The sequence below is a fragment of the Plectropomus leopardus genome, chromosome 8 (assembly GCF_008729295.1).
Source record: "Plectropomus leopardus isolate mb chromosome 8, YSFRI_Pleo_2.0, whole genome shotgun sequence".
NCBI lineage: Eukaryota > Metazoa > Chordata > Actinopteri > Perciformes > Serranidae > Plectropomus > Plectropomus leopardus.
Genome location: NC_056470.1, coordinates 19,028,491 through 19,100,579, shown reverse-complemented (window position 1 = coordinate 19,100,579; position 72,089 = coordinate 19,028,491). Strand labels below are relative to the sequence as shown.

The 72,089-nt window shown below is 39.4% G+C and overlaps 4 protein-coding genes across 6 annotated transcripts in view; 3 read left to right on the top strand and 1 right to left on the bottom strand.

Annotated features, from left to right (window-relative positions):
• The window catches only part of LOC121947374 (protein Wnt-2b-A), a 22,168-nt gene extending 4,319 nt beyond the window's left edge, over nt 1-17,849 (top strand). For 2 of the 3 annotated variants that reach the window (XM_042492401.1, XM_042492402.1), the window contains exons 2-7: nt 141-242; nt 1,566-2,208; nt 6,162-6,382; nt 11,353-11,630; nt 14,092-14,356; nt 16,654-17,849. In XM_042492401.1, coding sequence (XP_042348335.1) covers nt 2,027-2,208; nt 6,162-6,382; nt 11,353-11,630; nt 14,092-14,356; nt 16,654-16,883 — 1,176 coding nt within the window. In that variant the 5' untranslated portion in view covers nt 141-242; nt 1,566-2,026 and the 3' untranslated portion in view covers nt 16,884-17,849. Of the gene's footprint in view, nt 1-140; nt 243-1,416; nt 2,209-6,161; nt 6,383-11,352; nt 11,631-14,091; nt 14,357-16,653 lie in introns of those variants that run through there. The other variant, XM_042492403.1, reaches the window with a different exon arrangement.
• A 23,494-nt stretch (nt 17,850-41,343) lies between these two features.
• On the top strand, nt 41,344-49,248 carry LOC121946436 (putative helicase mov-10-B.2). Its single transcript, XM_042490996.1, has 18 exons — nt 41,344-41,350; nt 41,701-41,923; nt 43,496-43,655; nt 43,780-43,934; nt 44,565-44,748; nt 44,858-44,954; nt 45,037-45,239; nt 45,628-45,731; nt 46,529-46,626; nt 46,713-46,811; nt 46,993-47,098; nt 47,200-47,317; nt 47,403-47,594; nt 48,318-48,386; nt 48,476-48,601; nt 48,805-48,893; nt 48,988-49,092; nt 49,211-49,248. The coding sequence occupies exons 1-18, from the start codon at nt 41,344-41,346 to the stop codon at nt 49,218-49,220; spliced, it is 2,145 nt and encodes a 714-aa protein (XP_042346930.1). The 3' UTR covers nt 49,221-49,248.
• Nucleotides 49,249-51,196: 1,948 nt separating this feature from the next.
• On the top strand, nt 51,197-62,049 carry LOC121947359 (putative helicase mov-10-B.2). The gene is made up of 23 exons (XM_042492376.1): nt 51,197-51,459; nt 51,534-51,636; nt 52,573-52,754; nt 53,111-53,207; nt 53,365-53,506; nt 53,629-53,881; nt 53,994-54,104; nt 55,126-55,306; nt 55,702-55,844; nt 55,931-56,107; nt 56,546-56,658; nt 56,811-57,007; nt 57,405-57,502; nt 57,683-57,780; nt 57,869-57,967; nt 58,144-58,246; nt 58,348-58,465; nt 59,118-59,309; nt 59,454-59,525; nt 59,616-59,741; nt 59,817-59,905; nt 61,218-61,330; nt 61,442-62,049. Exons 1-23 carry the CDS (start codon nt 51,326-51,328, stop codon nt 61,501-61,503), a joined length of 3,003 nt encoding a protein of 1,000 aa, XP_042348310.1. The 5' UTR covers nt 51,197-51,325; the 3' UTR covers nt 61,504-62,049.
• Nucleotides 62,050-64,530: 2,481 nt separating this feature from the next.
• LOC121947389 (rho-related GTP-binding protein RhoA-D) overlaps nt 64,531-72,089 on the bottom strand; it is a 22,258-nt gene continuing 14,699 nt past the window's right edge. Inside the window, exons 3-5 of the mRNA XM_042492422.1 lie at nt 70,320-70,440; nt 68,037-68,167; nt 64,531-65,749 (exon numbers count right to left, since the gene is read on the bottom strand). Coding sequence (XP_042348356.1) covers nt 65,576-65,749; nt 68,037-68,167; nt 70,320-70,440 — 426 coding nt within the window. The 3' untranslated portion in view covers nt 64,531-65,575. The remainder of the gene's footprint in view (nt 65,750-68,036; nt 68,168-70,319; nt 70,441-72,089) is intronic.

Sequence of the window (72,089 nt, the reverse complement as noted above, 5' to 3'; positions counted from 1 at the left end):
ACCCCGCAGAGAAATTCAGGTCTACTCTGATAGGTGCAGTGTAAATTGGTGTCTGTGAACAACTCAAGCTGTTATTTTATTTATTTTTAATTAGTTAAAGATCTTTAGACACTTAAAAGTGGGTTTTAATCTGTCATCAGTCATTCAAGGACAAAGAAAAATATCAGCGTTGATGATGGATGACAGCTCACTGCCAAGCCTGAGGACGACCTAAGGATGCGCACACAAGCATGGGAAAAAAGGTAAGGATGGTCGCTCTCCAGGGACAATGGTCTGTGTGTGTGCGCGCGGGTTATTCAAGCGCTGTCTCAGCACTCTCTCTCTCTTACACATGTGGTTCATATTTAAGCCATAGTGCTGTTCCACTGGACGATTTGGCTCTGGTCTCCCAGTCCCGCATTCCCATTCCTTTTTTCTCTGACTTTCATTGTGGCTGTGCTTTAGGTGGTGCACGGCTGCAAGCATAACAAATATGTAAATCAGTATTTATTCAGAACAATACCGGTAATAACTTAAACAATGTCACAGATTTCCCATTTATATCTATATACAATCAGTTAATAAACCCTGTAGGTCTACATGTAAACACCCAATAGATTACAGTTTAAAATTCCCAATAGCTATAAACTCTGTGCAACACAGGTCTTTTCCTTTATTTGACATAATTTATTTGTTTTATTTCTTTCATTTCGTTATTTGTTTGTATTATTTTATATTGACATTTTGCATCCTGCATCTTGCATTATTTATCCTCTTGTTTTAATTTTATTACCCTAGTTTCATACCACTTGTGTTCAGCAGGACTGTTTGGCTTTCTGTTGATGTATTGCCTTCCATTTCTACTTTGTTTGTCAAAGCACTTTATAAAATCTGTTTTAAAGGCAATATTTTTTAAAGTTACTATTATTATTACTGTCAGTCTCATACTGTATTAGAACAATTTAAATTGCTAACAATAGATAAAAATATTTTTTTTAAAATACCTGTGTGAATGCTATACCCAATGTATCTGTGGCTGCACTTAACAATTTAATTTCCAACATATTGGTGCATGTAGGGTATTTGCTCTGTTTTTATCTACGTCTACACAATTGTATTGTGCAGCATTTTACACTAAGAATGAAAAAATGACCTTTATTTGTATAAAAAAAACCCTTCAAAATATGAAAAACCACAACTTTCCTGTGATTTAATTATCCAATTTTACTGGGTTGTAAAATGACGGCGCCATCATTAATTGTAACAATTTCTGACTGTGGTTACAGATGGACTTGTATTAGGACCTCAACAGCATCATCAACCCTCACTCCAACACACACACACACACACACACACACACACACACACGCACGCACGCACGCACGCACGCACGCACAGAGAGAGAGGGAGAGAGAGATAGAGAGAGAGAGAGAGGGAGAGGAACGCTCCTCTCTCCATCCATCCTTCTTTAATATATCCTTCCTAGTCAAACTCTGTAACCCCTGCATCTGCCCAATGGGCGAGAGATGAGCCGTCAGCAGCGAGCCCTCCCTCATCTCTCTCTCTCTCCCCCCTCTCTCGCTCAGCTCTGACTCTGTCCGCAGCGCACTGATAAAGGAGAGGTCCGGTGCGAGCATCCGACCCAGCACAGACTCACACAGCCGGCAGAACTACACCGAGTGTCGCATCTTCCAACCTCCAGCTGGGACTCGGATCCTAATCCCTGCACCTGAGCTAAACCATAACCAAGGATAAGTGTTTTGGGGAGCTGACCGGAGAGGTGAAATAACCTACACTTGTTGCTCGCCCCGTCAGGTAAAACCTCCTGCTCAGTGGAGAGTCTGGTGCGCACATGGCACCGAAAACGCGCTCCTCACACTCCTGACAGTCGCGCTATTAAAACGGAGCCACACACTGGATAATGAGGCCTACCTACTGAATGGGTGCTACTTCACATCAAACCTTGTCTTTTAAAGCTGGGCTTTCCCTCCCTTTGAAATCTGATTTTTTTGGAGGAACTTTCTGTGGTTAAAAAAAGTGCAGAGCCATGCTGGGTTTAAACAGGATTCTGAGCCTCCGGGCTGCCCGGATTCGGAGCTGTGGTTCGTCGGGAGCCAAACTCTCACCCCGGGCTTCTTCATGCCAAAACCCCGGTGCCAGTTCGAGGATTTATTGTGCGTGTCTGTTGCTGCTGCTGCTGGTGACGCCTCGGGTGGACTCTTCATGGTGGTGAGTTTCTGCGCACATCACACCTACAGGCCTACCTGACAGTGAGATTTATGAGAGCCCAATTTATACTTTTTTGTTTTTTGAAGAAACGTAAGTAAATTATCATAATTATTTACTAAATTAGATCAGCAGTCTGAAGGGGAGGTAAGGAAATGGCACGCATTTGCACACATTCATCATTGATCTTAATCATTTGAAACAGAGCTGGGACTTCTGCCTAGCTTTAAGTCTTTGGTTAGAAATTTCAGGGATTCTAACTGCCAACGAATTTAACTTATGATGACTATTTTAATAACCCTCTTCCAAAAGCAAAAGCAAACCCCGTTCCAATCAATTCTGCGATTTTCCAACAGCAGACAGACAAGGCCATTATGAGGTTTTGTTAATTTATTAAAGCGGACGCACAGTAGTGAATTCAAAGTTGCTGCAACATTTTAATCTTCATTATCACTGCTCTTTTTTGTGCATTTTTTGCTGCAAAAAAATCTAAACGCATATGAGTTTATTAATAGGCTGTTACTTGCGCATTGACTTGCATTTTTTACAGGAGATGACTGCAAAGAGAAACCATAAATGTGTCTTTCTGTCATCACTTAATTTAATTCTAAACAATTTGCTACTGAGAAAAAGGTAAGTAGGCGCATTTATAGTGAAAATGACCTAAATGATGAGCTAGTGCACTAGATTCAAGCTTCTTTAGGATTTTGTTTCTAAAATGCATTTTCTCATCGTGTCAGTTTGTTGGCCTGCCACATTGAGCAATAATAATAGAGCGATAAATGTAATTTATGTCGGCGCTGTTGGCTGAGCGCGTGTTCAGCTCAGCTGGGGCCTGCATTCAACAAGGCAGAGCAGTCATTAATTCACCAGGTACCACACACACACACACACACACACACACACACACACACACACACACGACTTCACTAAAATACCCCAAAACCAGCCATCTAGAGCATAGGTGAGGGGTGAAAAAATATCTCACTGCCTGCGCAATAACATGCGTGAAAATGTCCATGTGTGTGAGTGTGTTTATAGGAGAAGTGTCTGTGTGTGGGCGGGTATGGGGGTGATGGAATGCCTAATAGTTTGTGTAGATTAAAAGCAGTTATGGGGAGTAGTGGGAAGAGAGTGTGTGGAGGCTTTGGCTGGGCATTATTGGCTTTGAGGGGAATTTAGTGCAGGAGATACAGTATCTAACAGTTTATAACATTTCTGTGGGTGTTCAGTAAGTGATGATATGGACAGATCTGGGGCTTTGAGTTGCAAAAATTATGGAGGAATGTTTCAACCGTTTGAGAAATGTGGGGAAAAAGAATGCATAATAAAGGCGAAACATACATTATATAAGCATGCAATTAGATTTCTTGTGATGTTTGTCAAAGGTAATCGTCTAAACAGGAACAGTTAGTGTGGGTGTCTGTGCCAGGCAGTTGCACGTTTGACTCCTGACATAACAGAAAAGTGAACTGACTTTGCTGCTTATTAGCACATTTAGCAAGAAATCCGAGGAAAGTGATACATTTTTACTAAAAATCATTTACTACAGAAAATCATTTATTTTTATTTTTAGATTTTTCAAAGTCAAAATTAAACCAATTACCATAAGCCAGTAGAGCTAAACAGAATGTGTTTGCAAACATGCAATGCAATTGGGTTGACGATATTTAAAATGTCTACTGACATTCAAATTTCACACTACATGGACATTAAGATTATGATATTTGCAGACGCTGGATTTTGGTCTCCATACCTTATTAGTAAATTTCATTATCCAATGTCAAGATGATGTTGGACGTTTTGACGATGATGGATTTTGGTTATTTTGCAACACAAAACCCACAAAATATAAATACTATCAGTATCCTGCGTTAAATTGACGTTATCATTAGTTGTTGTCCTGACATTGAATTTTGGACAACTTACGTCACAACCTAAATTCAACCAAATATCAATGTCAAATGGTGTTGGTGGCCAGCTGAGTTGACGCTTCATTTAAATGTCACATGGGCTATCTGGAAAATAAAACATCATAAAGATATTGAAGTCAGTTAACTTATTTAAGTTAGTCATATATTAAATTAAAAAAATAAATTAAATTACTGAAAACACTAAATGCCTTTTATAATTTCTATTAATTCTTTAAAATAAGTTTGTTGGAAGTTGTTGCATCTCTGTAATTTTCAAACCACACGTTATATTTTTAACCACTGCATATTTTTATATGTGAGCAAAGTTATCTTTGGCATCGTTTTTTACAACTCACACTCAGTATTGTATTGATCTTCATGGTTTTCTCCTGCAACTTAATTAGACGCTGTTGGATTGGTTCAAACATAGTGAAGCTGGGGAATGCATGTTGACTTGGTGGGAATGACTGGCATTTAGGTTACTTAATAAAGTAAATTAAGGACAATTAATTGATTGTTGGTACACTTCTTTTCAACAACATACTTTTGGGGCTTGGGGTGAGGTATCCAGTATATTCAAGTCAAAAGGATCAAGTACAAGTGAAGTCACAAGTCATTAATGTTATAGTCCACGTCGAGTTGCAATTGTTTTTTGATTTTTTCAGGTCGAGTTTAAAGTCATCAAATTTGTAATCAAGCCTCCCTGATTTAAAGTCATGTAACTCAAGTCTACAACTCTAGGTTTGGCAACACGACTTGGACAAACCACACGCAGAACTGCATTACATGGTAATACTAGAACCAGTGGTCATAATAATAACCATAATAATAATTTGTTACTTTTTTATGATTATGATGAAATTTGCAAATTATTATTTTGGGCAGTGGTGCATGGTTGGCTGTTGCAGATTTTTTTTGCATATTCAAATATTAGAGATGTTGTGCCCCCCTCTCAATATGTATTATAATTACTGCCTTGTGGCAGGGCAACAAGAGGCCGATGTAATATCAGCTCCATCATCAGAGTCTCTCCCTATTCGTGTGTGACTTGTCTTTCTTCTATGATTCACAGTAGAGTCGCAGCACTTTACAGCAAGTTGTTTTAGACCTGTGGATCATGATTTACTATCCTATAAAATCCACAAGTCCTCCTGACTCTTAGGCAGAAAGAGAAAATTAAGTGTGAATCGCTGCTCTGGCTCTTTCCTTTGATGAGCACTCTGTTCTTATTCCTCCTCTCTAATCCCACTCTGGGGAGCAGAGAGCCTCAAGTCTCCATCCTCTTGCCCGGCCTCGTAAAAGCACGACCACACAGCTACACGCTCCCTGACCTCCCCTCGCTGACCTGCCAAAGCCCTGCAGCAGCCACTGAGCTGCAAGAGGTCTCATGCACACACGATTAGGTTCAGAGTTTATTTTGTGTGAGCTCAACGCAGCATTTATCTTGACGGGATACTGTGGGAGTTGGTTTTATTAGGGTAGAGAGAAAGATTGGAAGAGACATGCAAGAGAACTCTGTCTAAGATGAGCATGAGAGTAAGCGGGCAGGAGACAGAGAGGAGTAAATGGGGTCTTAGTGTGACAGGGTTATTGGAGGCCCCAGACTCTGTGCTCTGATTTGTGACGACATGATTTCGACTGGCCCATTGGGAAACATTTAAACACACATACACATGCAGGTCTTGTGGGGAGAGGTTAAGTGCTTATTTATTTGGAGAGCGGAGTAAATGGTTTCCACTCCCCTCCTGCTCGCAAACCTTTAACTGTTAAGTGTAGTGAACTCTGACTTACAGAGGACTGTTACTGCAGCTCTCCTTCACGCCACTCACCACCTTTGAGTGTGTGCGTGTATCCAAATGTGTATACACCTACCATATGAGGGTGCCTATGTGTACCAATTAACTGCAAAATCCTGTTAGTCAGTGCTGTATTTCATATTCCTCGTATGAATCTTTCTAAAGGAAGTTAAAGTGGATTCAGTACAAAACCATCAACTGATTCTTGTTTTTTTTTTTTTTTTTGTTGTTGTTGTTGCATCTCAAGGTACATCGGCGCACTGGGGGCCCGCGTGATCTGCGACAACATCCCAGGCTTAGTGAACAAGCAGCGGCAACTCTGCCAGCGCCACCCGGACATTATGCAGGCCATCGGTGAGGGCACCAAAGAGTGGATCAGAGAGTGCCAGCATCAGTTCAGACACCACCGCTGGAACTGCAGCACACTGGACCGCGACCACACTGTGTTTGGACGTGTCTTGCTACGAAGTAAGTCCATGTGTGTCCACATGATTACTACTGTGTGGCCAAAGAGTAGAGATGCTGAACCTGAGTCCCATCTGCTGCTATCGCACTCCTCATTCCCATCCTTCTTGTTCACTTTCACTGTCTTATCTCTCCTTTCTCCTCTCTGTCCTTCTTCCCTCGCTCTGTTCTTTCTCCGATCTCTCCATCTCATGCTCACGTATGCTGGTGCTCCATGTTTATAGACGCTAATGGACTGTTGTAATGCTTTACGCCTCGTCAATAAACACACGGGCCGCGAGACGTGGGCTTGTCGTCATTTTGTTTTTACACTCCTGCCAGACTCCTGCTTTGTAACAGATTCGTGCCTATACACATATGCACGCAGGAACATGTTACAACATCTGTCTTTGTAGCCAGTGAGTGTATAATTCCAGGACTGTTTAGCAAAATCACCTGAAACCCAAAGTGTCTTAAATCAGCTGGTTATTTTGTACAGAAGATTAGATAATGACTGCTCTATTTGTTTTCCGTCATGCATTACTTTGGAACAATACTCCATTATAGGTAATGACAGCTGCATTCTGAATGTAGAGCATGGATGCAGTGATGCTGCTTTAAGTCGCTGTTGCATGCAGTAATATCAGTAAAAAGACTGACCCTATGATGCTTAATTTAAAGCCTCCAGAGATAACTTTTTTATTTAAACATTTATTTCTGAGTTTAATGTTACTTGCACAATTTCACTATGCTATTCTGCCTGCCTCCGGGTACGATCTGCTGGGAAAAATGATGGACCGATTTACGGCACAAAAAGTGCGTCAACTATTACACAACAAAAGCAGGCAGAGAACTGTGCTGTTTGTTTTCCCAGGTCCAGTGCTAGCTATCCGCAGCAAAGGAGTAATTCTGCAGTGAATGAGTGATTTTGCAGTTGTCATTGCTGTCCACAGTAGTAGTGGATTGACTGGTTCATAGATTGATCTGTTTTGATGTTGCTGTAACAGTTACTCTAGGGATTATGAAATGAACGTCACATTATATGAGCAATCATTATAATATACCCCACGAATGTTGGCAATGTTAGGTGAAAAGCTGTCACATAGCTAAACATTGCAAACATCTTGTGTAAAATTCCTACCCTGCAATACAAACTATATTTTGGTTGATTCATTTCTTGAAGTAATTGAATATGGGTGATCCGTGATGGTCAGGGTCCATAGCAACAGTCAAAAATCATTTAATGCTAGGTTACAGAAACTATCAATTTATATCAATTTAAAAAAAATACTATCTAAAATAACTGCAAAATTACCTCTTCAGTTAATATGTTTTATCTTCTATCTTAAATGTTTTGTGTGTTGATGATATTGTTTAGTGATGATAGTTCGTCTGGTGATAGTTGCAAAGGTCTGAGGAAAACTGAAAGCGATCCTGCTAGTCTTCGCGACAGTGGCGTCAACAATAACACCACATGGAGAAGCTAGGTGGGGGTAGAATTAAAAAGTTAAAATCTTAACGCTTTACGAGTTTATGAATTATGCTTGCTCTTGACTTTGGAGCAAGGCATTACGGTAAATACTTCATTTACAGCTGCACGTTGTGGATTTGGATTCAGGTTGCTCAAAATAAGGGGCTTGTCTCCACAGATTTAGTAAATGACATATAATTGTCCCTGTTCCAGCCATCCTAAGCATGTGTGGGGGTCGACGATGAATGGAAAAAAATAGCAGATATGGAGATACGGGCCATGTGTCTGTGTGTGTGTGTGTATGGTGGACAGGAATAAACAGTAATGTAGATGTAAATATTTAGAGAGATATTCTCACTGTCAGACAAACAGCGCAGGTTTGAATGATGACCAGCCATGCCCTCCTCCATCCTCCCCCATATACGCCCCCTTAACAGCGCCCGCTGCCCCCTTCTCCTCACCCCACAGATGGACTAGGACATTCCAGTGAATACAGAGAAAGCAGGTTGGATCAAACAAACTCCTCTGATCCAGACTGGTTTAGATAATCTGCAGACTGAGCCTTGTTTCAGATAGAAAAGGGCCCCACCTCTTAGGCAGTGATAATCAGTAGTACATCAGATAGGCCTATGTTTGTGATGTTATTGTAAAGTGCCAGTACTTGAGTATTTCCCATTTTATGAAAATAGGAAATATTTCTTTACTCATGCTCTTGGATGTCAATTTGCAATGTTGTAAATTCAAAGCACAATACATAAATGTAATAATTAAATGAATGTTTTCATACTAGTCTGCTGCTTATGGAGTAGTTTGCTACTTCTTACAACTTGAGGTTGTAATTAAAATGGAACAATTGTATTTGTGTGCATGGTTAGAGACACAGGCAATTTAATAGATCAAAGAAACTACACCATGCAACTTTTGCTAACATGCACCTGTGAGATGACTTGATATAAAACAAGAGTAAAAGTCCAACATCCTGTTTACACAGCCTGTGTGGTTACAGCAGCACATCCTCCGTCACTGTCTACAGCGAACTGAAGCTCCTTTGGGACGCATTATGTCACAGCACTGCTTTGAGGTCACCAATGTTTTAGTAGTGCTCAGAGACCAATACCTGTACAAAGATGCTTCATGTTATAGTTAAGTGTGTGACATGCAAGTGAAACACAAGCTGTTCGACCCAGACATGCTAAACTGACATCAAAGAACTAATGTAGAAGAAAGCCTACTGTTGCACCCCCTCACGTTTAGGGGTCGCAATTGATAAGATTTGAGTGATAGCGATGCCATTATCCATTTTGCTTCATCTCATTCTTCAGAATTTCCCTCACTGACTCTTTAACAGTTTTCTGTGTGGAAAAAACTATGCCTGCACAGTTTGTTTTTTTTTTAGCATCAACGCTACAGTTTTATTATCTCTGAGTATGAATTCAGTGCAGCTGCGTGGCGCTAATGTTATTAAAACATATTTACCCTTGGTAACAGATGTGCTGCTGTGTTACGCCCATGTTGATAGTCTATGATAGATGTTTCAGCACACTGCCAGTGTTTCCACCCTTATTTTAAATGATAATTTTACAGTCACTACAAGCAGCACTGTTGTCATCTTTGTTCATGAAATGAAGCCCTTGGACCATTTCTTTCTCTCTGCCATGATTCCTTGCAGGTTTCTAGCAGTGTAGATGCATGAGTTTAGCGTCATTATTTTGCAGTGCGCAGCTGTCAGAGAGGCATGCAACTGACAAAAGAAAATGATATGCGTGGAGGCATACACTTTTGATGGAGCAGACAATATGGAACTGGTTCTCAACTGGGACCGGTTTTCAATTCCCATCCCTACTTACATTGCCTGTGTCTCGGCTAAAGAGTTGCACTTGAACACACCACAAAGACTACACACCTGCGCGAGAGGAAATAACTCTAAATACCAAGCAGGTGACGGCAGTCTGTATTAGTCATTCAAGAAGGGAAACTAAAAGACCAACAGGCTGGATTAAAGACACTAGTTAGCACAGTTAGCACCAGTTAGCACAATAACAACATGACTGGATGTTAAAAGAACAAATGATATTTACTCAGTGCTAACAATAAGACAACAATTACAAACCATTTCTGCTCAATGGCTAAAAAAATAATCTCATTGCTGATTCAACATGCTAAATTAGCCAAGATGCAGCTGACAAGAATTTGGGGACGTCAGATCTGCGAAAAAAAAAAGATGAGGGTCTAAAATAGGTTATCCTCTTGGGAGCTCAATGTGCTTAAAAAATTACACAGCAACCTGTCGATTACATTATGAGCTATTGTGTACGCAGCATTGACATTCTCTGAACAGAAGCATTTAATAAAAGGAGTAACAGACCAAATGACAAATAAGAAAAATGTATTTGCATATTGCATAAAGGCAAGGATTTAGGCATAATTTTGACTTAATTACTTAGACATTAGCGTTGCAAGACAAAAGTTTTGTATTTTTCGACACTTTACATCCCATCAAACAGTGACTAGCTAACAGTAGTGGAGAGGAGCTCTCACAAACAAGACCAACTGACCAACTCACACTGCAGCACTTTACAAAACTCTCAGCCAACTCTGGTTGGGTGAAGAAAATAACACAATCCGCAGTTCGCTTCATCTCAAAAAGACCTGCGGCGGTGCAGTATTTTGGATAACAATGGCTTTACTCTGTACTAACGTTGCAGCACAGAGGCTGTCCTCCGCAACTGGAGATATACCCTTAATAACAACAGTGGAGCTCTCTGCTTCAAACAGAATTCCAAAAGATTCCTCACCTCCTGGACATGCATTTACTAACTAGGGAAATTAGAATCTCATTCTCTGTACATCATTTTCTTCTATCTGAAACAACATTTGTGTTATTTTAACTTTGACTACAGAGGCACCGAGTGAAAACCACATATGTCTGTTAGGCTGTGACTAAAGATGGACAAGTTCTTCTCCCTCTTGCGGTTGTCTTTTGAAGCATTGACTCCCACGGGTGCTGCAAAAAGCAACTGTGACTAAACACTATATCTAATTCTCTATGTGTCTTTGGCCACACAATAGATGAGTCATATTCTAAGGAACTAAAGAGACCAGAAAAGCACAGCAATGGTAGAAAATGCTGTCATGACATCACCCTGGCGCTGATTAATGGGGTATCACTGTGTCTGTATTTAAACAATTTATGTGAGCAGAGGAGAGCCCCGCAGCTGGGATTATTTCCATGATAATATTTAAACAGAGCTGTCCTATACTCCACATCAGGCCTGATATGCCCCCGTCAGCTGCACCTTCATGTCCTGATGGCTCATGCCCAGGCCTGGTCATGGCATTATGTATCTGTGCATGCATATCAACTTGTAGGCTGCACAGTTTAAAGTCTTGAGGTTGTAAAAAAACCTGTTGTGTTGCGTTATATGAGTAACTAATATAATAGATTGTGTTATTCTTACTTCTACCTCACTCTAAACTCGTTTCTTTTTCCTTTTGGCTTTCTTTCTCTGTCTCTCTTTCTCAGGCAGTCGTGAAGCAGCATTCGTCTACGCCATCTCCTCAGCAGGAGTGGTGTATGCGCTGACTCGCGCCTGCAGCCAGGGGGAACTGAAGACGTGTAACTGTGACCCGCACAAGCGTGGACGGGCTAGCGATGAGAGGGGAGAGTTTGACTGGGGTGGCTGTAGCGATAATATCAACTATGGGATAAAGTTTGCCAAAGCCTTCATAGATGCCAAAGAGAGGACTGTGCGTGATGCACGGGCGCTCATGAACCTACACAACAACCGATGTGGCAGAACAGTAAGTGTGTGTTTACAGCAACATCATTTTACACAGTTAACAGGACACATTTTCTTTCACTAGTGCATGAAGTGGTATATCTAGCCATGCTGATTTTTGTTTGATAAATGTGCATCTTGGTCCCTATTTACACCTGTTATTAACATGCAAATTTTGTCTGGCAACATTATGTCGGTTATGATAACAGGTGTTTTATTTCAGTTCCACCTGCACTTTATAAAGACTAGTGGCTGCAGAGTTAGGTGACCTACATTTTGACATTGCTGCAACACAGAAGCCTGTGTTTACGGTTTCATTTATGAGGTGATGTGAAGTAGAAGCCAGCAAATTCATAAGCAGGTGATAACGTGGATGAGGAGAAAATGAGCCTTATTTGTAATTATGGCTTTTTGTAGACCAATGACTGCTACCTCTGTGCCGAGGTGTGTGTGTGTGTGTGTGGATGCATAGTAGAAATCAGGAGCTGTGGGATTGTGATGTAAACAGCTTCACTGTAACAGGCTGCATCCAATAATTCAGAATGTCTCACACTACTTTAAACCTTATCTGTCTGTGTCTCTCACAGTCAAATGAATTCTGATGTGATTGTTCAGACTGAGGTTGCATTGCACAAATCAGACTTAAATCAGATATAAGACGGCATATTAAAGTGCCGGAAATCAGAATTGAAAAGATCCACAAAATCTGTGCTGATCACACTAATTTTATTTGCATGCACAAAATCATTCTATTATTATTCAGAATATGCCAATATTCTGAATTTGACACAGGTCATGTAAACAGCCTATTTTGTCCCAATTATTCCTCTTTTCAAATGAAGCATTTTTCTAAAAATAAATGTGGGATATGTTGGTATTGTTCTATTTTAAATAGCCTTATCTGGATATGTATTGTGATGAATACAGGGACATTGATCTAAACTGGGATCTGGATCTTTATTCCAGTATCTAACACACAGCCTCTTGTCTGTTTACGCTCAGCTTTGAGCATTGTAATTTTTATGTTGAACTTAACACAAACCTGTGAGGTAAAGCTGCATGCCCAAAAGAAAAGCCCACATTTCAAATCAGAAGAAGAGACACGTCTACTTTTAAACACTGAAAGTGATATGTGCAAATATCACAACGCCAGCCTTTTCAAGAGGGTGGTCAAAGGAACGAAAGCGGGAGGCTGTTTGCATGGTCCAACAAGTCCACCACCAATGGAAAACTTTGAAAAAAATCTAATTTTGATGCAAAGAAGAAAAATGGCACAAGCAGCTCCAGCCATTTTATTTTTCCTATTTTGATGTGATAAACAACATGTTAGAGCTCAATTATCGGAGCACACAGCTGCATGTTTAAATGTTAGTGGAATAGTCATTTTCATTAGCCACGTAAACAGCTTGGTAGGAATATTGTCTTTTTTGGTATAAAGGCAAAAATCTGACATTTTGTGCATGTAAACATACTAAATGTTACAAGGGAAAAAACAGATTAGTCACATGAACAATTTTGCCTGCAGTGTGAACACAGCCGTAGAGAATTCAACAGCAACATTTTTTCCAGAAAGTGTTGATGCAAAGACTTTGCTGTCAACTGTTTTTATTGGGACTGTTAAGAGCTCAGAACAAAAATGTTTACTGAGATTACAGAGTGAATCTGAGTTTTTTTTAAATGCTTTGAGCACCTCAAACAAAAATCCTTTTACTGCCATTTAGGACTGTCAAACAAAAAAAGTACGGGATGAATCACAGAATATCAATACTTGTCACAATTAATTGCATTTTTAATCACTTTTTCAATTCCACAATTTTGCATTACAAAACACTCATATAGTCCATGTTGACAAGGTGAAGCAATTCTTACCAGTGTCTTGATTAAGAATCAAATGAAAGCAAAAACACGGGACTAGCATAAAGCAGGCATGTCTGTAAAAAGGAAACTAATGGGTACCCAAAGAACCCATTTTCATTCTGATATCCTGAGGTCAGAGGTCAAGGGACGACTGTGAAATGACCATGCTGTCTTTCCATCACCAAAATTTAGCATAACTTTGGCGCACTATTTAGCCCCCCTCTTGAGAAGCTAGCTTCTATCTATCATCGCTCAAGCTTTAAAACTCAGCTTGGTACAGCCTCTTAAAGACAGGAATGTTGGCAAGTGATTAATACGATTATAAAGAAGAAAGAAAACACATTGGGTATGGACCTTAATCGCATTGCAATGAACACGTTAAGGCTGACAGCACTACTTTCATTGTATTGGAGTGGAAGAAGAAATCTCAATGCTGGATATCCAGCTCGAAACCTCTGCAAATTAAACCAAAAATGATCTATGAGACAAGATACTATCACAGGTACATTAAGTGCCAACCCTTTAAGAAAAACGTTCTTGCCCTTACCTCTGAATTTCTAGAACATGCATGTCAAACTAAACTTCAACATGGTTTTAACAACATAAACACTTCTCTCTGTACTTAGGCAGTGAAGCGGTTCATGAAGCTAGAGTGTAAATGCCACGGTGTGAGCGGCTCTTGCACGCTGCGGACGTGTTGGATGGCCATGTCAGACTTTAGAAAGACTGGCGACTACCTGAGGAGGAAATACAACGGGGCCATCGAGGTGACAATGAATCAGGATGGGACAGGCTTTGCTGTGGCTAATAAAGCCTTTAGGAAGGCCACCAAGAATGACCTGGTCTACTTTGAGAACTCTCCGGATTATTGTCTGCAGGACAAAACAGCAGGTAAGACGGCAGACGGAGAGAAGAGGAAGAAGGTAGACTGGACTGAAAGATGCACAGAGGCAGTTTCTCATGGGTGTTGATGGATTGCCCTGAATGTTATGTTTTAAGGGTGTTATGTGTATGTTGTGTGTATGTTCATGCATGACTAGAGTGTGTGTGTGTGTGTGTGTGTGTGTGTGTGTGTGTGTGTAAAGGTAGTCGGATAACACAGCAGGCCTCCTGTGTAATGTCGGTGGAAGCTAATATCCTTGTACCCTGAGGACATGGTCGTTCTGTGACCACCTGACCTCTATCAGTCTCTGTCAACACACACACATATACACACACCCCTGTAGTCAGAGGACATGTTGATCAACCTTTACAGAATACATCTAATTAGTTATGACTGTTTCTGATTGGTCGACTGGTGTATGAAACACTGTCGGACAAACAATCAAAATATCTGACATCAACACCTCCATCACTCAGAGGCTCTATCCGGTCCTTCCTCAGCCTCGCTCCCTTTGTCTGCCTCTCTCTTCATCCCTTTTGTCCATCCTCCCCCTCTTTCTCACCTTCCCAGTGGAATCCACAGCCTAGGGACACAAGCAGCTAATTTAAAAAAAAAAAAATCACTTCTTTCTGTCTGTCACAGTCTCTCCCTCTCTGTCTGTCTGAACTAAGCGTAGCTGGAGGGCAGAGTGGGCCTCAGAGTGTGAGAGCCTGTCTGTCTGTCACGCTCCACTGTCCATTTAACCCTCACACACACACACACACACACACACACACACACACACACACACACACACACACACACACACAGAGTGGGTTCAAAGGGAGCAGTGGCTTGGGAAAGGCAGTGTAACTATAGGCCACTCTACCAACACTGCATAGTTGTGTGTGTGGGTCTGTTGTTCTACGGGCAGCTTGTTGTGATAGGTAGCAGTTCAAACAGGGAGCTTCTCACACGAAACACCGGCACTAATTCCTGTGGGGATGACATTCACATACAGACAATACTGAATTAAGTAATAGCCAGGCTGCTAAAGACTTGATACGCTTAACAACTGTGACTGGCATGGTGCTGCAGATCAAACATCAAACAGAATGGAGAGTTAAAGTAGAACTAAAACAGCGACATTTATAACGCAAATTACAAAAATGTCCAGCCTTGTCACATAAACCTGATAATATTATATCCTGAGATTAGCTCCATTTGTCTAGACAGAGATGGATTGTTTTGTTTTGTTTTTTAAGTGAAATGATCAGAATTAGAATCAAAATCAGTTAATGATTCCTTGAGGGAAATTGGTTCACATGTAGTTGCTCTAAGAGATGCATGATATTGTATTTTTTGGTGATATATAGTATGCTGATATATCGCAACTAATTTAGCCAATAACTGATACTGATATTGATATCTTTACTTTGTTTCCCCACATAATTTTAGGATCAAGTCTCCTCTGTAGTGTAATAAATGTTATGTTATGCATACTGTTATCGTGATGGTCCACCAGCAGATGGGGACATGAAATGCCATGCTTTTCCATGTATGTAATATTCATTCACTGTGCAAATTAGGAAAATACTTACACTTAGTGTACATACATACATACATGCATATATATGCATATATACATATATATACACACATATATGTGTATATATATGTATATGTATGTATGTATGAATGTGTATGTGTGTATATATATTGAATGAATAATACATACGTAAAGAAGCAGTGTCCTCTATATATATATATATATATATATTAAAAAATGAGCATGTTGGCGATTATGATATTTAATTTTAAAACCAGTATCTGCTGCATTTTGTGAAATAAAATTGAATATGTGGTCATTTATCTAATTTGTGGACCTTGAACTAATGACTAGGGAGAAATCTAAACCCATGGCTAGACCCATTGGGAAGCCACTAGCCAAAAGATTCAGTTGTGAGGACCTTAGGATGCCACGTCTATGATACTGTGGTCCACTGTACATGTTATCACCTAGATTCTGGTGTTGAGTCATATTTAGTACTTTACACTGGAATTATAATTGCTTTGTTTCTCTAAATACTCACATGAACATGTGCACAAACTCACATTTTAAAGGATAGTTAACCTGCTGATTATTTTCTTGATTAATTGATTGGTTTATAAAACGTCAAAATGGTGAAAAGCTTCCATCATAATTTTTTAAAGTCCATGGTAACATCTTCAAATTACGTCCAGCAAACGTTATAAGGTAATGTGTCTTTTTTGCTTGAAATATAAAAAAGACTATCTTTAGCTAACTCTTTTGTGGTCTGTGCAGGCTCCTTGGGCACAGCTGGGCGGGTCTGCAACAAGACATCACGTGGCACGGATGGCTGTGAGGTCATGTGCTGTGGGCGGGGCTACGACACCACGAGAGTCAAGCAAATCACCAAATGCGAGTGCAAGTTCAAATGGTGCTGCGCCGTGGAGTGTAAGGACTGCGAGGAAGCTGTGGACATACACACATGCAAAGCTCCCAAACGAGCCGAATGGTTGGACCAGACCTGAGGACACGCCCCCTTTGCCCCCTGTAACGCGACCCCACCCCTTTCCCCTTTGACAGGACATCCTGTGGAACATGGCATTCTGGGAAAGTTTGTCCGAAAGTGCTCTGCGGCTCCGCCCTCCCCTGCCCCCACCTCGGTTCATCATTGCATGGCTTTTCTACCTGTCTCTGTGAAAGCACTAGAATTCAGTACCCATCAATATGAATTAACCCCCTCCTGTTTGTGAATGGCCCTGTGACTGAGCTGCTGGGATCACATGATGAACACTTTAGGGTTTGGGTGGATTGTCGAAGATTCGGTCCAGACAGCCTTTTCTCTAGCGTGTGGTTCTGGGTTAAAAATGGTTTGCTGCTTTCATGATGCTTTAAAGACACATTTTTACATTAACTGAGCCTACAAACATATCCAGTATTATTACAACAACATCATATACTCACATAATTTTCTTTTATCTACCAAATACTTGGTTGGACTTTGGGAAGTAGCTTGACAAGTGCACTTTGAGAAGTGGACATCTAAGTATAAGTTTGGCTAGGTGATGCCAAACAGAAGTCCAGGCAGAGGACTACCAGAGGACAGGGAGATGGACATTAGATGAATAAATGGGCGGAAGCCTCATTGAGACTTTGAATGCAACTGTAAAAGGAAAAAAAAAAGGAAAAAAGCTGTTTAAAGTGATTTATTTAAATTGTAAAGTGTTGTTTCATTTCTCATCTGCGGATGAGACTGCACTACATTGGTTGACACGAGGAGAGAGAAAAGCACTCCCATTATTATGATTATACAGTGCACTCTAATTTTCAGCGTGTAAGACGACAAACTGCCGTTGAGGAAAAGAAGAAGAAGAAGAAGACCTGGATGGTCATTCAGTCACACATTAGCACAACATCAGACAGATTTCACTTCTCTGCTCTCCAGCTTGCTTGTATAACATTGTGTATATTGCCTTATCTAAACAGATGTTGATATGAAATATATGGTGCATTAGTATGACACTGGAATCTTTGTTTTTTGTTCAGACAGACAAACACAGAGGTTGAAGGCAAAAACCAAGGCTAGACAGTGCAGACAGAGCAGAACTAATCAGTGTGACCGAGCAGGATAGTGAGTAAGTTTCCGTTGTACTGCTGTCATAACCTGCCGTGTTATTCCCATCACACACACACACACACACACACACACACACACACACACAAGCTCTGCTCCTCACCAGCATGGGTTGAGAGACACTGAGGCAGTAATAATACAATCTATTTCAGCAACAAAGGCCGATTCTATGTGAGTTGGGATGGGGTGTGTTATATCAGTCAAGGGGAGGGAAGTGTTTGATTAAAGGCCCAACCTAAACCCCAACCCCTGTTGGCCTCATCCCACCCCTCGCTATGTGGAATTCCAGGTGGGTCCCAGGCTAATGACTAGATGGCTGTAATTACCCGGGGCTGTTGATAGCTGGTGATTGGACATGGTCGTGCCACAGAGGACCTAGTGTGGGCTCCTGCTGGGACCACATTTAATCAAAGGCTTCTTGGCCGGCTTATCAAAGGGAATACTTTCCAGCAATCTTCTCTGCCTCTGCCCCCTCTGCTCCCCAGACTCTCTGTCCAGTTCAGTCTCTGTTACATTGGAGCCAAGAGACTCCTGAATACATGATTTCAAAGGGATACTGCACACAGGCACAAACTTACGACAAAAGTATCATATAAACACATATGATACAGCATTAAAGAGACAGTTAACTCTAACCTGTAGTGCTATTTATCAGTCTAGCTTGTTTTTGAGTGAGTTGCAGAGTGTTGGCGATATCGGCCACAGAGATGCCTGCCTTATTTTCAATATAATAGGACAAGATGGCACTCAGCCAAAGAAAATAAAGTCAAAATCTATAATTAATAATTGTCTATCTAATTTTCACTGTAATATGACATATTTAGAAGCATTTACTTTTCATTCATTTATTTTCATCTTTTAAATAATTCATGAGCATGAGCTTCTTTGTCCATGAGTAGATACACACATCCTTACAGCTGATGGGTGCAGTTCAGTAGGAAGAAAATAGTTCCTACTAGGGATGTCATTTTCAGTTAATTTTACTTTTGAAATGCCAACCCTTCTTAGATGGTAACTAGCCAGTTAATTTTGAATCAGGTGCGGCCAAAATGATAGAATTTTTCAGTTGGTAATCGGCGGTTATAGGACGATTCACAAACTATCGTTATGAGCGGAGCGTGGCTCTGATAGTGGCCCAGGGCAGCACAGCCTCCACATGTCACATGGGGGCGTTCATCCCCGGGTCCGACCAGAGCTGAAGAGGAAATTTGGTAAATGATCAGCGGGTACAGCTCTAGAGAAAGCAGCATGTATTTAGGCTACATGGCTTTTGGGCTGGACTATGTTTCATGCATCTCTGGTTCCCAGCCTGGGGTACTGACCCCACTATGGGTACACCAAAGCTTCTCAGGGGGTTGTGAGGCTTTCTTGATTTTAAGGGGTGTTAAAAAACTTTAAAAATATATATATAAAATAGAATGAGCAGTAGGCCTATTTCAGTATTTTATTATTTTTTTGCAAAGATATCAAAATCCAATAGTATTTTTTGAAGTTATAGATATACTTTTTTTAAAAAATCTTACAAGGCACAGTGAGGACCTGAAAGCAAGCTGTCTTCACAGAGCCGACCACCAACAGCCTCATCCTATTGTAGAAAAGATGGCCCAGCAAACACAATTTCTCAAAAAAAAAAAAGCCTTTAAAAAATGCATGATTGCAGGTATAAAGAATCCTCTAAAAAGTTCTAAAAATCTAACAAAAAATACAGCAGGTAGGCATTTGGTTAATTGTACAGGTTATAGGTTGTTCAATACTGTTATTGTTATGAATTCACAATAAAATGACATATCCCTAAAATATGTCGTCAGTCCACTCAGTGATAATAAAGAAGACCCTAAAAGAAAAAGGTTGGGATCGGGTCCAGCCTTAATACAAGGTTGTAACCTATTCCTGTTTTCTTTAGGTCACTAACCCTGTACCCTGATTAGATCACCTCTCCCTGGCTTGCGACAGGATGCAGCCATGTTCAGGCCTGATATGACACACTTATGCCACGACACAGATAATGCAAAGCATCTGCCACTGAGATACCTTGATACGAGAAGCAGACACAAACTCAGATACAGCAGCTGAGATAGACACAAAATTGCTCTGTATAGCCTCTTCATTCAATACAACCTCTTTCATGTGATTCTGCTTCATAATCAAAGTTCTTAAAGGACTAATCTTGATACACATTTCAGTCTGCCAACTAGCCCAAAAAGAGCCCTCAACATCCTAGAGGAGCTCTTTCAATAGCCACAGGAGGCCCATATCGTTAGATTAGATAAGCTTTATTGTCCCTTGGGGTAATATTATCAAGCAATTCCAGTCATTGACACTATTCTGGCACCAGTTTCCTGTGGTAGAGTCTATCTGTGTACTGGATGCCAGGCTGAGAGCATTCCTGCTGCAGATTTTCACAGGCAAAACATTAGCCTTCACAGCTGGCAGGCAGCACTTTGGGCGATCAAGACATCAAGCAACACAAGAGGTTTAAATGATAATTTCTGTTTATCACAGCTTGGATGCTTTTTTTGTAAGTCTGGCTATCAGATCTATTGGCTATGACTACATTGTACTGACCAAGTTAATTACTAAGATCTGGGAATAGGAGAGCCAAAATTATTTGAAGAGGAAATATAGGCGAACAGCAAAATTAGAACTCATCCTTTATAAACATCCATCAGAGTTTACAGACCGACTTTGGAGTTCAATTTTGAACTGCTACACTTGTAGCAGTTGAACACACACACAGTTTTCTTTATGCAATGTCTTGACTGCATACACTAATTTCCTCATTGTAGCAATGTCACCCCTGGTTTCAGATCTCAGATGTGGATGTGGTCTAGAATATTGTCTTTCCACAGATACCATCAACAATAAGCAACAAAATAAGATCAAAGTTGTACTGAACCAAATCTGTTCTTAACTTTCACAGCAAGGTCAAGTAATCTGACTGATACCAAATCACAAGCAAAAGTAGTTCAGATTGAACTGGGATCCAGCTGAATTTCAACTACTTCTAATTGACCAGCTGTATGACACCGGCCCTGTGGTGCTAAGCGTCAAACTGGTAGGGTGTGGTCACATTAAATTTCCATCTTACAAACACACACTTACAATCACTTATATGGAGGCCCATGGGACAGTTTCAGTGCGATCCCCAGCCAACCTGAAGGTCAAAGTTCACCTTTGTTCAAGTTTATCCGAGCAGATGTGTTCAGACGACCATTAGAAAAACTGCTGCGTAACATTAGGAAATGGAGTAGCGTTATTCAAATGTGTCTCATTAGTTTTACTACATGTAGAACTCTCATACACTGTTTTTTTAATATATGGAAGCTCTGATTTATTATTTCTCACCAAAAGGCCATTGAAAGTTATTATCATGACCATGATAACTAGTATTGGTGGACAATGTCTTCTCCCAGAAATAATCATTTTGCAGAAATATTGTCATTTTGCGATCATTTTATACTGATAAGATGATATATAATATTATAACAATGCAAAAAGAAGAATTAATTGTTCAAAGAAAAATTAACTTTTACGTCTTAAGAATATATAGACACTTTATTGGAATGTGGAAAAAAAACAATTAAAATATCTCAAATAAATGAAACAGAAATAAAATAAAACCACACAAGCAAAAAACAATAAATAAAATGGACTCTTGGGTTCTGTTAACAATTATTGCACTTAATTAAATTCTGGCATCATGTTGGCTAAAACGCTGATGTCATTCTTACATTACCAAACACTCAATTAACACAAAGGTAATGTTGTACAATATATGGACATGAACTTGATATTTTTTGCTGACCTCAATTAGCCGAAAACATAATTATCATGACAGGCCTAATTATCCACAATTCCTACATATCTACAACCTTTTCTTTTTTTGAGTTTATCTTTAGACCATTAGCCACACAGGTATACCTCCTGGTCCTATTCAACATCATCACATTTATTCTAAACATACACCTATTATATACTCTCTTTCTCTCCGTCTCACTCTTGACTTGCCTTGTCTCAGTAAACCTCATGTCCAAGCTGAAATGCATGTCAGTCTGAGCTCTGGTTGCAAAATGACAACAACCCTGAGAACAGAGGTTAAACCACACTCCAATTACATACACAAACATGCATGCAAGTCCACAAACACGCACACAAACACACAGAGCATTGAGGTACATGGAAAGGGCAGGGCCCACCACACAGACTGTGTGTGAGTTCTCGTTTAACTTCTGAAATCCAGCTTGGACTGGGAGATAGAAAAAAAGAAGATGTGTGAGACAGTGGGAAGGAAAAGTCACATGAATGAATGAAGGGGAGAGAGAAATGTATAGGGTTACTTAGAGACCTGGCGGGCATGTTTATCAGCAGATCTTAATCTGAGCAGAAAGAACCATGTTCCCCACAATTCATCATCATTACTAACCCCACCTGCCACATCTCTCTGACCGCTTCCCTCCTGCTCCTTGCCTCTGATATAGGCTTCTGTCTATGGGAATCTAACCGGAGACCTCAACAACAATTCCCCAATAACATTCACCGTGGGGTGGTCTGGGTGTCAGCCATGCGATCTGTTTCGCACACATATCCACATGTACATACCTGCAGGCAAGGATAGGACCCCCTTGGTGCCCCCTGAGCTCACCTATCACCTGTCTGGTAAAACTCTCAGTGTGTTAGTGAGTGTTTCTACTCTGCCACTCAACGTTTGTGACCACAAACTGCATGCAAACGTGTGTGTGTGTGGTGGTTTGAGTTTACCCCTCAGGGCCAGTAGAACCAGGGTAATTTTTTTTTTGGAGGTTGGAAGGGGAGTTTGGTCAGGGTCAGGGGTCATAAAGTTTAGGTGTATCAACAGAAAACCTTCAACACTATGAACGACCACAACTGATCCGCTGCCTGTTGACACCTCCTAAACATCAACGGCGTGCTCATGTAGCTAAGCTCTTCTCTCGCTGGCCAGCAAAGAGGTGAATTTATTCAAAAGAACACCTGCCCTGCTGGATTAAAATCTGGCTTACAGTTTAGCTGCCTACAGTGTCAACTCTTCCATTCATCTGTCATCCTTTCGCTCTGACCCTATCTGATGGGGAGGGTGTCATTCATTAGGTATTAGGTGGTGCAGCCTTGTGAGGAACAGGTTTTAGTTTAAAGGCTATGGGAAGATACATGGCTGTTTAATATAGTATTGTCTTTTTTAAAAATTTGTATTTAGATCCCAACTTGCACAATAAACACATCATCAAAGACTGCAATACTGCACTTTAAAGAACGTTAGGGCTTTACCTGAATCAGAGTTTTTTTATTCATATTGGATGTGGCTTTTTAATATGAAGATTTGACTCATTGTTACTTTTTTTGCATGCACATTGCTGTGGCTTACAACGGCTGAATTCGACTTGCTACAGCAAAAACTGAAGGTTTGTCCCCAGAGCTTCTGCCTGCACCATACACCCCCAAGGCAGGCTGTATGGTGCAGGGACTGTGGGGTGCCCTAGCTGGCTAATTCTTGTCTCATTTGTGGTGTGATAAACAGAGAGAGAGAAAGAGAGAGAGAGAGAGCATTTAAGGAGCTGAGGAATAAGTCCCCCCCATAAAAGGAATTAGTGGCAATGAATGTTGGTATTATGGCGGCTACCATAAATAAATATATTTGAAACACTAGAAGGGCAGCAAAATGTTGCACTTTTCTTCTTCAAAGAGCATGTATTTTCTATTCATTATATTTCTATCGTACATATACATTTTAATAAGTAAGTAAAGTTTATTCAAAATGTCACCTTCACAAAGCAAGGTCACAAGGGGCTTAACTAAAATAAAACTATTAAATAAAGACCATAAAGACCACAGTTTACTATGTTGCTGAAATAAAAGTCAGAAAGAAAGATATTGATTTTGGAAATATGCCTTTTGAAGTGTATGATTCTTTTTCCTAGTGAAAAAAGAAGACAAAAAAACAAAACAAAACAATAAATCATAATATCGCACTGCAATTCTTAAAATCACAATACATATCAAATCAGCACCCAAGTATCTATGACGGCATATCACTATCAATAATAACGAGCAGAATAACTCTTTCACACACAAATGAGATCTGAGCGCACAGTACCAAAAGAGGTACACAGCAGGGTGTGGTTTCCTGTCAAAGTGTAGCATTTTTTTCAATTTGATTCAAGTCAAAAGAGGTTTAACAAGCATTAAAGTGGCTATTATTTTATCAAAATATTTGAAAAATCTACAATAACAGCAGTATATATGAATACTTACAACGCAAAACACTTATCTCTTGAGACCAACTGAAAGAAATGTGCACCCCTCATAAGCCCTGACCCCTAAACCTTACCTAACTGCCTCCTTTGCATTGTCACTTCATAAAATGGTTTTAAACCACTCATTTTGATAGCCGTCACCCCTATAATACCACAGCAACAACTGCAGTTCTCTTTTCCAAGTTACTCAAAATATTGGTCCAGCAGGCAGCTGTTGGCAAATCCATTATTCGATCCGGCTGAGTGAGAGAATAAAAGAGGAATTTTCCAAACAATTCTCATTTATTGGCAGAGCGGTATTTCAGCACTCACTCACCGTTGCATGTTAAACATTTCCGGTGCTTCTATAATTGCTCCAACTACTGACACATACAACCACATGCAGGTTGACCTCAATGCATTTTTCCGTGAGTAGAAAGCCCCTGTGACCTGACACAGCACCGAATTTGTCATCCCTCATTTATCTGTAATATAACTCACTCACTGCTCAGCCAGAAGTCAAGCTTAGCATTGGATAGCAGAATATTCTACAGGTTCAGCTCACAGAGACGAGGGTAAAAGGACAATGAGTGCTGGTGATGTGCCCAAGTCGTACATTTAAAACAGTTGGATGTGGTGAATTCTTCACCGTACAAGGTGTGGGCTGCAATGTGACGAGGTTTGTATATGCGTGTGACAGTGTGAGTGTGTTTATCTCCCTCCCTGTGTGGGAATTTACAGACACACCTCGCAAGGCACAAACAACAGTGACCTGGAAAAATAGTCGAAATTCCACCAACATACCAGGGAATCTGGGGGTTTGGGCTGACAACACACACTGACACATACACACACACTAACACACAAAACGAGAGACAGAGGTGTGGGAAACAGGAGAGATACAGGGTCAGGGTCAAATTGTGTAGGCCTCACAGACATAGATACCAGTGAGTGATACCAGCTGACACACACTGATGCTGACACTAACAGTGATACCATGGCTACCTGAGTGACATTGATAGATAGCACTGAGCCATCCCTGTGTGCGTACACAATCAACCCAAAACTCAGCTCATCCCTGTTACTTGTACTCTGCATATGCTGCACCAAAGAGTTGTATGATCTTAAACCTCTGCCACATGGAAGAAGAGTTGAAAACAGGGGTGTCAAACTCATTTCAGTTCATGGGCCACATGCAGTCAAATTGGATCTCAAGTGGGCCGGACTAGTAAAACCACTGCGTAATAGCCTGTAAATAACAACTCTATATTTTTTTCCTTTATTTTATTGTAAAGAGGTTTTATCTTTTACTGTAAAATTAATAAGTATATGTGTTTTTTAAACTCTTGATATGTATTTTAACACTTAACAATTCTTTTCATTTGTGCTACGTGCTCAAAGAGATGCTCCACTGTTTTGTTGTTTTTATGCACGGACAATAAAGATTCTATTGTTTTCTATAGCAAGTAAAGAGGAAGTACATTCTGACAACATTCATCCATTAAAAAAAAGATGATGAGCAGCTTGAGATGTCTTAAGGAAAATAAGTGCAATTTCAGTTTTTTTCAAATTGAGTCACTACTTCTCATCATTTAAATTTTTCATAGATGTTTACTGATGTGTATAATGCTGGCATCATCCATGGTTATCTTTAGAGACCTGGATACAGCATTGGAGGCTCTTTATTCCTATAAAAGTTGCTCAGTGGTGCTCAAAGGCACAGCTTCCACATTATTGGGCCCATGGGGAAAGTGCACTTAAGACTTGTGCTGCCTGAGCCGGCTACATCAGATTTAATTTAAATGAGGATTAAATGATTTAATCAAATGGCTCCACCTAATTTTAGTGATCATCATATCTCTTGGAATTATAATCATATTATGCTTACTCTTATCGCAATGATCCACAAGCAGATGGCAACATGAAATACAACAGTTTTCTGTTTTTGTAATTTTCATTCATAGTGCAAAATAAGAAAAATACTTCAACTAAGAGTTGATGTTTTGTACATATTCACTTTGTCAATTAAAAAAATGACTTTGATGACTTTGCCAGGCATGGAAAATGTACCTTTTCCAGGTTTCTAAAGTGGAAGCTATCAAGGATGCAGGTTAAGTTTTCCCCTGCCTAGCAAACTATTTACAAATTACAAGTTTTGGCAATGCATTAGCATTGGTGCAGACAATACTGGCTGCCACCAGTATTGGGGTTCTTGCCTGCAGGCTGTATGTTTAACAACCCACTGAACAAAGAATAACACAATAAGGCTGCAGCTTCTTAAGTAGCAAACGGGTGAAATGTGAAAGCATCTACTGGAGTGCCTACCTGTACTCAAACATGTTCACAACTGTGTATTTATTGTTGCTTAGAGTGGAGAAGATGTGTTTACCTCATCACTGGAGCCAATGTCTCACTCCCAGTCTCCAAGACTCCTCACCTTTAGAAATACAAACCACTAAAGATACACACAAATTCACTCATATAACGAATCCCAAACTCACACCACACAAACAAACACTCTTCATGCGGAATGTGGGAGACTGTCTTGTTTGTGTTTTGAGGTGCAGTTTTCTCCAATGTTCATTTTCCTGCACATCTTCCCGGAAAATCCTGTATATTCTTGTGGGCACTTAAATTGGCCCAGATGTAGAATTATAGGAATTATAAAAATCTGAGATTATCTTTAACTTCATGTGTCTTTTTCACAATCATTTTGTTGATGCCTGCAGCCCAGTGCAGTATTAACAAGCCTCCACACCACCACCGAATGGGTTTTACCTTCTAACAACACTAAGACAGCTGATCGACATAGTACAGTAGCCTCAGTCATTCAGTAAACAGTGGTAAACAGAGCAAGCGCCCGGCACGAAATGGAGGAATACTGCACACAAAACATTTACACAGAGCTGCCACGGGAACAATATCATTTCAGTTTTACAATAAAGTGCCGGTGTAACAAAAACAACAGAAGGAAACTCATCTGTCCCTCTCTGCGCTCAGAGTGACTTGTTTATGCTTCGGCCTCCCACTCTGTGTAAGGAGATAATTCAATCAAGTATAATAGAGCTTTCACACAGGCTTTGATACTAATGCTACAACACCCAAATCTGGAATCTGATCTCATATATCTATATATCTATATTCTATTATTTGTCAATAGATGAGAGGTTTTACTGTTACTGTTAATATCTCGACATTGTTAACACAGATTTGAAATCTGTGGTAAATTTCAACGGGCTACTTCAAGAGAGAGAAATGAAACACATACATTTTGTATATAAAACAACTGGGATCTTTTTCTTTATCTAAAGGAATACTGCATCCCCCAAATTACTCTTTGTATGTCAATAACTTACACATGTTATGTTGAATTCCTAAAGTAAAAACTCCCTGGTGAATGAAGAATCCAAAAATGGAGAAAATTCTGTGAGGGCTGCATTTAATGACTGCAAAATTATACCAAAACATCTGTTTACAAACTCTCACAACTTGTGCAGTTTAATTCTCTCATTTATGCAGTCATAGCATAGCAGACAGCCCTTTCCAACGTGGAACTAGACTAAAAGTGAAACTCATCTATGATATCTTAAAAAGCCAGACTCCACTGACAAAAGCAGCAATTTTACCTTGCTGAACACTGGAGCTGCTGGTCTACCACTGACTCTGTTTGTTTTATTGCTTGACTTCAGTGTTTTAAAAGGTTAGTTCAGAGTCACACTACAACACAATAGTACTGTTTTTGTCAATAGAATCTGACTTTGAGGAAAGCATTGATGATTTTCCATTTTTGTTCATTCCCCGTCAGACAGGGCTGTCTGACAGGCACTAAGCATACCATTGGACAAATGAGACTTGTATTATACTGCATGGGTTGTGTGCAAGTCTGGTAGGTTTGCTAATATTTGACGTGGTAACCACAACTTTAATTCATCAAGAATTTTCTCCATTTTTGGATTCTTCATTCACCATGGAGGCACGCTAGAAAAAAAAGTGTACTTCACGAATTCAACAGAGGACAAGTGTGTAGTTGATATACAAATGGTCATTTGGGGGGTTAAGAATTCCTTTAAGTACATATTTTTTACAGGAAATTCTACTGAATGCAGTGTTACAACAGAAATAAACCTCTGTTACATATGTTACATATTGTCTTATGTAAGAGAATATTGCAGCACCAGCCATCTGACTAATTACAGACAAAAGCTTGGGAGGAAAGGGAAGCAGTCACAACATACTGATGTCTCAATGCCTAACGGAGCTGTGATTTTTTTATTATACCCACTGTCAGCCAGAAAGACTGAAACACACCACACCTTGTTTTTGCAATGCCATGTTGTGTCCACATTCTCCAGTAACTAAAGCCAACCACTGACAATGTTTTGATTCACCTCAGTCTGGAAAACTGCTCCTCTCATAAAGAGGTTGTGGAGGCAGGCAGCGGCACCAACTTCGCTGTACTACAGCAGGTGTACAATATAGATCATACACCCAACACAAGAACATATATGAAAGGATACAGGCATGCATGGATGCTGCACATGCGAACATCGAGTGACACACACAGAGGGTGTCAAAACATGAATCAATCTTATATGTTGTGTGGTCTCAGAAAACACTTTGTGCAGGAAAAGTTATGCCACTACGCACATAAATACACTGTAAACAAACACTAAAACTAGCTCATCCTGTGTGTGTGTGCGTGTGTGTGTTAAGTATGCTTTGGCAGCATGATTTTGCTCTCACTAGTCACAGTACAATGCTCACATCTTCATTATTGGCTTGGATCTTCGTCTCTATCAAGTGTTTGAACGGGGATAGTTTAGGGGAATATAAACAACAGTCTAATGTGTTTATCAGACACTACAGCACACACCAACAGCTGTTTACCACACAGAGAGCCAAGCCGCATACAACAACAACAACACGAGGAACATGTGATCTGATAAAGTTACATGCTGTAAGGGAGGGTGATGTTGAAGGGGGTCTGAGTCATGGATTGGTTGGGGGAATCTGACAGTATAGCTACTATGCACATGAACATCCACCTGTTGCAATGCACTTTTCACCCTAAGCAACAGCACAGCCAGCTACAGAACTGTCGCTGAATTGTTGCTCAAGCACTCACTGACGTAGTTACGTTGTCACAGGCTTGTGTGTGTCTGCTACTTGCAACTAATCACCTCAACTAAACATCTTCTAAGAGCAGAATTTGGTCAAAACATATCTATGGCTTCAATTGGTAACTGGGTCCCATTTTAACACCACATTTCACCACCTCCTTGCATCCCAGTGTGCACCACAACGCACATAAAGCTAGCAAATAACACAGCCACACAGCTATATATAATCGGTTGATGCTTCACTGTGTCATTGGTGCACTGAAATAAGTTGAGGCTAGTTCAGCTTTGATTTGTAGAGCGTCATGCCTGTCCACAGTGACAAGTGCAGCTTCATGTCATCAGCTTCCACTGAAATTGACCTGTAGCCTGTTGCTGTGTCACTCGCAGTATTAACACAAGAATGCACCATGCCAGACAAAACTACACACAAATATACACGCAGGAAAACCTAGAGATGCAATCAATCATCATGAGTATACATGTAAGGATACTTAATAAACAAAAAGACACACATGTATTCTAGATGTCATCACTATCTATCACATTCACACACTCCACCCCTGAGATTTACTATCTGATTATCAGTCAGATAGGTATGGGGAACCAGTCCTACAGTCGTTTTTACAAATGATAAATTTTGGCATTCTTTAAAGCGAGACGTTAAGAAAACATGTTATGTTTGAATTACTAAAACCGATGTTAAATAGAAACAAGAAATCAGTTGTAGGGATTGTACTCTTCATGAGGATAAAAACATCCTAACAAATATAACCGCAACCTGCAACGCAGAAGGTCCTCGCTGCCCATGGGACAAACATAAATAGATAAAATACTGCAACATGCGTATTCGTTCTCACAAAGCAACAGCAAAGAGCATAGTTGGATGCGGTCTGACGCACTTTGCATGCTACATTTAATGGCTCTAGTATTAACTATTTAGATCTGCACATCTTCAGTGTCAACATTGTTTGTGTTTCTTAGCCAAATGTGTATATGTATCAAAATCCTTACTTTATGCATCCTTATGTCCAAGTTCCTCATGTTCTCCAAGTCATGATCTGAAAGAAATAAAAAACACAAGATTTTCTAAATAATTGGTTTGACATTTTTGAAAATATGCTAATTACTGTGCTATAAATTGTTAGATGAGATACTCGATACCACTGTCATAAGTGTGTGGTTAATATGCTACTGCCAGCAAGCTTAGCTTAGCAAGAAGACTGGAAACAAAGGCAAACAGCTAGCCTGGTGCTATCCAAATGTAGCTGGAAATACTGGCACATGGTTTTATGTCTCAGTGAACCAATCAAGTTGCACTTACAGTTTACATCCATGTCTGTGAAAACATCAGTGCTTCGAACCTATCCCTCCCCCAGCAGCACAGAGTATGAATTCTCGAGTTATGACTGTTTTATGAGGTCACCATGACCTTGACCTTTGACCTTCAACCAGATTCTTATCAGCTCATTCAAGTATGTGATGATTAATTGCTATAACAGAAAACATTGAGGACGTATGCCTCTCTTTCTGATTGTGTCTTCACTATCAACTCAGAGTTAGCAGAATCTTTGGCGGTGGCATCAATATTTCTGTCAACATCACCACTATCGCCATCAACTGCCCAGTGCTCACACACAAGATCATTACCTTGAGTATCACGCAGCACTCTGCCAACTGTACGGAGGATGTGTGGCTGAGGGGATCTGAGTGTGGGACTGAGCCCAGGAGAGAGAGAGGCCTCACTGGTGTGAGGAGTGTGGCGCTCAGCTCTGTCTGGATCCAGAGGAGTTAGATGCTGGAAGGAATGGTGGGAGATAAGTCCACTTCAGGAAACTCAATGGGACACTTCAGTACAGGCGCAGCTCTCACCCTGAGCATCGTCTGTCTGCCTGTCATGACAGAGAGGGAAAGGGACTTTGATTAATAGATCAAGATTCTTAATTTGATTACAGCTAAGTCAAGCTGAGAAACTACTCAGAGTAGTCAGTAATTACTAAAGTGAGTAATTTGTGGTCTGGCTAGTACCAAATACACAGTAACATGGTCTTGATGTAATATCAGCATCTAACAAAGGTAACGTCACTGAGGCCAGATCATCAATGTATGAGTGTGTGAGGCTGTGTGTCTGTGTGTGTGTGTTTGTGCGTGCACAAAGTGACAGAGACAGATTGGGTGCCTGAGAGGGACAGATAGCCTTACAGCCAACCTCCACTCACTCATTGAGTGAGATAAAGAGGAATACACACACACATGCACACACACACTCCTCCACTGGCATCCAACCAATCGTGTTGAGAAATAACTCAACCCTTAACGTGGACAAATAGGTGCGGATAAGGCCTGCGTTGGGTCTGCTGGAAATTGCCGATTCATCACAAATTTCAAACAAACAGATTAGAGAAAGACTGTTGTGGTATTCAAATGGACTTATAGGATTTGCCCGTGTATACACTCAGCCGTGCTGTGTGAGATTCGCGAGGGTGTGCAAGTACTAGTGTGTGAGGGTGCCAAAACAGTGACAGGCCGTTCTTCTGCACACAGGTTTTCAACAAACTCTTATCTCTCCTTTGCTCTCTCCTCATCCATTCCCTTGTTTCCCCCTCTCCTGGAAGAAATGCCTTTTGATTACATTTCACAAACATACTTGCTACATTTGTCAGACAAACATTGCTATAATAGAACCCTTTAACTAGCTATTACAGTGCATCACCAGAAAACTGGACACAGTTATGTGGTTCTGTGGAAAAGCAGCGCTATAGGGGTGTGTAAGTGTGTGTGTGTGTGTGCCATAGTGTGGGTGTGTGTGTGTGGGAGGGGTGGCCCTGTGTTTCTGAGTGACCTCAGTGGCCCAGGCTGCCTGTCTATTAGAGCAGGGGCTATTAGACCATCAGAAAGTGGGAGCATCCCCTCTCGCCGTGATGATAAGATCAAGGCATTCCGACGGCCAGAGCGGTCATTACCCTGCTCTCTAGCCCATAATGTCCCCCCATTAAAACACCCTGTTGCCTTGGAAATGCAGCTGCGGCCGTTTAAGTCATTTCTTGGCTCCACTGTCTCCCTGGGTCATTGACACAAAAACACACAATGCATCGACATGTCCTCAGATAAACAGTTGCACATGCACGCTGCTATCAGGGGGCACTGTGTCTCTCTCACACAACCAAGCTCTGCCGTCTGGGTGTGATTCCCGCTCATGTGGGGTCGTAGCCACTCGGACAGCGAGATGATCACTGAGTCACTGTCGGCGCAGCAGGACTAAGAGAGAGAGGAACGTACAGTAAGACAATCTGGACGGCTGAGTCATCATTGTGCAGTCTGGCAGCATTCAGCTTCAAACACAAACACGAGTAGGCAGACAGATAGGAGGCTGACAGAAACACACACACAAACAGACACACGCACAGCACTAACACCGATTAGGATAAACAAACACCTCTGGTTGTTCTGAAGATTTTGTGTCAAACAAACCCGACCCCCTGTTCTCTAATCCTCATTTGGCCACTTCCAAACTTTCTTCAGAGTCATCAGTAGACACCTCCTACGCTCTGATACACACACACAAACTAACCCCTCCTAAACCCCAAAACTCACATCCAACATTAAGACTTGCCAAACCCACTAATGTTGCTCCTGAGGAACTAATGTGCATCTTGTATGAAGCAATTTTACCTAATTAAATCCCACTCTGTTGTCCCAAGTTTATTTTACTTAAAATATCTTGGAAACCAATTGCCTTTAAAAAGGAAAGTAAATATAACTAATAATCTTAATTTGTGTAAAACTTACATCCAAATGTTAAGTTTCCTTACAATTTAGTAATGTTTACTTAAAAATGAGTTTAATTAAATCTTTCTTTTTCATTTTAGCAACTTCAGTAAACCAAGTTTGCTGTGCTATATATCTGCATTCTAATTGCTGCATAATAGTCAGTCATTTTTGTATTGTCTTAAATATATTAAGAAGACAGAACTCGCACATCTCCTAACTTCATCATTGGCAAAATCCCCTTTGTCATAGTCAATTTAGGTAAGACTAATTTGGTTTACTGAAGTTGCTAACGCTTAAAAAGAACAAGGTAATCTCACTTGTCATTTTTAACTTGCAACAACTTCACAAAATTAGGTAAATACAGCAAAATTTCACGTAAACTTCACACTTAGATATAAAGGTGGCAATTTCAACACCTTAACTGACAAGATGCAATGACGTGCCGTCACTAATTACTGCCCATCTCCACCTAAGCAGTACTAAAACACAGATCCAAATATATCTGCACTGAGTTTGTAAGAGAGACTGAATAAGTAATAGACATATAAAGTGAAGAAAGCACTGAGAAGTTTTCAAAGACCTCTAATGCTGCTGTCTGCTGTTCTACCTGCTCTCCTGCCTGTCCATGACACACCAACGAAACAACACACACACACACACACACACACACACACACACACACACACACACACACACACACACGGACAACAGCTGACAGAAAGGCAGACTTGTGCAGTGTTCACTGGCAATGGAAATACAGTATTTAGCGTGTTTACGCATTTGGAAAAAGTGGGAAAGTGGTATATTTGTCAGCTTGTAATAGTCTGAATAGTCTGTAATAGTAGGCGACCTGTCCAGGGTGTACTCCGCCTCTCACCCAGCGTCAGAGGGGATCGGCTTCAGCCCCCTCCATAACCCTTAAGAAGACAAGCTGTTATAGAAAATGGATGGATGTAAATTGTTATTTCAGTTTTATTTGCATGCACCTACTTCAGGGTGTCCACATTTCTATGACTATCCCGGACCCACAGTAAAACTGCAGAGACCTTTCACAACATCTAACACGAAACAACTGTATAGTATACTCAACTCCAAATTTTAACTGTTGTATGAAAAGAATTCAGCAACCTTTTCCAGTCTCTAATAGGTGGTTATGGTCACATTCACTTCAAATACTTCAAACTACAGATGCAGTCATACAAATATTTATATCCATAACAATTTCATTACACACAACAAAATTCCATGACTTTTCCAAAACTTTAAAATTATTTCTTCTTTTTTTTACATTTTTTTTTTCATATCGAACAGCCTTAATCAGCACCCAAGCCTTAATCAGCACCCAATGATCCTTTGCCCTTTTGTTAAAACAAAAGGGCAAAATGTGATTCATTTAACAAATACAACACCAAAACAAATTTAAATACTTACAGATAAAGTATAGTGCTACCATAAACATACAGTCACTCTAAGCTTACCAGGAATTGCAGACACACCCTAAATTGTTATAAAGAGGTTACTGTATGAAGACTGAAAAGCATACACACACACATATATAGATATATAGATATATGTATAACAGAAGCACCTTTCAAGACTGCAAACAAATTACCTCACATGTAAATTATGAATAGATATTGCAGCTATCCTTTATGTACAGCATGATAAAGCTGTAGACCTACTTTTATTTTAGAAATACAGCAAGGCGTCTGCTTAAACTGACCAACTAAAAATGAGTCTGCATTGCCCCCCAGTGGCCACAGATCTGATGTAACAACATGAATCAAACAAAAACCAGGAGCCATTTCCCATCACAGCTCCTCTGTTAGGGGCCATTAGAATTTAAATGAGTTGTCTTGTGGTTCTACACTATCTCATAGGGCAGAGGCAATCAAGTGTTTCTTCTGCCCCTGCTGTGCACAAGTCCCTCCCTTAGGTGTCGTTTACAAGGGCAATGCTGAGGACATGTCCCCACCACCATCCCACCAAATGGCTGATTTTGTCTTTATCACTTAGCATAGCATAGTTTGTTTAAAATGTTCTGAAAAAGAGCTTACACTAAGAAATTTTAATTAACAAATTAGACCACTTTTAAAAACTTATTTTCACAGGACAGGATACTTTGTCTGTGACGAAGTTTAGATTAATGAAGTGCGTCAGGTGGCATTCACATGACTTCCAGGACTCAAGGGTTCCTAGCAGAACACTGCATTATAACAAGATGATCAATGTTCTTCATTTCACCTTTTGGAGGTTTTAATAGTGTGGCTGATGGGTGTAGACTAGGGATGCACCAACTGAGGAATTTGAGCAGATACTGACTGATACTGTTCAACCCTTTAAAATCTGGTTTGACATAAATTCTATTATGTCCAGGTATGCAGATGTTGAAAACTCTTGTTCTTTCTGTGAGCGGGCTGACAAAACTTTAATCCTTTTTTAAATTAAAAATAACAATGAATTTCTGGTCTAATTTAAGTTCTCAGGTTTTAGTAACTGTAACATCACTCATGGTTTTACCCTTAAAGATATAATTTGTTAACATGATTAGTCAAGTATTTGGATTATGTTGTTGTTGTTTCAATTTAATGTGGAAATTCTTTATCCATTAACACATTTTTTTAGGTCCACACCCCTCTTTCTACCTTTTCTTGACTGATTTTGACTCAATGCTTTCCTCATATGCTCTTACAAATAACAAAAAGACAACAGATTTTTAGACTAACTTATTTGGCGAAACCCCTAATGTGATATTAATACGTATTATTTTTGTTTGCTTGCTTTTGTTTCTGTCCATGTCCATTCTTTTTTTCTAAGAGTTTTATGCTCTTACAAATAACAAAAAGAAAAGATTTTTAGACTAACTTATTTGGCGAAACCCCCTAATGTGATATAAATACGTATTATTTTTGTTTGCTTGCTTTTGTTTCTGTCCATGTCCATTCTTTTTTTCTAAGAGTTTTATGCTCTTACAAATAACAAAAAGAAAAGATTTTTAGACTAACTTATTTGGCGAAACCCCCTAATGTGATATAAATACGTATTATTTTTGTTTGCTTGCTTTTGTTTCTGTCCATGTCCATTCTTTTTTTCTAAGAGTTTTATTTGTTTATGTATTGATATTATTATTATAATTATTATTATTACTATTATTATTATTATTAATGTTATGTGTCAAATGTCAATGATCTGTGCTATCATGTATTTTTGAGTTCTTGTTTGCCCAACATGTTGTACATGTTTTTGTTAAATAAAGCTGTGGGAAAAACAAAACCAACAAAAAACAAAGGAGCAATGCTACTAGGAAAAAACACTAACTGGTCTGTATCCAAGCAAAGGAAAACATTATTCGCTTTGGAAACACACTTTGACTCAAACACCTGTTAACTGAAATACAAGCTACAAGCAACATCACTTCCAGTTGCTAGGATACATCTCAAAGTGTTTATCTTCATATCAAAACTCAAAATTCACATTTCCTTTGTTTTGCCTGCTGCTCACGCTGCCGGTTCCCTCTTGTGAAGTAAGTTAAGTTTACCATGTACAATATGTTTGCTAAATAGTGTATATATTACTTTATTTTGCTGTGGTTGAGATCGGGGCTAGCTTGTGCGGTTTCCACGGCTAGTGTTAGTTAGCAAAGTTAGCATGCTATCCATGTACAACTTTTTAATGTTTGCCAAACTTAAACGGTTAAAAATAAGTCCCAGACCACGCCGGGAAGTTAGCTTATTACTTACCATGACTTTTAGTTGTTTTCTGATGTTTAGTAAGCATGTTACCCCCATTGTCGCGACCTCATCTGTGCAAAAATCAAACGCAGCTCCATTTAAGTTAGCTTTCTTCCGAGGGTTTTACTGCCGCTTAGCGGATAAATGTAGCAACAACTTTTTTTTTTTCATTTAACCTTTATTTAACCAGAAAAACCTCTGGAAATAATTAAAAAAATCTCTTTTTCAAGAGTGTCATGGCCAAGACAGATAGACTAGCTATTACTATTTGGCTTCAGAAGTACTGTTTACGTATATTGACTGTTGATTGTGAAGTATCACTGTAACGTTATTTCTGTCAGCCATGTCCTTTACAATGATAACAAAATATGATATAATGTAAATGTTTAGTCCTGATACCACAACCTAGAATAATGCCATAAATATTCTGCAAGTACTGTACTTAAATGTGATTTTTAGGTACTTTGAGTATTTTCTTTCTTTTCAAGCCACTTCATACTTTTAATCCATTATATTTTTATTATTCCGCTTTACTTGCGAGTTACTTTACAAATAATGATTTTTGCACTGAAATAAAAATAAAAATACAGACATACATAAAAACACATACACGTTTGTTTGTTTTAGTATGATGTGTAGCCATACAATATATAATAGTAGTACTTTTACTTAAGTATAAGAACTGCATACTTCTTCCACCACTGCTCTTCTAGCATTTAAAGGTGTATTATAAACATAAATGTATAAATGTAGCTTATGTATAACTAAGGCTAATATAATCGTTTTAATATTTTTATGTAGTAAGTAAGTAAGTAATTTTGTGTAACCTGTCCTGCAGTTAGGTGCACTGACAGCAAACGTGAATAATTGGAGAACATTTCCTAGAAGGAATGACTGTTTGTTGCTTGCAGTATAGGTACCAGGCCTTATTTTTGGGGGTGCTCTCGGTTAGGGGCCAGTTAGATGTAAAAAGACAGAACCTAGGGTATCACATGACTGCTGCAATGTTAATGCCAGCACACAGGACTTAGGGATCTTGCTATAATCATAACTCATAGCATACTCATACTGCAGACAGTGGATTTATGACCTGTTATGATTCTTTGTTTCAGTACCACAGGATCAAATGAGCTTACTGCACGAGCAGCAACGGCAGCTGGAGATGTTGCCTCCAGTGCAGTCTGCCCAGAATACAGGATCAGGAAAATCTGGGCACCTAAATGGGCCACGAAATTCTTTTGATGCTGAAACACAGATGGCTCAGCAGGCCCGCCTACACATTCAAGCTCGTCTGCACATGGCAAAGTTATTTCAGCAACACAGGTAAGAAAGCTTTCATTTAATATTCTAAGGTTCAGTCAAATTAAAATTTGTAATTAACCGATATTCAAAAGTGACATGCTATCTAGGTTTCATGATTTTTTTTAAACATTGGAACTAAAGTTAAAATAAAGTTAAGTCCAAGTTATTTAAAGTTTACTATGTACATGCCTTGATGAAGAATATTCTTGATTACAAGAAAATTTCAATGATAAAAATAATATGATCATTAGCCCTATAGTACCAAGCTTCCTGCTTTCTTTTAGTGCAGACACTTTGCTGCTTGCTCTCCGCTTTGCATACGTTAGTTTATCAATATTCAGGGTTTTTTTGTTTTGTTGTTTTTCTTAAAGTTATTGACACAGCATCCTGTAAATTAGTGGGACTTCAATTTATAAACAAATCTTGTGACTACAACCATATTTTTTCCTGGGAAATAGGAGGACAAATGACAGCCCTGGAATTTCCAATGATCCTAGCTGGCCTGCATTTCCATTCAGGCACAGCGCCTCATCAACCCCTGTGCTTAGCAGGACACAGCCTTGGACAGCTGCAAAAGGGAGAGCTGGCAACAAACCTTCTCAGTAAGCAAGTGTACAACTTGAGAACAGATTTGTCCTATATATGCCCTCATCCCAATACAATAGGGGGAGTGTTAAAGCAAAAGGCTACAAGGAAAACTAACAACCAGGCTTCAAACTCTAAATGTAGGTGATTTTACTGCTATAGATGTAAAAGGCATAAGAGGTAAAACATGTGACATGACAGAAAGAATCCCACATATTCTGACTGCCCTCCTAACTGTGAAAAACAAGTACTGAGTTTATCAGTTTATCTACCACCTGCCAGAAGAGGGATAAAAGATTCAGCCAATTGTTGCCACTGAACACCTGGATTTTTACTGGATGTAACCTCCATACAGTGCATTTTATTAACATCTTTTCCAGGCAAATGTAATACACTTTAGCAAGTCAGGAGTAAAACTGTTCATTTTTCCAACTTATTTCATTTACTGCATCACCGAACTATTCCCTCTACCAAGGACAAGAGAAATCAAACCAGCACCAAGACATAACAACACACCAGAAACCTTGAAGGCTGGCAATAACTGTGTCATGCACAAAGTAAAAATACTTCAAAGCTCTCAAACCTATCCTAAGCCTCATCAACATTCCTCAGATGTGGTTAAGGTCTGCAAAGACAGGTGCCATTATGGATGGTTGCTTTTTCAACCTTCATAGTGCATCTGCTTGTCTCACATGCTTGTGAGGTGTTTACACTGATTCTACCCCTGCAAACTGTGTACCTTTAGTTGATCTTGGTTTAGCACCCAAGGCTAGAAGGATAGTGGCCATACACCCTAAATTCTGACGTGTAATTAGAGCGTTGCTACAGAAGTACTTGAAGAAAGTACTTTCTACTTGCAGCAACCAAGAGAAAAACTCTCACCCTCCCAGGGTGAGCGCAATGTTCAGAATTCTTAAAAGCAACTCAATAAACAATAAATAACTGAATGTCCTCACAAAATTTAGAATTTTGAGTTCAAACCTTTTTGTGAATCTTTTTCAAGCAAGCAATGAGCAGTTACAGAGCTCTGGATCAGAAATGCATCTCCCTAGCCGATAACATCAGCGAGTCAGCCTGCATTCTGACAACATGTCTTTCCCTGATCCAGTATTTTATACTATTTACAATGAGGAAATGTGAATGAAGGTAGAATCATCTTCTGGTTGGTTCCCCTCGTCATCTGGCTCCCCATTTAGCGTGGCATTTTCTCTGGATTGGTCAACTTTGGGGACAGTCCCTTTTTAGGAGTTGTTTTTTCCTTTTCTGCATGACCTGTTGAACTCAGTCACAGAGACCAGACACCCACTCTCTCTCTTTTTTTTTTGTCTCATATCCAAAAATATTTCCTCATTTTAGTCTCTGTTTACAGATGACCTTAACATGACACTCTTAAATGACCTATATAGTAGCATTTCAATTCCTCTAACGGTAATTTCAACATTCTCACTTCATAATTTTTGCAATTGCATAACAATTTTAACCTTTCTTGGACAGATCCTTAAGGGCTCATGTCACATGAAACTTGTTCCCTATCCTAGCATTATAATCACACTTTAGCTGAAATCATTGTTCGGTTACAGAGATTTAGGTTACATACTTACATACTCCAACATACTGCACATGTTTTGACATGTCCATTTTATGTGATATAATTTCAACTAAGTCTTGTTGTATTTCCTGTAAACAACACAGGGCCCCGATGATCCCAAAAAAAAATGATGTGATCATTAACTCATATCCTCAATCATCAAAGAACAGGATCTGCCTCACTGTGTATGGAAATAAGGTGAGAGTATGAGAACTATTGAGCTGTGCCTTTTAATGATCAAGCTGAGTAATCCGAGAGTTTATTAATTTAACAATAATAACATTATTGGTATTATTGGAACATTTACATTAAGCCTGACTAGAAGCAAATGGTCTAATTGAGTTTTTGTAGCTCAACATTTCCAACACAAGAGCTCTCTGACCTCATATAATTACTTACTGTATTGTATGAGCTCACATACCCCTGTTGTCCTACACGGGCCCAGTGTTCTGATATGAATGCAGTATTACAAATATACTCCAAAAACATGTATATGATGGTGGTTGTGGTTTGTAAGCAGTATTCTTGTGTGTTTGTGGATATGCATTTGGTCATTGCTACAGTGATAATATTGGCAATTTGCATATAACATTTCCTTCCCAACAGGACGTTGTGCCATTCACTGTGAAAAACATGGGTGACGAAACGGTTTATGTAACTCTTCAGACTTTTGACCTCGTGAACAACATCTTTACTATCAGAGACACTCATGGAAACACTATCAACACTATGAAGCAACTCCCTCTTGGCCCAGGTAGTAGGACGAAGACACACACGATCATAAGCCCCCACAAGACACAAGAGGTTCTATACAGTTGTCGGTAGTATTTTGGACATTGACACTAGTGACATATGAGGAATTTTTAGCAATAGTCCATATTATATACACCATTATTAATCATAAAGAGGACAAACAGCACAGGTATTGACTGACAAGCAATAGCAGAGAACAACTATGAGTCATCATAACAGAAACGGGAGGCTTCACTGACTGGTCTTAGTGATGTCCATTATGCCCGGTATGTGAAATTAAAGTATGTATCATTTTGTATCCAGTTGAGAAAAGTTACGGTTCATAATCCTTTTGCAAATTCCTCCAGACAGGACAATCATGTGTTAGATTAGGCTCAGTGCCGGCAACACTTACAGCACATAAAGCGATTTGAAAATGCAAATGCTGAATTCAAAGTGTAAAGACACAAAATATGACTATTATTGTATGTTCATGTGGTTTTTAATAAATGTATTATTTTCTAATAAATGACAATGTCTAATGCTAAGAATTATCTTCTATTTTAATTCATATTTCATAAAGTAACATTACTGCATGTGTATCTCTTTTCTTAACCTTTTTTTTTCTTCCATACAGGAAAGACCTATGAAATCCAGGTCCATTTCTTCTCTGAGCATGCAGGCTTCTATGAACAGCTATTGATCTTTCAGTTGCAAACATGCCAGCAGTCCTCAGATAAGTTTGAGATTATGCGCCTCTTGGAAGTCATTTGTTGGATATCTTCCAGTGAAGAGTCCCTCACTGCAGCCACAGACGCACATTTTGACAGCCGAAAGCCAAAGTGTGCACCTCCGACTGGGTATGACGAGCTAATATCATGTCATATTCAGGTTTAGTGATTATGCTGCATCGAAGTGATACTGAACTTGTGAAATATGGCCTGTGATAGGATGCTGAGTGACCCACCAATCATTTTCTAATTCACAGTGAAAATACATTCATTCTTTTATTTTTTACTTAGACTCCAGACTCCAGACACTATATTTTAGAGCTTGTTTATTAGGAAAAGTGCCAGTTAAACTGAAAGAGGTCTGGGGTAGTTATAATTTATATATTAATTATGAATGTTTGTGTAGTACCTGAGCCTTGTCCTCCTGTCATTTGGCAAAAGTTCTCCTTAGGCAAAGCTAGCTGGGAATCCCCCGCTGTACAGCATTACTTCTGAAATAATCCAATACGCTATTTTGTGTTTTAGTACAGATTTGAGAACCTGAATAGTTTCTCTCATGGCCTTACTTTACTAGAAATCAAATGTACGCAAGTAGCCTTGAAAGCCTGAGTCATCATGAAAGAGTTTCATATTGCATTTCAATTGCTAGCTGACTGTCTCCATTCACATGGAACATTATGACCCAGCCCAATTTACGCACTGCACTTCACTGGTGTTAGTAGTCATCTAAATCATTGCTGTCCTAAGTTTTGTCTTTGATTTTCGACTTCAGTGTTACAGTCACATGGCTTAAGCTAAGGGTGCCTTTGAAGGGATATCCAATGCCCAACAGTATAAAAGACCTCAAGAGATCCAACATGTACGTATTCACACTTATACTCACACACACATACACACACACACACACACACACACAGACACTGACACACTCACACTCTCTCTCGCTCTCACACACACACTAGATGAGAAGTAGTTACCATGCATTGTGACATAAAAACTGAGCTTTTAATAACAACCAAAACCTGTCAGGGCAATATATTAAGCAAGTCAAGAAAAATTAGTCTATTATTAGATAATGACTCATCCTTGAAATAGTTTCACTCCACCCTGAGCAAAGAGCTGTTCTCATTAGACAAACAATGGATGAAAATATTACATCTTAAACTAAAGCAGTCACAGTCTTAACTAACATGGAACTTAACTGCTTTGATTAGACAAAGAAAACAGAACCCCTTTTCTAATGAAGCAGTATTCATCAAGTGAATCACATGTACGAATTTTTTTTCTACACAGCAATTAATAGTGACAGAAAAAAGTCAGTGTGTTAAAGCTGTAGTTGTTTTTTTTAAAAATTATTTTTAAAAATCTTTTAATATTTCCTGAAACTGTTACTATAATCACACAGCGCCAAATGACAGCTGCTTTTACAGACTTTTCATCCCTGATTGGTCATTTTTTAGTTCACGCGGTAGATTCTAGCAATTTACATTAAAAGCAGCGGGAGGAGGAGGGACATATATTTTTCCACAGACTGTTTCACGTTCTTCTTTCTTTCAGAATATACTGACAGTTGTAGTTTGTATAATGCAAAAAAAAAAGAAAAAACAGAATAAGCCAAACACTTTCAAGGCATGCAGGAAATATGTCCTGCTTGTGCCTGTAGAAGTGATCGAGTTTTTCATGTCACTGGGTTCTCTTAAGGACCCTGGAGAAGATAACTCTGAACTGGAAGAACTACTGCCAGAGGTTCCACATGCTGCTGCACCTGGAGGAGTTCCAGCAGAAGACAGACATTGAGAAATACAACAAGGATATGCCCATGTTTAGACACAAAAACAACAAAAACCTTCTCATGCTGCAGGTGATGCACCTAACATACACACACACAATAAAACATAATGACTGACAACCGCTATTGCTGGAGCGTTCACCTAAACAGCTCAGAATGAAACCCTAAATCAAACAAAAGTGTTTTGTATCATCAGATTGCAGGTGTATCTAAGACCTCACCAGCAACGCTGCCTGGGAACCCAGTGATGGTGACTCCTCTAGACCAGTTAGAAGTTATGGGAAGAAGTCCTTACAAAGGCTGGGTCAATGATGTGCATGCGGAGTGGGCCTACGTGCAATTCAGCGAAGAGTAAGGACAGGCAGTTGTTTAAAAAAAGAGAGGTCAAATTAGATTAAATGATGAATCGTTTAAAACACTGAAACATAGATTATTTGATTGTATGGTGAAGTATTTGTCCATTTTAAATTTAGTCTATGCGTACAGTCATCTTTCTGTTGGTGCAGTTTGAAATTAACTAAATAAATAGGAGAAAGATCTGCTGCTGCTCCAAGTGCCAAATTCAACAAGTGATACACTAAGACTGTTTCCGTTTCAGGGGTTGCACCTTTGTTCAATAATTTAAGATCAGCGTAAACCAGCATAAACTGCGGAGAGAAATCACTGTTTCCACAGTCAGTTGTCTGAAAAAACTTTGTTTCACTACAGCTATTGCTCTAGTCTAAGTTACGAGTCTGAAATAAGTTTACACCTTTCCCATGCATTGTTGGTTCTGTAACTCTGGGAAAAGTAGAAAGATACAGATAACAATGATACCAACGAACAATGATCCTCTTCAAAAGCACCAAAGAAAAAGGGGGAGAAGTGTAATCCTATTATTTCTTATACTAAAGACAGGCCACTAGAAAAGGTTCTTGGTTTTAGTGTTGTTTTAAGTTTGCTCTCTGTTCCTCACATGACTGCGTGTGAATTTGATTGTAGGTTCCTGAGCCGTTTCCAGGAGGGTATGAGGTTCCGTTGTACCTTCTTTATCAACCGCATGCCCCTGCGTACTCAGCACAGAGCAATAGAGCTGGTGTCCAAGCATAAACTAAACCATGTGCTGTTTCCTACTGGACAATATTCATCCCACAGTTCATATCTACAAAGGTCAGACTACCTCAAGGTCAAGAATCCAGGAAAATTCAGTGCAAAAGCTGTCTCTCTTAACTGTGACTCAGATCCCTGACATCATTCGTTCACACCTCTGTTTCTCTGTCATCAGGGTGTCAGAGCTTGAGAGCAACCCGGAGCAGCACAAGGCTGTTCAACACATTGTAGCTGCTACTGCAAAGCCTGCCCCTTATCTGGTGTTTGGTCCACCTGGTACAGGTACTGTGCATGCATTTGTGTCTCCTGATGCTGAAGTGTTAATTGTATATACATTAATATATTTTTTACATGTATTGTTTAGGCAAAACAGTGACTTTGGTGGAAGCCATCAAGCAGATAGTGAAAACGCAACACTCATGCCACATCCTGGCTTGTGCTCCTTCCAACAATGCAGCTGATCATCTCTGTGAGAAAATTGTGGAAAAAACAGCAGGGTGCAAGCACAGGGTTTTTCGCTTGTACGCCCTAAGTTTTCCTGTGAGAAACATTCCCGAAAATATAAAGGTCTGAATTCCTTTTTTTTTTAAACTAAATTCTTCAAAAACAAAAAAAACAACAACCTAGTACGCTTAAAAAGGCAACAGTTTCAAATTAGGATATTAATGACGCTCCACTGAAACACGCCAGTACATAACAGCTATACAGACTTCTGCTACCTCACCTCCATCAAATATCATCCCTCACTCTCCCTTTGTGTAACTTTTAAGTAGATCCTGACTACATTATGTTCTGAACATGTATGTCTCAGCAGTGGAGTTGTGTTTCATTGTAAATGTAGTATTGTTTAGTGTAGTTTAGTGCTATCAAACGTTATTTTAGCCTCTGTGTATATATGTGTAATGTATGTGTATTTGTTTGTTTATGTACATGTGTGCTTTGTGGTTTTCTGTAGCATTACTGCAATCTGAACAAGAACAAAGACGCACTCGAGATTCCCTCCAAAGAGCAGCTGATGGCATATAAGATCCTGGTCACCACCCTGATAACTGCAGGAAGGTAGGGTACTTCTTATGTTTGTGAAAATTCTCTCTAAACAGCTAACAAGGATTTTTCACAACAGATACATATTTTGAGGTGAACACAAATGCAATGAATCATATCATTAATGGTTGCATTTCATTTAAGTGTGCCAGTTCCATCTAGTGTGGTAATGTGCTGGCGTAAATGTGTGGCTTACTGGGAACAGCTACATAATTAATATGTAATGTATTTAGTTATATGTTATTCAGCTACAGTTTCCTCTATCATACTCTTGGCTAACACTGTACACCGAGCTAACATGCAAAATAGTAGAAAAGTTACAATTTAGCCTAATGTTGGGTGTAATTTTCATATGCTAAATGTTTTCCAAAATATAATTATAAAATATACTAGAATCAAAATTTTACAAACAGTATAATATTCATTAATATTAATGTAGTCCAGTCTTTATCTGCAACTTTGCAGAATTACTAGGTTTAAAAATAATGACTATACATGAAAAAAACTGCAACAAATTTAAATTTTGATTTGGAATTAAAACAGCAATATTATGAATGAAGCTTCACAGTGACAAACTATTCAGTACAGCCATACCAAATTACAATAATACAATTTACTTTAGATTAACTTCAAGTAGAATTGCCAAGTCAGGGCAATTTTCTGTTAAGTTACTTATATAAAAAAGTTTCACATGGGTACATGAAAGTTACTGAGCCCTCATTTAAAAAAGACCTTGTTACTACAACAGCAATTCCTTTGTCTATTATTAAGATTGGCTCCATCTCTCTCTCTCTCTCTCTCTGTCTCTCCAGACTAGTGACAGGAGGGATTCCTCCAAATCATTACACCTATATCTTTGTGGATGAGGCAGGCCAGGCAACTGAAACAGAGTGTATCATCCCTCTAGGAGGTGACGAGCAAGTTCATCTGATTAACATATAGTATTTGATAATGTGTTTAAGCTGTGCCCTTAATGTTTCTATGTTTGCTCCAAAGGTTTGCTGATACCACACAGATGCCAGGTAGTGCTGGCTGGAGACCCTAAACAGTTAGGCCCCATCATCACATCCAAAGTGGCAGAGAAACATGGCATGGGTGAGCACTGTATACACCTTTTAAACCAACAGTTTATTTAATGCAAATCTGAAAATAGCAGTGAAAGTTGACTCAACAACAGCTTTTGAACAAACAGATCACATACTCACTAAAGTGCTATCCAGATGTGGTTTATTATTGCCTGTACCTATGGAGATTTGAAGACATCTACTCTGTGCAGATGTGTCTCTGTTGGAGCGTCTGATGAATGACAATGACCTTTACAAGCAACATGAGACACAGGGGTTCAACAACCGCTTTGTGACCAAATTGCTGAGGAACTACAGGTATGGTACTGGTGATGCTTCAGCGTGTTGCTTTATCGTCTTGCAATGTCCCTTTTTCACAAATTTTCATCGGCCTTCTTTTCTGCTTCACTCTTTCTCAGGTCCCATCGTTCAATTCTGAAAATCCCCAATAAGCTATTCTATAATGGAGAACTTCAGCCTTATGCCGATAAAGCAGCAGTCAACACATACCGAAAATGGGAACACCTGCCTAAGAAAGTATGTCCACACACACACATATACACATATATTTGCAATCATCTCTCTCCCTACTCCTGTTCTTATTTCTCTCTTTGTGTTTCAGGGTTTCCCTTTGATCTTCCATGGAGTGGCAGGTACTGATGAACGTGACGCCAACAGTCCCTCTGTTTACAACATGGCAGAGGTGGAGGTGTTGAAGGATTACTTGAAAGCCCTTCTAGATCACTTACACAAAAAGGGCGTGACCAGAATTGAACCAACAGAAATTGGCATCATTGCTCCATACAGAAAACAAGTGAGTATGTTATTAAAATAATATGTGAAAATATTAATAGACCTAGATATGGCACTGCAAGTCAAAAATTATTAAAACAAAATGTACTAACTGTATCTAACTCCTTAGAGGGTATTTTAGTGCAAACGCTGAACAAGACTTTTATTTTTCTTTTTTTTTTTTTAGCCGGCCAAAATGTTAGAATTAATTTACATGAACTGAACACACACTAAAATTGCGACAGCTACGGCTACGCCTCTGTGAATCTTGGTTTACGCCATGATTAGTTTACCTAACCAGCATTGTCGCCTTGATAGCAACCCATCAACAGACCACATCCACCTGTCACTCAAAGTGACCATGGACAGAACTTTAAGCCATAATGAAATGTGAATGGGTGAGTTATACAAAAACTCACCTTTCTGTACAGTTGTCTTAAATGTTGAAATTAGACCATAACTGTTTTGCACCAGGCTGTAAACCTGCCCATTTCTGCTGTAAAGTTGGACATTTTAACATGGGGGTTTATGGGTATTGACTCACTTTTAAAGCCAGCCTTAGGTAGCTATTTAAGGAACTGCAGTCTCTAGCACTTCTGCATTTGCTTCATTTTTCAGCCGCAAGGTTGCCGCTTGTTTTAAAGTGATAGTCACAAATTTAAGTTTGATGAAGCATTGTGATGACCAGCAGCACATCTGGTTGAGGATGTCCTGTTAACATTGTCCTATTTTTGTTCCCTGACAGGTGGAGAAAATCCAGAAAGCCCTTCAGACAGACAAAGATCTAAGCAAGGAAAACCTGGAGAACGTGTTGGTATGGAGATAGAAAGCGATCATCTGTTGGTACATGTTTAAGAGATTTTGGAACTGTATTAACAAACCTTGTATTCATGTTTGTCATAGGTCGGATCAGTGGAGCAGTTTCAGGGTAAAGAGTTCAACGTGATTCTGGTGTCTTCGGTGCGCAGCATCCCCAAAATGACTGCACAAAAGCAACACTTCACTATAGGCTTTGTTGACAGTGAGAAGGTAAAAAAAATTACAAAAACACATCATAACTTAAGTGCAATAAATACTATTTGTGTAAGATTGCCATAATAAATTAGATGCTCATTTTAGGATTTTGAGCACCTCGCTGCAAATGCTTTCATTTTCAATATGAAGGAACATATTTCCGTGAAACTAACACACATTAATACATGCACCCTCACGAACTGAAACTGTCTCCTCAGAGGTTCAATGTGGCAATGACGCGAGCACGAGCCCTACTGATTGTGATCGGAGACCCGAGAGCCTTGAGAACTGACTATATCTGGAACAAGTAAGGCTCTATGTCCTCATCGGTCTAAAGCTCTTTCAGTGGAGGTGAATTGGTGGGACTATGGCAAGCTTCATTCCCTGACCTCTCTTTAAAGGTTAATCCATTACTGCTTCAGAAAAGGGGGTTACCGTGGCATCACAATCTCTGATTGGAAAGAAGAGGAAGATACACAGAATAATGTTCAGTCAGCAAGCCTCTGGTAATATGGACATTCACAAATAATACACACACTTTGATCTGTATGTGTTTGTTTGAGAATCAGCTTGAAGACTAAGGATTTTTTGGTTCTCTTTCCACCTCTGATCTTCATCCCACAGTGAGGAGTGATTCATCAACAGCTGGACCTTGCTTACTTATATTATCCAGTATTTAACATGAGAAAAAAAAGTAAGAATAAACAACTGGTTGAGAAACTGAGAAGCAAGTGTGCAGTTCAGGACAGACACAAGGTAGCACTGCCTATCCAAAAGCATATGTTATACAACTGTATTGAATTTAAATTCTACATACAGTTTAATGATACATAAATAGAGTTAGAATGATACGTTTGCTCAATCCTCTGATCTTTCTTAATTTGCCATGCCAATAATTTACCTGCCATTTCACCTTGTTCAACAAACCTCTGCTTCATCTTTTAAATATGTTATTGTTTTTCATTTCCAAATTATTAAGCTGGTAAAGTATCGTGGTGTCTTTAGATAAAAAATGAAGCGTCTCTAGCTTCTTGTTATGACGACGGCAGCGCATGCAGATGCAGCAGCCAGTAGCTCCTCAAATTCTTGTTACTGTTGGTTAGCCAACATTTTTATATTAAACCTCCAACTAATGCAAGTTTAGTATAACACCCACAGTCTGTTTCTAAACCTCTGAACCACCGCCAACACATCAGATTTCTCTCAAAAATTCAAATGAACAATGCAGTGACAACATACTTCAATCAGATTATCAGGTTTTCCAAAGACAATTTTTATGACAAGGGCTACAATATGTTTCTATGGTAACAATCGGTGACACCTGCAGATCACTGACAGACAGAGGAAAACACTGACTCACTTTATGATTTGCTGAGAAATGTTGTGGAACAATGAATTGTGTTTCATTTGCAATAGAGAGTATGAATAGAGAATGTTGAATCAACTTGAGTTGATTCAACATACTGAAGCTGACTTAACACATTTTTGATCTGCAGTATTTCCCTCCCCCTATTTGTGTCAAACCTAAAGACATTGAAATAACTATAGAGAGACAGGATCTTAAGTCTGCTGATGACTATATTAAGCCTCTTGTATGGTTAAGGACAGCGTCACTGCTTAGTATTTGTTAATTTGCGTCACCCATTTCTTCAAATTAATGTCTTAAAGACCTAAGAAATGTTTGATTTCTGTTGAAGTTATTTTTCCCGCAAAAAGCGTGTAAAAGAAGCCATTAGCTGCAGTGCAGCTGTGTAGCTACTTGGAGTACTTGTTTAGTTCCAATAAAGCTTATTTAAATAACTTCCATGCATCCATATCATCACCACAAAACGTCACATCCATAAAGTAATATTAGTACTATAAAGTCTATTTGAATTTTAAAGGTAAACAGAGGAAACAGGATGTGCTAGTTACGTTGACCGGCTTCACATTTTAACTTCAGGAATGTAATTTCCTACATAATCACGTATAAATGTACTTTTCCATGTGTGCATAATATGATCTGCTATGAGAGAATCCCTGTCCTAATTGTAATCAGTTTTTTTTTTTCATATTCATTTAAACCTCCCTAGGTGATCACTATGGGACCATGAACAGACAATAGAGCTTTTTATAGTCTTTATTTTATATTGAAAAAAAAAACCATTTTAATTTAAAGGCTATACGTCTTGTCTTTTTCATTTTATTATTATCATTTTAATGGTTTATTTATTTGTTTGTTTTAATTTATTTTTAAAAGGCATCAGTATAGAATAGCAATATACTGCTGTATCTCTGATGTTCGGCGACAGTTATTGCCTTTCAATATACAGGCTAAAATAATTATTCAAGTAAAGTAAACCTAAAGTTATTATTGCCAATTTGTTTACCGACTGACTCACCTAAATCAGGTCTTTTTATAGCTCTCCCTTGGTCATGTGTTTTTTCAGTTTCGCTTTACTCATTTGGCTTACGGTTCTCGTTAAGTTTCGTTTCTCCGGACAAATAACTGCGGGGATGCACCTGTTTTATACACCCGGTCTTGACCGTCTCAGTACTGCTGCTCCCTCACACGAGAAACAGAGAAACACCGCCCCTGTAAATAGTCCGGGCGTAGAAAAGAAACCTACAATCCTCTGGCTCTCCTCTGAGATGCAAATAAAAGCCGCGTATAGACGAGCGATACACTGTTTCCATACTGAGACGAGTAACGGGGACGTTTTCATTTTTGAGCATCTTTGATCACATCAGTCTTCGATCATGGCTAAGAAGACGATATCTGTATGCTGCCAAATTGGGGTCGATTTCTTTGAGTTTCTGAAGGAGAGCGATCGAGCATCCATTACAGACAGACTGGAACTAAGAGACATTTACAACAATGAATTCAGGAGCCGGTGAGTTATTATTTCATATATAAGATAGCTTTAATCAATGCTTCTGAAACTAAACGTTTTTGTGTTTATTCTAGAAATCCAGAGACCAAAGATCCAAACTTTGGGTCAGTTCTCCATGCCCTCAAGGTGTCCAACAAAATAACAAGGCGAAGAGACAATATTCGCTTCAACTCTAGGGTATGCAACTTCCGCATTATATTTTAGGCATCTAGGTCTATTGCAATATTGTGTCATATTTAAGCAACGGTGAGCGCATTTACAGCTTTTGAAATGATAATGCAGAGTCTGGGTGCAATCTTTTAATTCAGCTTGTAATGGTTTACTAATCCAAGTATTGGTTATTACAAAGTGGTTATATTTAATTTTGGTAAAAAGAGAATTTAAGATTAATTCTGTTGCTTTGCATCTTGTTGCTATGCAGGAATGCCTTCTTTTGCCATATCTTATTTCTGGACATTTTTCAACTTTAAGGCCCAATTGAAAATATTTGTTAGAAAAGTAAATACAAGTTACCTAATTTTTATGAATAATTCAAAATTAAATTACTATTAGACTTAGGGCTGGGCGATACAGCTGAGTGTTTGACAACCGAGTCGTATGTGCTTCCACAGCGTTTCATTATCAAACAGCCGACGGTCCGACAGCAGCGCAGTGAGACAGACAAACAGCACCAACGTGTCTGAAGCAGCCAAATTTGGTGAAAAGTGACGTATTTAGACATATACAGACTACTTTGTGTTAGTTTCAGTTGATTTGGATCAATTATTTAGAAACACCAGGACGCATCGCTCCGTGTCTCATCCAGCCACTCGCACTGAGCTCTCATTATTATCACCAGGGGCAGATGTAATGTTTTGGGGACCTGGGGCCACAAGGACATCAGAGTGGTGTCATTTTCTCAGAAACAAAACTATTTGAATATCTGAAGACAAAGTTTGCTGTTATATTTAATGTTTTTTTTTATATATATATATCATATCCATATGCAGATTAGATATCTTCAGTTACTGCCAAGTATGTCATAATGTACCACTTCCAATGAAAAAAATCATATCTGAGGACACTCTGCTACTCGAAATTGCCAAGGTTGACATGATGTGATCCTCTGCACAGGTCACAGCTCTTTTCATGGACCAGTGGCATACTCCGAGGGGGCGTCGACCAGAGCCTGTCCAGAACGGAGTGGTCGCTTTGAGGACAGAACAGACCTTCACCTCTGGAGATCAAGCAGAAACAGGAGTGCGAGCCCGTAGGAGACTAGCCAGTCTTCTGATGGAAAAGCTGAAGTCTAACAAGTAACAGGCCGAAATCAATGAGAGTCTGCTGATTATCACACAAGCAAACACCTTTTCTATGAGCGTTGTTGTTTTTCCCGTGTGAACTGCAGGAGCTCCAATACCCATAGGCTAATACCAGCACTGCACAAAGTTATGAATTATAGAGCTTTTTTATCAAATGCTTTACTGCCATAAACATCTGTCACTGGCCCTACATTCACTACCTTAACTTCCTCCGTCCTTATTATTTCTGTATACTACCTAAAATACCTGAAAGAGTACATTTGGAATTTTTCTCTGTGATTTAACTGTATCTCCAAAGTCACAGTTGCCTTCAACAAAGTGCATCATAACCTGCTCTTTCTCCTCCACAGGGCTCAGTTTATCTCTGACAAACATGGTATCTGCATCCGCTCTGACCGTCAGTTTAACAACGGAAAACTCTCCTTGTATGTGGACGGCACATGTGAGGTATTATGTTAAAAAACAAAACTGTAGCATTTTCTGATGATCATTTACTAAAACACATAAATCCATCAGAGGCTGTGGTACAAATGTGAAGCTCCACTATATATATATATATATATATTCATATTGTATATATGTTTTGTTTTTCTTTTTTAAACAGTGTGTGGTAAATTTGAATGTGGAAAACACAGGAACAGAACCGGTGTATTTCACCTACTACACCCCTCTGCACTGGCTCAGGGACCTCATTCTGAGGGATGAACACAACGTGACCAAGAAAAACCCTCTCTGTCTAAAACCAGGTAATGCAGAAATCGCAAACGAGTTTACTTATATTTGAATTTATGATGCCATATTTTGCTCCTCCTACAGAGGATTTATGGACACAATAAACTAATCATTACTTGTTATGTTGTACTCTCAGGTGAAAGTTATGAAGTCCAGGTTCACTTCTGCTGCAGTGTGGTTGGTTTCTATCCAGCTACACTGGCCTTTGAATTCAAACCGGACCTGCAGCCCTCTTCTTCTGCGTTCCACATTGTGCGCTTCATTGAGGCTCAGTGCAGAACTGCATTAGGACTGGAGTTGGCACCTATAGCGCCCTACAAACCCCGCTCCCTCCCTGCCTGGACGCCGGAAACAAATTTCACGATTGAGGATGGACAGCGACCTGAAGGGTATCACCGTTCACTCAACACACTGTTAAATACACCGCAAATGTAAAAATTGAAATGCTGTTACACTCCTGGTGATATATCCAACCTTTTCCACTTTGTCTCCTCCTACCAGGCTGTCAGTGATGCAGCTAAAAAATGTGATTGAGCTAAAACAGTATCGAATACCAGAATACATGAACCAGCTCATCCAATCACTGAAGCAGTCCTACTACTGTGATAGAAGGTAAAGTCAGTTCAGTTTTTGATGACATTTCCAACCACAGATCAGTAGTTACAGGAGCAGTGTGTAGGATTTAGTGGATTCTAGTGGTGAAGATTGCAGATTGCAACCATTTGAAACTTCTCTGATGTGCCAAGTGTGAACTCCAAGTTAGAATTCCTTCATTGTTAATTGGTCATTGTTCAGGAAGTTTTTACTGAGAGCTGAATTATCTGGTGAGGTCTCTTTCTCTCCAAAACAAACTGACCTGATGACTTTAACCAGTAAAAAAAAAAACCCAGAATAAAGCAGTGTCACATTAAAAAACGTTTTTGCAACGCTGCTCATTGCGGAGGGACTGCTAAATGTGTTGGCCGACATGAAAATAGGAATGGCCCTATCTGGAGCCAGTGCTTGTTTTTTTTTCTATTCTGGGCTACTTTAGAAACAAGGTACAACATGGAAAAAGACCTGCCCCCTATGACGATATAAATGGCTCATTCTAAGGTAACAATAACATCATAATTCTTATTTTCAGGTGTATAAACTAAAGAAAATATACCTATACAATTCCAGTTATGCCAATATTTCCCTTACACTACACCTTTAAAGGATAATGCTGGTGTAATAACTATGAAAAGCCTAACCTCAGTAATGTGTTTTCATGTAATGTGTGTTTTGTCAGTTCCAGTGTAGCAGGTAGAAATTGCATTTATATACAGCTAATTTGCAGCTCCAATTACATGTGAGGGAAGCGTAATGAGGCCAGTTTATTTATCCTTTTTTTTTTTTAAATCAACCTGATGATGACCACCACTTTATTTAACTATTTATGGTTATATTTAGACACTTCCGACATTTGGTTAGGATCAGGTAAAGATATGTGACTTTGTATTATACAGTCACCAATGACTGTATAATATTATTATCATTATCAACAAAACAAAAACACTCAATCCCTAACCTTAACCAAAGTGCTTTTTGTTGTTGAAACCTAACACACACACTGTAATACAGTTTGTTTCCTTTCTTTTGGTCTGTTTAGAAAGACCTTGCTGAAAAGTCCCCTGAGCTGGGACAACTACTCAGAGAAGTTTCAGCTGCTGCTGTATCTGGAGGAGCTTCAGATGGAGGTGGACATCAAGAGATACAACATCCCCAACAGTGAAAAAGAACACGCCATCATGTCAAGAGATCCAGCCAACAAGAAACTTCTCATTCTGGAGGTAAATATGCGCTCACTCATTCACTTACAGATCTCGCATAATCGCTAATTCTTTTACCTGTTCACTCCCTCTCTTAAAGATTTCTTAAAGCTATCCAGCTCTAGCTAAGTGTGTCTGTAGTGCTTGAACTGAAAATATATAAAATACACGAGCATAAATCATAAACCACAGCACAAAGATCTATTGTATAAGCCATTGAAAGAAGCATTAGCGATGACATGATTGTGTGGATTTCTTTTAAAAAGGCATTCTTGATATCTACTACTGAAGAAAAACAGACAAAGAAAACAAAAGACAAATGATGTCTTATATGTTAAATTACTTGAATGAGCACTTGGTTATAATAACCGACATAAAAAGAATTCATCAGTTGCTTGTTCTTTTTCACCTGCCAGGTACCTGGTGTGTCTGAGAACCGCCCATCTGTGCTACGAGGGGATTCGCTGCTGGCGTATCCTACAGAAGAAAAACAGGTGAAGTACCGTGGCTATGTCCACAGTGTGCAGAGGGACACGGTCAAACTGGGCTTTAACTCAAAGTAAGACTATTTATTTATTTGACTCATATTCCACAGGTTTGTTAATATCTGACTTTCACACAGTTTGTCTGTGAATTTGTTTGCAGATTGCTGGATCGCTTTATAGATAACATGAAGTTCAATGTTGAGTTCACTGTCAACCGCCTGACTGTGCGCGTTCAGCACAGAGCAGCTGAGCTGGCAGCTACGTTCAGATTGGGACAGGTGCTGTTCCCTGCTGCACCCACTGACTCCTCTCAGCAGCCTGAGCTTCCCCGACTCAGGTTAGGCATTCAAGCATATAGATTGTATATATCTTCACACAAGTGCAAAGTTTTGGCTGGTTATTTTACAGCACAGATGTTTGCAGAAGTAAAATCCATAAAAGAAATGGCTGAGCCAAAGCCTCCAAAGGATACTTCTTAGAGGGGCTTTCTAGTTTCAAGCTATACCTACAAATACAGAGAGAAAAATGATGCTCCCAGTAGTGATAACATAAAATGCTGCTGGCTTCCTAACTGGTTAATGTTCAATCAAACATGAAAGGATGTCAGTGTACTACAATAAATATATTATTGGAGGCATTTTAAAGAGGTTTCTAATGGTCTCATCACAAGATAAATCATGGTATTCTAGCCTGACAAAGTACTTGGATGTAATCATGGCGGTTCACTCTGTCTCTCTGTAACTGACATCATGTTCCTATATATTTCTGTTGATAGGCTGTTTGACACAAAGCTGGAGAAAAACAAAGAGCAGTATCAGGCTGTCCAACACATTATAGCTGGCTCGTCCAAGCCTGCCCCTTACCTGGTGTTTGGCCCACCAGGAACAGGTACAGCAAGTACCCGCATATTACTTCCTTTTGCTATTCAATAGAGCTGCACTGGTCTGCAATTTAGGTTTGATCTGTTATCCTACCAGCAGCTCAAAAAGCCATCAAGTCAATGCACTTCACTTATTTCTGATGTTTCTTTGTTTGTTCAGGAAAAACTGTGACTCTGGTTGAGGCCATCAAGCAGATAGAGAAGACCCAGCCCTCCTGTCACATCCTGGCCTGCGCTCCCTCAAACAGTGCTGCAGATCTGCTCTGCGAGAAGATTTGCGAACACGTGGACGAGCATAAAGTGCTCCGCATGTACGCAAGCAGCCGGGACCCAGATCATGTCCCCAATAAACTCAAGGTCAGCCAGTACATTCGATGCATTATGTTAGTTTTAGATGTGAAGCATTTCTTTGTTGCACACAGTAACTGACATTAATATATATATATATATTAGATTTTTTCATGGTCACCTGGCAGGAACACACAGGCACCTGACCCGGTGGAGGACACTGCCTACTAATAGACTTCATGACACATAACAGTGTCTAAAGAACCGTTCACTTGCTTTACTGCTTGCAATACTTAACGCGTAATACTGCTGCAATTCATTGTCAAGTCAAGTAAATTTAATTCATAAAGTCCATATCACAAATTGTCAATTCAATACATTGCAAACGTATTTGTTTAATTGTGCAACATTCTTTTTTCTAGCCTCATAATGGTTTGTGTCCATGGCCGTTGTTGTACCTTCACAGGCATGCTCTAACCTGGTAGGGGATTGTTACGTTTTTCATGCTAAAGAGAAGCTGATGGAGTATAAAATCATGGTCACCACCCTGTTAACAGCTGGAAGGTAGTGAATGTTTGCACACCTGCACCATAAAATAAATAAGTGGCACTCGGTTGTTGCAGACTACAGTATCCACATCCTTATTACATTCCCTGCCATCCAAATACCAACCAAGTCAACTTTACAGATGAACTAATGTGGGAGAAAGTTTGCCATCATGTGTGTTCTTTATAAACTGTGCAGGCTGGTCACAGGAGACATTCCTGATGGTCATTTCACTCATGTGTTTGTGGACGAGGCGGGACATGCTGTGGAGACTGAATGTTTAGTCCCACTGGCAGGTAAAGAAAATAAACAGCTGCTTGTTTTCTGTAATTGTATTGAACTTGTTTTATGTGTTGGTTAATTGTTATTATCTGTTGGACACAGGGCTGCTGGATGCACAGTCTGGTCAGGTGGTTCTGGCTGGAGACCCCAAGCAGCTCGGACCCATTCTCAGATCCCCCTTTGCATTGAAATACGGCATGGGTAGGCACACACACACACTCATGTGTACACTGTCCTGTTTATAACACCGTAGTTTGGATAAGTGAGGATACAGAGTTCTGCAGTAGATTTTGTTAGCTTACATACAGATTTAATTTAGGAACATAGTCTTGCGCTACTTGTGTGTGTCTAACGTTAAAATGCTCTGCTGTCTGCAGGAGTGTCCCTCCTTGAGCGCATGATGAATGATTTCTCTCTGTACCGGAAGGACGAGGGTGTGTTCGACAATCGCTTTGTCACCAAACTGCTGCGCAACTACAGGTGTGGTACTAGAGATTTTTGATGGTCACTGCTTGACAGAAAATATGTTTTTTATTTAAGTGTTTTTTTTTTTTTGTTGTTTTTTTTGTTTCTCTTTTTAGGTCCCATCCTGCCATTCTGAAGGTTCCCAACGAGCTCTTCTATGAAGGAGAGCTGCAGTGTTGCGCAAATGAAATTTTGCGAAACTCCTACTGCGGCTGGGAATATCTCAGGAGAAAGGTAATGCTTCTTTTGGCACACACGTTCTTACTCTACAGACCACGCGCAAACTTTAACTGATCATTTAGAAGTCATAGCATAAAATACAACCAGCAATACAACTCAAGAGTTTAACTTTGTTTTTGAATATATATTGAAGATATTTCCATCTAGAGCAGAAACCATTTGTTAAGTAGTTCAGCAATGGAAAATTATTTGCAATTTATATAATCCATTTGGTTTTTTTTTATGAAACTGTCAAATATATGCTGTTTTGGCCTCCCCAAAGTAAAGATATTTTTTCTGTATTTTGTCATTTTAAATTAAATAATGATATATTATTGGAAAAAAACAAGAATTTGAAAGATAAGTCTTTCCCTCTATTTTATAGCCTATTTCATAGACTTGAATAGTTTTAATAATGAATATCTTTATTATCACACTACAAATTCAATATTTTCTGACTATGAAATACTGTTTTCATTGTGAATGACAGAAAATTTAGGTTGATTACTATTTCGTCATTGAGGATTTTAAGGGACAGAAGAGGCAAACTGATTCATCAGATTATTAAATTCTGCATAGCATATCAGTTTTCAAAAGAAGTTGTCCCAAAACATTTTCTATGATATTTCTATAATAAAATCAAAAATATGTCTGAAATACCTTTTAGGACTTCCCGGTGATCTTCCATGGGGTGACTGGTTTAGACGAGCGTGAGGCCAGCAGTCCTTCATTCTTCAACACAGCAGAAGTGGAGGTGCTGATGGACTACGTGAAGAAACTGCTGCAGACACAAGGCAAGAAGGGCCTCGCCACCATCTCCCCCAGAGACATAGGCATCATCGCACCCTACAGGAAACAGGTTAGAATTAATTCAACACACAATGTACAACAATATGGATTATTGTTGTTGCAGATTACTTTAGTTCAAATACAAATAAACACAATGTGAAAAAATCTAATTATATAAGAGATAAAAAGATGTTCTTTTCTCTGTGTCACATAGGTGCAGAAAATCCGCAGGGCCCTGGAAAAAGTTGGAAGAGACTTTAAATTTAAGGACATGAATGCCCTAAAGGTAAAAGAGATTTCACACTTAAGTAATGTGAAACACACAGCAACAGCAGAGTCTAAATTGTGTATATTTGTGTGTGTGTGTGTGTGTCAGGTTGGTTCGGTGGAGGAGTTCCAAGGCCAGGAGAGAAGAGTGATCATGGTGTCCACAGTTCGGAGCAGCCCTGATTACGTAGAGATAGACAAGCAGTTCAACCTCGGCTTTGTCAAGAATGAGAAGGTATACAACACAAACACAATTAGAGTGTATGAACGTGCAAAACACACAGTTCTGACACGCTTTTTTCTTGTCCAGAGATTTAACGTGGCTGTGACTCGAGCTAAAGCCCTGCTGATTGTGGTGGGAAACCCCAGAGTGCTGAACACAGATCCTACCTGGGCCCGGTATGTGTCACATGACTCCTGATTTCTGCTGTCAGCTACTGATATTTAATTTATTCCACATCATCCAATGGTTTAAGACAAAAAATACTATGAAACATGTACAGCTCTCTCCCAAAACCAAAACCTAGAGTGCTAAAACTCAGTTTGTGATGAAGTCTGGAATAAAGACTGAATCACAATGTTTGTTTACATAACTTCCAGGTAGAAAATCTACTTGTGAAGCACATAAAATGAAACAGCACTGAGTAAATGCTTCCTCACTTGGTTAGTTGTAAGCCAGCTCAGAAAAGGCCTGTTAAAAATATCAATATCAGCTCAAGTGTACGCTGTATTAAGAGTAATTTTACTGTGTGACCTTGCAATTAGACAGCCCTGTCCAACAGGGAACTGAGGCCATTATCTCAAAAACACTAGTATTTTTTCTCCACAGATCACTGTAAGTTGCTCAGCGGTGAAAATATTCCTAATACAGAGAACATTTACATTGATTATTGCGGCTTCTAAAAAATAAGTTTGAAATACTTGCCCACAGACGCCAAAAGACACGGTCAACTCGTCGTCTCTGGGTAGTTCTCACTGATTAATAATCCAGGGTGGTTGATGTGGTTCAAGAGTAGTTTGATTTAAATGATGTGTGGAGGGTTGCTGGGTTAAGCTTTAAAGTGATTTGACTGAGTGTCGCCTCAATAAACATTCCCAAGCAAACAGGCCTTTACAACAAAAGTTCAGATCAATGGAGTAATAAACAAATTCATCGAACAATAAACTAAGATTTAACCAAGCACACAGAGTCTTCCACACAGTCAACAAGTTTCAGCACACCTGCCTCTAATAACAGGGTCCTGAGATGCCAGGTCAGATGACACTGTGCACACGAGTTACTACCAAAATATTCCACTGGGTGCCGCCAAACTATTAACATCAAAATGATTTTTTAAAACAAAAGGAAATTATAAGAGATTGCTGGAATGGCTCTGACACTGATACATACTTTTAAAACGCATTTTGCTGCAGCCCCTGTCCTCAGAAGTACATTGTTTATCTTAGCAAAGCAAAGCAACACAGTACATAAAATAAGAACAGCAGAAACTACAGACAGGTCAGATCAGCGTATTTAACTATATATATTTAAACAGAAAAGTTGCCTCTGAAAATAACTACAAAAGTAAACAACTTCGCTGGTTTCACGTTTCTCTGTGTTCTTAAATCAGTTGCTGGTTGTCTCTTAATTAAAGTGTTGTTCTGCTTTAAATTTAAATTCAAGAGAGCAGTCCCTCTTAAGATTATTCTCTCCCTCTCTGCCTGTCTGCAGGTTCATCCAGTACTGTCGAGAGGAAGGAGGCTACACTGGTTACGAGCCTGTAGAGGAAGACGAGGATGTGGCAGTGAGACTTGCTGCCCTCTGCATCGACATCAATGTTGAAGGTGACAGACCCCTGTCTTTGTTTTTATTAGTATCCACTCCAAAATAAACTTTTCTAAACCTGTGTTAACACTGTTCACCTTGTTTTCTGTCTGTGAATCTTTTCTTGCCAGTGGAGACTGCAGAGAGCGTCGTTCAACAGCACCTGGACCCCGAGTGGAGGAGTGACCTGTGAGGAAGAGGAGAGCACAAACTTCCATCCTGATTCATTTTGCATCACAGTTTCAGGACAACAAGATTGTCCTCAATTTTTCTGAAAATGGCCGAATGGCATCTTTCTACTTATTTCCACAGCATTCTTATAACCAAAATAACAGCGTTTCAAAATCCCTTTTAATATCAACTGTATGAACTTGACCAAAGACCGTGATAGGGGACAGGGAGCTGATTCTTGTTTGGAGCAGACAGTTTGTCTTTGACTACCTCAGTTAATTGCACTAACATGCCTTCCCCCTGCAATACAGCTGCTCCTATTACTTTGTTCAAGCTGCAGCAAATTATATGGGGATTTTAATGTTCAGTTTTAAAATTAATTTGTATTGTTCTAAAGAATGACTTTCACCAACCAAAAATGTTGATCTCAGGGTTGTTATTTGACAGATTTCCATTTTTCTCGATCATTGCTGCTTTTAGAATCATATCATGCTCATGTGTCCAATTCTTAGTAAAGCTTTTTAAGTTAATATTAACCAAATTAAAAATGTTTATGGTCTATTTTGAACTGTTCTGTGATTTTTTTTTTCCTGAAAATTCAAAGCAACTTTAAAACAAATGAAGTGCAGAAGTTGTTTTGTCAAAATATATATATAGCATTTGCAAGATTCTGTGTTTTGGTTTGGAAAAAGGGAAAAAAGTCAGTTTGTTAAAAAAAAATAATAAAATAAAATAAAAAGCATGTTAAACCAAACCAGTTATGATTACACAGTATTTCAAAAATACTTTAATATCATGTTTGTCTCATCCAGACATTCAACACATCCCACTCCTGTTTGTAAAGCATCATCACAATCAACATTTTCTCTTAAACTATGGTGTTTGATGTTATAGACAAAGAGGCACTGTCCAGAAATTAGCCCAAGCCCGCAACACTGATCTCTATGGATCTGAATGTGGTGAACAAAGAGATCACCACAGTGGTAGCTTATGATGGTGGTACGGTCAATGCAGGGACCATTAAATAATGTCAGTGTGTTCAGGGCTCTTTCATGACAGGACCTGTTATGCAATATGTTCTGCATCTCTTTTGTGATACAGAAGCACACACTAAATGTGTCAGAGGGCTGGTTGTAGGAAGATGAGGTGGTTTGATGATTCAGTCAGCTGAGTGATGACAATAAACGTCTGGAGAAAATGGCTAATTATATTAATTGTGGTTGCAGCCACTGAGAAAGTTGGCTCTAAGAATCTGAAGCACAGTTCTGTTGCAATTCCTTGTTTGAATCTCGTGTGGACAGAGCTTTTCACAACGCATTGATGCAAAAAAAATCTCCAAATTTACTGTTTAAGCTCTGAGCCCAAACACTCCACAGTTTCTTATCAGTTGGCCCCACTTACATGATGTTGAACTGAAAAATTTTGACTAGACACTTGGTACAAACTCAGATATCATAATTACAATCACATTTCAAGGAATGTTGCTTGTGTGTATTGTGAAATTAAGGCTTAAAAGAACACAACAAAAAACAAATTTAAAATATCTAAGAGAGCTACTGATAAGGTGGCATCTATGGTTTTAACAACCAACTTCAGAATAAACCACACCTGATCAAACATGTCGAAAGCATGCTGCCTGACATCAAGGCCTGATGATTGGCTGCCAGCCTGCTGTTAGCTAGCTAGCTAACACACCCATGGATGAACCCCATGGTCCCTCTGTCTTACTCTCGTCACTCAGAGACTACAAAGCCGAACACTTTGCTGATCCGGTCGGGAAGAGACTGCTGCTAGTAGCAAAGTATACATTTCCAGTCACCTGCGTCTCTCTCCTCACCCCCCCCCCTCCCCCCCACACTGTCTTTAGTGTTGTCATTATCATGTGGATGAATGAGAGCAGAATTAAAACAATAACTATGAAAAGTAAAAATTTACTGTATAATTCATGTCCTTATTTTGAGGCTTGTATTTATGTAGTAGCTTAATATCTGATATAACTTGAGCATAAAATCAAATCAGCTGTAAGATCTCACAAGTGTAGGTTGCTGAAACAGAGAGAGGTCTCAAACAAAATTAATTTTCTCCTTATTTGTAATTCTTTAAAAAAGGCCATTTTTGTGTCAGTATGTTAAGGAGATACATGGCTTTTGAAACATTGTTCCAATATTTACTTTAATGACTTTGGGGCAAAAGAATCACTCATAAACTGTGCTCACTTACTTCTCCCATTGGAATGAATACATGATTGACGTTCCCTTAAATTGGCGAAATCAATGTGGTACAGACATAGCAAGTGACTCTTAAGTGAATTGCTTCTGTTTATCAATAAAGAACCCCAGAAATGAGTCCTAAAACCCAGAAATACGTAAGCATTTCAGCCCCTTCACAGCCTTCAGTTCCTTCGTCTCAAAGTCAATGGGTTTTTTGAATGGGTTTCTGGATAGAAGCCTGAAATAAGGTCTGTGGTTAACACTAGCCTAAGAGACTTTCATGTTTTGTTCTATGACATAAAATTCATCAGTAAATACCCCTTTGTGAACATGAGCTTTTACTTGTCCTAAAAAAGGCTAAATTACACTACAGAACGTCATCATGTTGAACACAGCTTTGCAGCCTTGTGATGGTGACGCGATCAAAGTATAGTTTGTTTTAGCCTAACAATAGTTTTTTACTTCTGGCGATTGTATTGAGGCTTCAAAAACCCTAGAACTGGTGATCATTTGTAAAGATTATCTTCCTGAACATAACGTGTAAGTATCAAACATTTGTGTGCCACAGAGCTTATTTGCTGCAATGATCCAAAATCCTGTAGAAAAATCCCATTGGCTTTTGAAGAGGGAATCAGGACGATATCAGCTTCTGGGTTGACCTACAGAAAAACGTCATCTCTCGGGAACTCTATTGTGTGTGGTAGCAGCAGGCTGCCGGCCAATCATCGGACCTTGACATCAGGCAGGTCGCTTTTGTCATGCAGAACTGGGCATGGTTTCATCTAAAGTGAGTGGAAAAAACAAGATGGCACAATGATAATGACATTTTGAGCTGTCAATCACGTTGTCAGTTGGAAATTTTATTACAACTTTTATACACAGAAAAGGCCTATAATCTGAATATCTCTATGGCTGTACACAGTGTGCACCCATTACGTGTAGAGCCCAGAAACTTGTAGATTCAGTACACTGTAATGACTGGAAAGACTGTATACTGGATCTGAATCACCAGAGCAGAGTTCAGACAGCAGGCAGGGCTTGTTTGGGGAGGGCGTTAGTGACGTCTTGGTAGAGACAAGTCTGTCAGAGCCAGTGTGAGCATGACTGAGAGTATTGTGTCCATGACAATAGACCACTGTCCCCAGTGCCGGTTTAAGCTATCGCCATGGAGGAGAGACAGAGCAAGGTGCGGTCCAAAACCTCTCCACACAAATAGCTGCTGCTGCTTCAGTTTATGTAGGTTTCAGTGAATTAATGCAGAGTGAACAGGCTCTAAATTTAGTCCTTTGTGTCAGAAGACAAAGCTGGAGTTCTGCTGACTCAGCACTTGGTGAATTAGGACTTAAAATTGGTGAATGAGGGTTTAAAATTAATAATGGTGTGACAATAGGTGGATGGTGACGGAAGGAGACTGAGTGGTACATGCAGGCTGAGGAGAAGCAGGGGTTCCTTACTAATCAAGCAAATCTAAAAACTGTCTTGCTATTCAGTGTGCACGTGAGCTACAAGACCCTTCTCTGTAAACAATCATAACATAGACGTGATACAAGTATATGCACGTATAAATACAAACATACATTCATAGAGGAGAAAGGGACAGGTCCTTCACACAAACTAGTGTGCTAGTGGAGGAAAACAAAACAGCAAACAAACAGAAACAAAAGTGTGTGAGTAGCAGAGGAAAAAAACAAGGTTTTAAAAAAGGCTGATTTGTTTTGCTTTTAAACAGGCGTGTCAGTCTTTCATATTCTCCTGTGGCATATCTGCATCTGTGAAGTAAGTATAGTCCACGGAAGCCATTGATTTAAGGTTTCTCTAAGTTTGCTCTGTGCAGAAGGGGGGAGGCCTCCCTCAGGTGCTGATTGGCCAACGAACTCCGTCCCCTCACAGCAGCTGGCAGCCGCTTCTCTTCTTGCGCTTGCGGACCTGCAGCGCTGCTCTGGTGGCCATCTCAAACACCTCCCGCACGCCGTCCTTAGTCTTGGCAGAGCACTCCAGGTAGCCAAAGGCACTGATGCGGTTGGCCATGTCTCTGCCCTCCTCAGACTTCACAGGCTCCTGGAGGTTCAATGTACAGACAGTGGGTTAAAAGGATGCTGTATGAGTAAATAGACATTAAACAAGGGGAGTGATTAGTTTTTGGCAGTATTGAAATGTAATTAAGTACATTCAATCAAGTTCTGTACTTAAAGAGATACTATGCAGGATTTTTCTAAAAAAACAAATGCAAAAGTAATCCCTCTCAATCATCACTTATGACCCACTAGAAGTGTGCTGTGGTGCATTACCTTGAAAGTAGGTGTATTAATCTTAAAAGTACATGTATATGTATTTGTGGTGTGCTCTTGTAGAATAGACTGAAGGAAGAATTTGAAAAAAGTAAGAATATCAGAGAGTTTTACAATATATTAAAGAAGAGATTTTTTGCGGAGTACAGAGATGAGGGCTGGGAATTTAAAGCATGCTAATGGTGACATTGCTGTTGATGGGATTCTTCTTTTAAACTGACATATTGTTGATGATATATATGAAAAGTGTGGACAGAGAGGTTTAGGTGTGGGGATGGATACTTGGGCAGACGGTTTATTATTGAAAAGAAAATGGGTAGAAAATGGGTAGAACTCGACAAACAATTTCCTGTTCCTACTCCTTTTCGAACATGAAATGTAAAATTTAAGTTGCTTATTGAAAAGCTGTTATATATGTTCATTACTATTTGTGTTTGTGTTTTTTATGTGCATAGTATTTTTTTTTTTTTTTTTTAAGTGTTTGAAATAAATCATATTCAATTATCTGCAGAACCCGTCCTCTGCCTGTATTCTCTTTTTTTTTTCTTCTTTTGCAGCTGTCGGGACGTTTCTGGGAACAGCATGCAGGTAAGGTTGGGACTTTATGGAGGTCGCAACCAGGTGCCAGACCAAGACAAAACTATGAAAAATGCAGACGCAGCACCGAAAAGACCCAAATATAGCGACTTTTTGGTTGGTTTTTGTTATATGTTTCCTGCAGTATTGTTTACAAACAGTTGTTGGCAACTCCTACAGAGTATACCTGTAAGTACAAATTCAATGTACTGCTTTGATGTGTTTTGCACTCACATAGTCTCATGCAACGGATACGCTCTTATTGTAATGTATGCAGCTCCCAGCCCCGGCTCTGTGCAGGTTCAGATCTCAGCTGCATCTCACAGGTGTAAAAGCAACATGAAGTGTTTCTGCTTTAATTCTATTTTTCGACAATACGTGCATAAACGCAAGGTTGTTGCCCAACAAACAGGCTCTGAATAAATATACTTTTTTACATTTTGCAACCTAGGCAGAGCAGAGTGTGCTGTCTCTGTACAGAGCCAGAGAACAACACATTCTGCTCTGGTTTCCCACAGATTCTTCCCGTCAAATTTGGCCAGTAGCTGGCAAGAAAGACACAAGAACTTCTCAGGTACTGCAGAAGTACCTGAAGCTGAAGTGTTTATTCATGGGCAAACTGCCACCTACACTGTACATTTACTGCCACTGCTGGCCAATGCAGTGAGTTTGGCTGCTCCTTTGCAGCTTGATGCTTTTAAATTCCCCGACAAGACTGAAGTAATGTAGACAGTTACTGCAGTATAGCATGAAAACTGTCATTAGCGTGCACCACGCTGACATGATGTTTGCGGTATGGACACAGGGTGAGAAGCACATTTTGTACTTTTTACTGCACTACACATTTGTCTAACAGGTTTAATTACTTTTTAGATTACAATTTTCCATACCCTTCCTGTCCAGTGAATACCATGCATCTCCAGGTGTGTTGATCCTGAATGTTTGTGATAAAGTGAAGCTGAAGCAGTACCTCACAGATTGAGAAAATTATCCTCCTTCTTGAGCTAAATAAACTGCTGGAAAATTCATTATCACAAAAATGAAAAAAAGGGCTGTTTTCTTGACATCTTAAAAACTTTTTAGTGATTCACATTTGTTTGTCCCAGGTCAGCAACATGACAAACATATAATGATCTTGTAGAATGATGCATTGCTCTGGATTACACTACCCAACAGTGTATAAAGGAGATAAAAGTGGCACAATTATAAACATCTACAGTAGCATTAATATTGATCCAAAAACATTATGTATAATTAAAAAAAACACTGAAAGGGAGCATTTTACTGCACAATAAATATTTTTACTTTTCACTTAAAAAGTATATTTTGCTGATAATACTTACACAATTTTACTCAACTTAGGATTTCAATGCATGATTTTCTTTATAGTGGAGTACTTTTACTAGACCAGCATACTTCTAACGCCACTTGTTTGGGGATAATTTGTTGCCAGTAACTTTAAAGGATATAGAAACACACACCTGTTTCATCTTGGCCAGCTCCCTGCGTGTGTGTTCATCATTCCTGAGGTCCTTCTTGTTACCAACGAGAATGATCGGGACGTTGGGACAGAAGTGTTTCACTTCAGGCGTCCATTTCTCAGGAATGTTCTCTACAAGAATGGAAAAAAAAAGAAAACAAGTCACTGCATAGCAAGTTCCAGACTTTTTTTTTCCCTACAAGGACAGTTGGGAGAGGCCTCGCCGTTTTCCCTTGTGACTGTACAGACATAAACATCGAGAGTTCACTGACCCCTCCCTGATACATGGCCGAGCCTGCACGCCAAAATCTGCGCTGTCTAGAAGGAGAAGGCATACTGTGATGGAGCAGAGGCTGGCCATCTGTGGTACTGCCCATTTCAAAAATACTGTGGGAGAAAGCCCCAGGGCTGAAGTCTTTCTAAACAAGACATTTTCTACATCTGTTTGATTTCTTTTCTGAGAGCTGAGAACATTCAGATCTCCGTCTGACATGCATGTGACATATTCTCCAGAAAATGCAGAACCCCACATGACAACAGTAGCTGGGTTAAAGTCTGGAGATTCGTTTGTTTATCTCATTCACAACAGCTGAATAAAAACGCAATAGAGTGTCAACAGTGTTTATTAAGAGTGTTTGATCAGAATTTACAGTTGGTCAGTCTTGTATAGTCTCCTGTCTACAGGCTGTTCAGTCACTTCTAATTGACTTTAAATGTACTTTTGTGCTATATTTAAGTTACAGCTTCTTTATTGAAACAGCTGTAGCTGAGACAGAGTGGTGTCATAAGTGTGGAATTACTTAATTTACTGACTTTACTAACCCAGAGCAGGACTGCTGACTAACGGCTAACTGTGATGCTCATCTTGATTAATTGCAACACCAATAATTTCATCACACTCATGAACAAACACCATCTGAATGATCATTAGGTTTTCATAAAATGGATCATTAATTGCATTAAGGCTGCACACAGGCAGCAAACAGGGAATTGTAATGAAAAATACATAAATCATAAGAAGGCAAAACCCTATAGAGGGGATCGGGTTTACTGCACTGACAGACGGGCCCTCCTTGTGGTGGAAAACGTAGACATTTAATGGAACATTTGCTAAAATGCCTTCCTGCATCTGCACGAAAAATGATTACAGTGTTTCAAACAGAATTAGAGTTTATATGTGGCATTAGCTGACAGTGAGGGATCAACAAACTTTCAGTTGTTTTTTTGTGTTTGTGTGTCTGTGTCTCCTCTCTGAATTCTGAAGTTTTTGCGGGTCCATGAACACAGTGCAGGCAGAACTTTTTGTGATTTTCTTCTCAGCAGCAGTTTGTTGAGTTAAAGTCTGGAAACCATGTGACATTTAATAAAGCCAATTGGGGACTTTTGTTGGATATTGTTGCTATTAAGCCATGTTCAATGTGTGTTTTAGGTGTATTTTAAATCAAATTTTACAGCACTTCACAGAAATCCCACCGCCAACCAGAGCTTTGAAGGTGTAAGTGCAGAGTGGCACAGACATCCCTGCTTAAGTATCATAAATTCTCATAGGCCAACTACGTAGCCTATGGCGTAAGCTCTGCGTGTCATATAATGGTTTGTGTATATGTTATTTATTCTAAAGCTGTAACTTCACATTTTATTTTTGCACTTGAGCATCTAACAGTGAAATAAATGTTTTTTGATGGAAATCAAAAGAATAAATGTGATCTCAATTCTAAGGGCGAAAAATCGTAATTCACATTTTGGCAACAATCATCCAGCCCTAATGGGATCACAGCTGGTTTCATCTAAAGATTACTGGAAAAATGATAAACACTAAAATAAGAGTAATGTTTAAAAAAAAAATAGAGCACTTTGGTGAACTGCACTTGACGCTCTGCTGCTCCACCTGTGCCCAGAAAAGCTACGTGTTCCCAGAGTGCAGTGTACTGGATAACAGAATGGAAATCAGCTCCAAAAATCGAAAATTAATGTGTGGCGGCAAATGTTGTTGTTTCGGCGGGCCACCACAAATACATGAATGTGTGGGAAACCCTTAAATAAAGCTTTTATGACTTTAGATAGTTGTCCGAGGTACCACTACAAAGGTCAAAAACAAAGATTTTGATACATAAATATTTTAATTAGGTTCCCTCTGTGTTATGTGTCAAAAGCCCAGGGTCACTGAAACCCCACTGCAATATCAGTTTAATTCCTGAAAAATTACTTTACTGAGACAACTATTTCCTAAAATGTCGCTTCATGTTTTTTTCTTAGTGGGTCGGCAATCTGTATGCAGTCTTACCTAAACTGTCGGGGCTGTCTATGGAGAAACACATAAGGATAACATCTGTGTCGGGGTAGGAAAGAGGCCTCAGTCTGTCATAGTCTTCCTGACCTGCTGTATCCCACAACGCCAACTCCACCTGAGAAAGAGGAAGAAAAAGAACATCAGTGATGCAAGTAGCTGCTGATAAAGAGCACAATTTAAGCTACAATATCAAAGTAAGGGAGGATATTCACACTTTAGCCACAACAGTATGGTGACGGGGAAAGCATATAGAGACAAAGACAACATGGGCAACAAGAAAACAACAACAGAGGTAGAGGCCTTGGGCCTTGATCAGACAGGGCACATTTCAGCAGCCTGAGGCAGCTTGTTGTAATTGTTTTCAAGAAGAGTGAAGCATTTTGCTTGCTGCTTTTGCATTTGTGCAGGAGCACATGAATGCCTTGAACTGGAAAAGCTTTACATGTTTCCAAGTGTTCTCGTATTGTCCAATCAGATTAATTGAGAGGCAGGCCTTTTGCAGTGGTGACGACAAATTGTAGCCTATGGTATCAAACTAACTTGACCTCACTTTCATCGTCGCCCTACTAGCTTCAAAACATGCAGTATCTAGAAAAATTGAAGTCTCAACAACTGTGTAACATTTTACCAACTGTAGTTAGTTCCATTGATTGACAGCAGATTGTCAAAGTGTCCCTGACTCATCCTTAAATAAGCCTTAAACCCACCATCATCCAGGTGAAGCTCCTGGACCAGCTGCCGAGGGTCTCATGTACAAACACTAGTGCTGTCATGATACTGGAATTTCTAACTTTGATACTACACATTCATAATATTAACATTCAATACAATTTTTAGACCAAGAAGAAAAAATGAAATTGAGAGCATAAAATTTAATTTTTCTCACATTCTTTCTTCTAATATATTTTAATTTTATGTATGCACATTCTTTGTTTTCATTTCACATCTGCCGTTTCAATATTAACTTAGGTATCCCACAGCAGTAAAGCCCATTTAACTGAGTTATATTGAGAAGAGAGAGCAAATGACAGAAGGCGGGACAATAGGAGGCACTTTAGCGATTTGTGTCAACTTGCTGTTAGAGAGAAGAGATCAAGAGAAAGTAGTATCAATACTGCAAAAATAAATATTGAAACCAAATCAGATATTCAAAATAAGTCAATATTTTTGGAAAACACTAACCAAGACTCTCCATTTCCCTGTGTCCAGTCTCCAAACGCCCTCTGACTGTCCATGTATTTTAAAGTACAGATCTATGAATTTACTTTACAGCCGAATAGTGGTTAAGCTTAGGACAGGTTATGCAGTGGTTGTGTAGCAACAATTAAAAAAAGACGCAGCATGCTGCAAAAAGCACTCTGTCTCATCGGGGCAGACTGTATGAAAAAAAAAAAACAACAAGGCAGTGTGGTTTGCCTTGCATTTTGCATCCCACAAAATGCACTCTGTCTGGTCAGGGCCTAACTAGAAAGAGGAAGGAAAAAGAGGAACTCCCCAGAGGTGGAGACCGTTCCCACAGGATTTTCTTGGGCTGTTAATCAAAGTGTTAGTAGTCCCGGAGTGCCTGGCCTGCTCTACATAAAACAAATCGCCCAACGCCTGTAGCTCATGCTACACTGCAACCCCAAAGCACCAAGCAGGAATGTTCTGTTGTAGCCTAGAAGTGTCGTTGCATGCATACATCATGTGGCTTTTGACTGTCTCCTAACTGGCTATGGTCTTGACCTAGTTTATCCTGCATCCTGCTGATTTAATCCAACAGTA

Coding starts and splice junctions, on each gene's coding strand:
- LOC121947359 (XM_042492376.1), top strand. CDS start 51,326: ATGGCTAAGAAGACGATATCTGTATGCTGCCAAATTGGGGTCGATTTC. Junction 57,781..57,868: donor ATGTTTAGTCCCACTGGCAG/GTAAAGAAAATA, acceptor TGTTGGACACAG/GGCTGCTGGATGCACAGTCT. Junction 59,310..59,453: donor TCGCACCCTACAGGAAACAG/GTTAGAATTAAT, acceptor TGTGTCACATAG/GTGCAGAAAATCCGCAGGGC.
- LOC121946436 (XM_042490996.1), top strand. Junction 41,924..43,495: donor AAGTGTGCACCTCCGACTGG/GTATGACGAGCT, acceptor GGTTCTCTTAAG/GACCCTGGAGAAGATAACTC. Junction 47,318..47,402: donor GGGAACACCTGCCTAAGAAA/GTATGTCCACAC, acceptor TTTGTGTTTCAG/GGTTTCCCTTTGATCTTCCA.